General features: G+C 39.4%; 1 protein-coding gene across 1 annotated transcript; it reads left to right on the forward strand.

Moving 5' to 3' along the window:
* The first annotated feature begins 11,276 nt into the window (after positions 1-11,276).
* Positions 11,277-37,166, forward strand: LOC139735194 (uncharacterized). Its single transcript, XM_071645954.1, has 12 exons — positions 11,277-11,337; positions 11,817-12,032; positions 12,626-13,063; positions 24,961-25,056; positions 26,261-26,569; positions 27,825-28,099; positions 30,001-30,122; positions 31,722-31,983; positions 33,491-33,622; positions 34,168-34,666; positions 35,338-35,462; positions 36,771-37,166. The coding sequence occupies exons 1-12, from the start codon at positions 11,277-11,279 to the stop codon at positions 37,116-37,118; spliced, it is 2,883 nt and encodes a 960-aa protein (XP_071502055.1). The 3' UTR covers positions 37,119-37,166.
* Positions 37,167-72,089: the final 34,923 nt, after the last annotated feature.

Raw genomic sequence — 72,089 nt, forward strand, 5'->3', positions numbered from 1 at the left:
CATTTCAGTGTAAACGCGCAAAAGGCCAAATGCGGAGCCCAAATTGGCCGCGAATTTGGCCACGCTCTGGAGGTGGTCTCGGCCGCGGCTCGGCCGCGGCCGAGCCCGGCCTTTTCTCAGTGTAAACGCAAACTGGGCCAAATGCGCGGCCAATTTTAGTCTGGCTTCCAAACCCTCTGTCCGTACTATTTGGTTATTATTCAGGATGTTAACCCCCTCAACGTCGAAGACTAGTATAGTTTAAGGTGGTTTTGTCCTGCAAAGGATTTTCCTTCGGCAAAGGCCTTTGCCCGAACGGCGACTTCGTCGCCACGGAATCCAGTTGGCAAAGGGTCTGAAAACCAGACTATACCAAATTGCGTTTGTTTACAAGCAGAGCGCCACTACGACAAAATATTGAAAGGTTTGAATTGAAAGCGCGGCCGAGCCCGGCAGTGTAAACGGACAAAATTGCGGGGCTCGGCCCCGCAATTGAGGCTGGGCTCGGCCGCGGCTCGGCCCAGCCCCGCACTGTAAACGGGGTCCTAGAGTACCAAAGTGATGATGACACATTCTTAGGTTGGTTTTGATTGAAACCAGATGAAAGCGTAAACACTCGGGTTTGTAGGTGAGGTTGTTTAAAATCAATTTCCTATAGCGATAAATGGCTATGATGTCGCAAGTTTCTGGTACTCTGTAATGTATATAAGTACTATAAGGTGTTACAAAAAAAAATCCAACTTTTGGTCCTTAATGGTTCACAAACTGTATATCAGATAACACTGACATTGGTATGAGCAATAGCTGAATGGTGTTTGTTGGAGGTGATTTAAAAAATGAAAGCATGAATCAGTTTCATTAAATTCAATATTTATTTTTAAGTTACATTTTGCTCTGTCTTCAACCCTCTGTACATAACTTGGTATGTATGGGAGTGTGTGGTTAACACCCAGGCAGTGGCCCTGAACAATGGCCAGGGTTTGAATGCTTATTATTACATATTCATGAGTATATAGTTTTTTATTCATCCTGAAATGTAGTGCATGCAACATATGAAAACGTGTGGTTACTTTTTTCATGTGCATGCATTTTACCCTTTTCCATGAATATCAGACGGAGGCAGTTTTGGTCGGAGTAACTTCGGAGGAAGGGTCGGAGGAAGCTTGGTCGGAGGAAGGTCGGAGGAAAGGTCGGAGTAGTGCCCGTCTGAACAAGGTCGTGGTAACTTCCTCCGGTTGGGGGAATTTACCACGACCTCCGTCCAAGATACTCCTGAGTTTTTTCAGGAGTATCTCGCTACCACGACTAGCCGGTCGGAGTAAATTACCCGTGCGGACAAGCCCTTGGAGTATCTATGACCTTACAAACCTTATACGACCTAGGTAAAACTTCCGGAGTCAAATGCGAGTACACGTCCGCGTGCAGTACAATTCTAACCTAGTTGATCGCAACGGAGAAGCTAGCGCTCAAAAATTCTTATCAACAAGAATGGAGAAGATGAATGCCGCTGGTAAAAAAACAATGATATGGTCGACGTGCGCGGCGCTACCACTTCCGGAAGTTACACCGACCCTCCACGGTGATCCCCATGAAGGCCGTGGTAAATTGGTCAGAGTTTCTCCCCACGACCGTCGTGTGGACACAGGGTCGTGGTAAGATAAGCATAAATTTGAATTCTAATTGCAAAAATTCTTATCAACAAGAATGGAGAAGATGAATGCCGCTGGTAAAAAAAAACAATGATATGGTCGACGTGCGCGGCGCTACCACTTCCGGAAGTTACACCGACCCTCCACGGTGATCCCCACGAAGGCCGTGGTAAATTGGTCAGAGTTTCTCCCCACGACCGTCGTGTGGACACAGGGTCGTGGTAAGATAAGCATAAATTTGAATTCTAATTGCTGCGCCATAAAATTTTACTCCTACTAAAAATACGTCTGAACATGGCTTCAGACTAGCAGTGCCCAGGGCAAGCCATCATGACTTATGAATAAGCATTCATGCGCCTTGGAGGAAGAGACCAGAAGCTTTGTCAGCAGAGCTCTGGAAAGGTGGTAATTGTGGTATCCATGTCTATTGTTCAGGGTCATTGTAAGCACACACTCACATACACATCATTGGTTCCTGTGTAAAGTTCAATATTGTACAGAGAGTTCAAATTTGACCAAGGAGGTTTAAGAACTGGAGTTCCAACTGGCTGTAGTTATTCAAACAGTTGTCATATTTCTATTGATATTAAATTTCACAGGTGCATTTGTGCCTTTGATGATCGATGTTCGAAGCCGTCGTCTTGCTGAGCAATCTGAAGATTCATTTTGAACATTAACATAATATTGGTCATATTTTGCTTATCTTTTTATTAAATGAAACGAAATTTCATTTAATGATAAAGCATGTAAAACAAAAGTCAATCCCGTGCAGATATTTGTGCAAAAGTGTAAATCAGAGCTGTATCATGTGAAAATGTTTAAAACTGTACCATCCTGAAAAGCAGGTTTTAGCACTTTTCCGCTTAATTCCAACAAATAAAACTAACATGGAATAACCTTTAAGTATAATTCTTTATTGATAGATATATCAGATTAGTGCCTGGGTATGCCTAGTCGAGTAATTTTCATCTTTTTTTCAGCATTTTTGCGCAATTTCTATTCGCACATTCTCGTGTCATATTGACCACCTACCTTTTATGAAAAGGGATAGCGAAAAGTAATTACCATCACAAAGACATATCTTCCTTAGAAAGTGGCTAGTGATTATGCAATGCGACACGAGTCAATTGTCTTCCTATCTGCGTGGCAGATCCTGTTTGGCACATGCTTCAAATATTTTTGAGCGACGGCATCGAACATAGCAAAGGAAATAAGTCAGTTGTGACTCCATGCATTCTCTTGGACCTCATTGATTTGACCAAAATCTGGAACTTAAAGGAGACCTTCGGATGATTTTCAGACTTTTACAAAGAATGAACAACTATAAATCGGTTATGCTGGGTACAATGATTGCAGAACTTATAGTGATTGGGATGAGGAATAACAATGTTTTAAAAAAATTGTAACAAATCACAATGAACAAGGATGATGACATGGCAGCCTCATTATAAGAATGCATAAGTAAGGGCTCAAGGAAGCAGAACAAATGAAGAAAGCATGCATAAATTCTTCACAGGTGAACTACATAGGAATTACATTGCTACATTTCTGAAATATGTGAAGCTCCTATGTCATAATTCTTGTTTGGTGAAATTCCTTTGGTTTTTTCAGAGTATCATTTTTTTTTTTTTTTGTTCAAGGATCACAACAAATTCCACGAATCTATACATTGCGCTATTGATTTATGTACTCCACGATGTGAAATCATGAAAATCGTCTGGAATGCCTCTTTTACATCAGAATTAATCATGGATTTAATGAAAGTGTTTTATGTTTTCTTATTCAAATCACCTCCAACAAAATCGTATATAATTCAGCTATTACTCATATCAATGACACTGTTATCTGATATATAGTTTCGAAATATTAATATTAAGGTGACATTATTTCAAATATCACCATCGCGCAGTATAGGAGGCGCGTTAAATGCAAAGCGACAGTGCATAGTTTGATTCCAACTTTTGTCCATTCATTAAAAAGCAGCATGTAAACGCTTTCAATTTTGTTAGGTTACAGCTAAAGTGCACAAGCAGAAAACTTTGCAAATATCATTAGAGATTAGGTTGGAATTGATTTGATAATGTAATTATCAGTCAATAGTCATGGTTGTAAGGACGTTTGATGGACATAAATTTTGATTAACATTGAAGAGGTTTGCAAGTACTGCCACACTGCCAGTTATGATAGGTAGAACCAATCATTTTGAATGTTTGTTTCTTTATCTCTTTATAATGACCCCGCATCACAAAAACCATCGAAAATTTGTCACACATTCATGGATTTTTAGTTTAGGGCAGAATCTGAAAGAGCATACACTAAGCTTTGAAATCATGTATAAAATAACACAAATGGACTGGGATAGGGTTTTAGGTTGAGAATAATGAGAATTAGTATTAGGGTTAGGGCTATACTTGTGGGTAGAATTTATGCTTGGCTTAGCGTGGTGATATTTCATGGGAACGATTGTTGGAGAAGCTTAATCCTTTCAAAAGTTCTGGGATTAAAAGTGAGAAATGTCTAAACGGTTTGTAAGATTTGAAAAAGACCTTTAAGACATATCTAATTGCACTTGAATAAGTTTTCGAAACAGTAATTGTGAAAAAAAAATTATTTCTAAACTAATGAATTATGAAGAAGAATTGCTCGTTTAGGAAATACAAAAACCTGAATATTGCCTTGGTTGAACTATTTTTGCCTCTGGTGGCCCGCGACTTTTACATGGTATATGATGCATGGTCACTAACACATTCAATTTCTTTATTAAAATTGAAAGTTTTTTTTTTTTTCACAGAGAACAAAATGAAGTCAAATTTATTTTCAAATCTCTTTGTAGGATATGGCTGTGACCACATAAGATAAGTGCGGGTTTTTGTTTGTTTGCTTGTTTATTCATTTAATTTTACTAAGTATGATCGTAGTTATGAGTTAGGTCTATACCACCATTCACCAAGAGTGGCACATCAGTGCCTGAGGTCGGGCTCACCTCTCACACGACCAAGATTATCAGCTTCGTACGTAGCGTGCGCTTGAAACGAGTATTTTCCGCATTCGGACTTGACGCTTGATCGTAGGATTATCTGTTGACGGGGTTCCAAACCACTTGCTCCTATTATCACTTGTTCATCCATCATCCCTACCTGTGGATAAACTTCAATTGCAGGTGCTCTGGAATGGAATAGCTTGAAGCCATTGAATCCGGCGAGCAGCCGGCATGTCCTCCTGGCAAAATCCTGCCAAATTCCCGGCATAGCCATGCTTCCTTGGCAAACCAGTTTGTAAGAACACCAAAACCTGTAACACTTGTAGACGTCTCGTGTATTATCAATTCACCGATTTTATTTGTAAATGGAAATTTCACAGGAAAAGAAGAAACAGTCACGGCATGCCAACTACGAACCGACTTTAATGCGAACAGCTTATTCGTATCAAAAGCTTATTACAGCGCCACAAAAAAAAAAAAAGATCAGAAACCATGTTGTTCGCCAGTCATGTATGAAGAATTGTGAAGTCAGACACTGCAGACATCATTGCTTTATCACATTACTGTGTTACTAATTGCTTCCTCTCACCATTGTAAGTCAGAACTATTGCAGCCCCCCCCCCCCCCCTCCCCCTGCACGAATTGTGCAGGGAGCTGACGGCATTGTCGCCCGCCCTCAAAGCACATTTGGGGGTACACCATTTTGACATACTGAGTAGACATTGGAATACCAATGCATAACTTACATGGCTACATCGATGCAAACAAGGCATGTAAAAAGTCGAGGAAGTGTGTATGTACGCGCGCACATGATAATTGAGTGTCCATTTTAGTTTGCGATTGTGTGTGTGTGTGTGTGTATGTGTGGGTTGCGCGTGTAGAGAAGAGGAGTGGATGGACGGGGTGTCGGTTTGAGGGACGGGTGAGGGTGTGTGTGTGTGTGTGTGGCTGTGTGTGTGTGTGTGTGTGTGTGTGTGTGTGTGTGTGGAGTGGGTGGATGATGGGTTAGTGTAAGGGAAATGGGTGTTTGTATGCGTGTGGGGGTTAAAAACGTCAAAAAAAAATCATTTATTTTCTGCGGACTCCCACGGTTCCCTTGCCGTCACCATTTTTTTAAAACAAAACATACGGGGAAAATGCGGGCGATACAGACAGATACGACCATATGCGAATACTTGCGTCCACTTGTGGATAATCTTACGAATTAGCAAGTAATTTATTCTTTCAACCTGCGTAAACTTTCGAATAGTTATGAACACTTGCGGAGAGTTGCGGGTTTTTTTTTCAGATAGTTACAGGTTGTTATTAACAATCATGGACAATGCGGTTTTCTCTGACGATCCCTGCTCAGTCAATGTAGGCTATTTATGACAGCAGGGTTATCACATATTGGACTGTCTTATATTGTATACTGAGGAAAACTGAAACTGAATAGTGTGCAAGTTGTGAAAACTTTTCGTCTTGCTTTAATTTGTTTTACAGTAAGAAAGGAAAAGTGAATTTTGAACTTGAAGTTTGAATTTTATTTGTGAAACTCAAATATGAATATACATCATAATATAGGCTACAGAATACATAACATAATTATGACACAAATTAAATACAATACAGATCGATAAGTTAAAGAATAGAGTATATAAGAAAATATAATTTGCAATCATGGAATAGACAAACTCAGATTGTACGCTGTAATTGTGCAGCGATATTCATGACTTACTGGGTTATGTTAAGGAGACTGCTATGATAAAGTAATGCTTAATAAATCTCCAGAAAAAAAAAAACACAATAGGACTTTGAAACACCCTCTTCCACACCCAACTACAATATAAAAAAAATGTAAAACACATTCCATTGAGTGTAAAATGGGTGAGACTATAGAGAAATATTAAATTCGTTCTCATTTTAAATAGTTCGGATCATCGCTGTCCCACACCTTTCCCGGACATAAAAAATAATGAATTAAATGCTGTCACCGAATCCCCTACCCAAAATATTGCCTTTTTTTCGAATAATATATATTCAAATAGTGCAAGAAAAAAAAGTTCAGCACCAAGGGTCATGTGTATTAATGGGTGACACCGAAAATGACCTTTTATGAGAGAAATTTCATAACTCGACCATGCGGTTCTGCCTCTCCACCGCTCCGGGTGTTTTGTAGCAGTCCTTCAGGTAAAAAGTTTAATGCCCTGCAGCTTGCCAACACTAGTTGTGTGGTTTCCCATGAGTTTCTCGTCCCATGGAAATGGAAAACGGAAAACGTCGAAGGACGCAATCGTCCGCAGCATCCGTAACTATCCGTAAATATCCATAAGCGGACAAACGGATACCTTAACTTGCGGTTAATTTCGCATACTTATGGTGGACGCAAATGCACGCAAATGGACGAGTTTTTTGTTTTTGTTTTTGTTTTATTTTTGTTTGTGTGTTTGTTTTTTGCTGATGGTCTGTGTCCAAGCTTCGGATAGTTACGTTCAGTTATGGGAAGTTACGTTTAGTTACGGTTACTTGCGTGAGTCTGCATCCGTGGAGTCCCTCTGCGGAATTTTGAACATTTCAAAATTTCGCAGGCTTGGCGCCGTCATTTTGCGTTTCTTTACGGATTATGTACGGACAGTTACGTCACCATGCGACCCTGCGATTGCCTGCGTCCAAGCTGCGTCCCCCTACGTCACTCATCCGTATCAATCCGCGGCAGACGTAACCCATTGTATAGGCCCTGTCACACCTTTCCGGGTAAGCTACGCAGCCTTGTTGCGAGTAGGGATTTTCTAGCACGCACGAAATTTTTCTGCGGGCGGAGAAGGATGTTGGCGAGTTCCGTACTTGCGTCTTACCTGTGCTATTTACTTGATACTTGCGTGCGTTCCGTGTGACCTGCGTGAGAGTTTTGAAACCGATCCGTTTTAAGCTACGAGCGACATACGGGGACTGCGAAGTACCTGCGTTACAACTGCAAAGTACCTGCGTGGGAGTTGCCTGCGAGGTGCTGCCGCTAAGGGCCTCCTACTGGTTTTCTGCGTGACCTCTGCAGGCAAACCCTCGCGACTCATCCAGAACAAGTTTAGAGCATGCTCAAGGCCTTTATTGTCACACCATGTCTGGGGAGGCCTTGCGGGTTAATTTGCGGGGAAAATTTCTTGCTACCCGGAGCTCCCCGCAGTTGGCTCGCAACTGACGGTACCTTTTACTTTAAATAGCACGTATCTCGCCCGTAGTTGCTCGGAGGTGCGCACGAAAGTCCGATTTACCCGCAGCCATAAGTTTAGAGCATGATCAAAACTTTTGGTGAGTCGCGGGAATTGCCCGGAGAGGTCCACGCAGAGCAATAAAGGCTGTAACTGACCCTCAGCATGCACGCAATTAGTTCCCATAGCTCGCTCTTCGCCCGCAGAACTGACCAGTTACATGGAAGTTGGCAGTTTCGTCACTGTTCCTTGCCAGTAAAACACCCGTATTCTCGTCGGTCGTTTCACGAACCGACGCAAGTGACACCTGACGGTCAAAAGTTGATTCTGAGATAAACGCTTTGGAAAGTTTGACTTGCTTTTTCTTGGTCATTACAGAATGAAATTAATTAATTTTGTAGATAGGAAGAGTCAGTAAGTTCTCATATTACATGTAACGTTAGATTGAACTTCATCTGGTCGTTAATTTATTAAATATCTTCAAGCAAACATGTAAGTCAGTTCGTGAAAATGAAAACGTTGCTTTTACGCGCTTGCGCGTTTCACGAACCGACGCATCCCTCTACGCCTCCCATGTTTTTCGTTACAACTGCCGCCAATACCTTTCACGAACTGACGCAGATGGGACGCTGCATGTGCGTTTCAGCATTTTGTACAGAATCATCGTAACAGCGCGTACGACTATATTAGTAGCGCGCATTCTGAGATTTTGTAGGCCCACTTATTGTGAATCTCTAATCTTGGGCAATAAATCATGCAATGACTTGTGATGAAGAGATTATAGTTGTTGAATATGTTCAAACTCGAAGAACAAATGTGCGGTATCATGGCTTTTTCAGAACCAAATTGAAGTTATGATAACATCATAGTTAGGGTATTTTATAAAATCTCTGGACCATCTGTGAAAAAATTGCTCACCAATAGTTTTCTTCACCAGTGTGTTCATAAAGGTGTCTACTTACACCTCTCAATTAGTTCCAACCCAATCCTTTTGGAAAATTCTCGGGAGCCAATTAAAGTTGGGCACCCGGAAAGGGGGGAGAGGCAAAAATGGAAAAATAATTTTTGTCCAATATAAGCATGTGAGATGTCTAACTAGGGGTTTATGGGGGCCCTGAATCGATTCCAACATTTAGTTTTGAGTAAAAAACTACTATCTGACCGTAAAATAGGCCACGCCCTCCTTTTTTCCCCCGCCGAAATACGTTGATATTGGTATTTTTACACGTATCTCATTGGGCTTATATAGTGGGGTTTTAGGGTGCACTGAAAACATTTGTGTGCGATGGGAAGTAGTCGTTCCCATTTCTCTTATATCCATTATAAACACCAAATATAATCCTATTATTGATGTACATACTTATTAAATGTTTGATTCTCAATAAGGTTGAACCAATATCCTTGTGGGAAAAAAAAAAAAAACCAAACGTAAAAAACCAAACGTGGGAGCCACTTAAACCTAGGCAACAAGGGGGGTCAAACAATGGGGAAATTATTTTTTCCAGTACTAGCGTGTGAGATGTCTAATTAGGGGTTTCTGGTGGTGCTGAATGGATTCGAAACATTATTTTTTTAGTAAAAACTACTACCTGACGATCAAATTAGGCCACGCCTACTTTTTGCACCCGCCGAATCATGTATTATTGGTATTTTATACGTATCTCAATGGGTTTATATATTGAGTTTTTTTAGAAGGCTGAATTGAGTTCTATCAATGAATTTGAGCTATGCCCACTCTATAAAAGTAAAAACAGTGGGCAAGACACTGCAACATAAGTGTGCAATTGGAAGTAGTCGTTCCCACTTCTCTTGCTTCCATAATGCCCCATTATAATCCAACAGAAATGTATCTCAATATTAAAATCTTGGTACTTTACCCTATCCCCCAACATCTCCCTCACCGCTCATATCAGCTGTTTGGTTGATGTTCTGGCAAGAGTTACCATGACATTTGCCGTAAGCAGAAATACACTTGACTCCTTGCTTTTTACTACAGCACCTAAGTGTGCTACAGTCCCCCTCACAGTTGCAGCTGACAAACTTCAGAAGATAGTCCGGTGCCACGGGGTCTATTAAAGGTCTTGATGCGTAACCTTGGTCACCGAGCTTCCATCCGTACTCCAAGACATGAGATGGAGATGGAGTTTGCAACATTAGCCAATCTCTGGTTTGGAGATAAGCTCGAAGAGAACCGGTACTGCGCCGCAGCTTCTGTTGTCGGGGACAGTTTCTCAGGTTTGATGCTCACAGCAGCTTGCTGAAGATGTCAAATCTCAAGTCTTCCAAGTCTTTGGGTGGTTTTCCATGGAACATGAGCTTAAATAATTCACAGCCGGCTTTAATGATATCATATTTTTTGGCTTGGATGTCCAGAAACACATCCATGACCCTTTCCGCCTTGTCAGTCTCGCAGAGTTTGTTTGCCAAAGTTGATTGTCTGAACCCTGAAATCGCTGAGACTGTATCGCAGCCGGAGAAGCTCTGCAAGAAGATCAATACTTCCAGTATCTCTCTGGGAGGGCCTCCCTGATCTTTGCGATATCATAAGATGTTTCTTTTGCTCTTGTGAGGAAGATGGGGTGGTCTGCAGCATGATGAATCATCAAAACCATGATGTCGGTGTCCTCAGCCCTAACCTCAACAGGAGAATCTTTTGCCTCAACTAGAGCTGCCCGGACTTTAGCAGTGTCTGCATCATCGTGGCATTGCTGTACACTGACCCTATTTCTACTGAATGTCTCAGCAAGCAGCAGAATGAGCTGGACCTTGTTGCTCTTGTTGTCAAAGAACTTTTCTCTTGGAACGAGGCTTTTGATGTCTGGACGAATCAAAATGTCGCAGCATGCATTCTTTGTTCGTCTTAGGTGATCATGGTCCTTAGTGGAGCTGCCGTATCCATCAAAGACCACAGTGATTTGGAGAAACTGGCTCCCCATGGACTTCACAAACTGGAGGTAGCTCTCGGCAATGTCCTTCCAGGTGGGGTTAGCCTCTCACTTGACGTTGTGCAGGAGCCACCCACCATCAATCAGCTCACTCGTGCAGGGGTTTTGTTCAACGGGTTCCACAGATGCCTTCAGAAATCTTGCTAGGGCAGCCTTGTCTCGCTTTCGCATCTTTTGGTCTTTGTCAAATAGAGACATTGGTGTTGGCGTCAAGTCAAATCAGAGCTTCTTTGGTCTTGACTTCACGCTCACTGATGATGATTAGACGGTTGAAGAGCTTGAGTGAGTCAATAACCAGCTTCTTTCCATTGACTTTGGGTCCACATCTGAGGCTCTCTGACTTCCCCTTGTGCTTAGTTTCCATTGAATCCAGAACCATTCGTCATTTCATCTTGGCCTGCATAGCTCTGCCAACCTCCTCTGCTTGATCAGCGCTGACTGGGTCCTCTTGAGTGCTGCTGAATCCTGTTGAAAAGGATATTAGGGTCTTCTTGTCCCATGTTGCATCGAAGGGTTGACCTCCTCTAACCATCCGACAATGGCGTTGACAGCATCTACGTCATTCTTCATCTGGGCTCTTGTGACGTCTGTGTGGTCAGGTACCCCACACTTGCCCATACCTTGTTCAAGTTCTTGGTGAATGCATGAGAAGTGGTTTAGCGTCTGAACCCAACACCAGTGAGCAGATTCATTCCGGAGGCGTCCTTTGTCTAGAATTTGGTAAGCTCTTACCAAATTCACTGTGTATGGAAACCATGCAGTCAGGTTCTCAGACCACGAGATGTCAGGTACATGGACTGACATCATGATAGAAACCACACTCATGTGTGAGGCCAAGTCCTCAGGCGGTCTAAACAAAGGACGGTTCCGGAGTGAATCTGCTCACAGGTGTTGGGTTCAGACGCTACACTGCTTATGCATTCACCAGGAACTTGAACAGGGAATGAACAACCATATGTCACAAGAGCCCAGATGAAGAATGACGTAGATGCTGTCAACGCCATTGTCGGATGATTGGAGGAGGTCAACCCCTTCGATGCAACACTGGACAAGAAGACCCTAGTATCCCTTTCAACAGGATTCAGCAGCACTCCAGAGGACCCAGTCAACGCTGATCAGGCAGAGGAGGTTGGCAGAGCCATGCAGGCCAAGATGAATGGACGAACGGTTCTGGATTCAATGGAAACTAAGCACAAGGTGAACTCATTAGAGAGCCTCAGAAGTGGACCCAAAGTCAATGAAAAGAAGCTGGTTATTGGCTCACTCAAGCTCTTCAACCGTCTAATCATCATCAGTGAGCGTGAAGTCAAGACCGAAGGCCATTTGTGGAACCCGTTGAACAAACCCCCTGCACGAGTGTGCTGATTGATGGTGGGTGGATCCTGCACAACGTCAAGTGGGAGGCTAACCTCACCTGGAAGGGCATTGCCGAAAGCTACCTCCAGTTTGTGAAGTCCATGGGGAGCCAGTTTCTCCAAATCACAATGGTCTTTGATGGATACGGCAGCTCCACTAAGGACCATGCTGCGACATTTTGATTTACCCAGACATCAAAAGCCTCGTTCCAAGAGAAAAGTTCCTTGACAACAAGAGCAACAAGGTCCAGCTCATTCTGCTGCTTGCTGAGACATTCAGTAGAAATGGGATCAGTGTACAGCAATGCCACGATGATGCAGACACTGCTAAAGTCAAAAGATTCTCCTGTTGAGGTTAGGGCTGAGGACACCGACATCATGGTTTTGATGATTCATCATGCTGCAGACCACCCCATCTTCCTCACAAGAGCAAAAGAAACATCTTATGATATCGCAAAGATCAGGGAGGCCCTCCCAGAGAGATAATGGAAGTATTTGATCTTCTTGCACAGCTTCTCCGGCTGCGATACAGTGTCAGCGATTTCTGGGTTCAGCCAATCAACTTTGGCAAACAAACTCTGCGAGACTGACAATGCAGAAAGGGCCATGGGTGTGTTTCTGGACATCCGAGCCAAAAAAGATGATATCATTAAAGCCGGCTGTGAATTATTTAAGCTCATGTTCCATGGAAAACCGCCCAAAGAATTGGGAGACTTGAGATTTGACATCTTCAGCATGTGGGCTGCTGCTGGGAGCATCAAACCTGAGAAACTGTCCCCGACAACAGAATCTGTAGCGCAGTATTCTCTACGAGCTTATCTCCAAACCAGCGATTGGCTAATGTTGCAAACTCCATCTCCATTTTATGACTTGGAGTACGGATGGAAGCTCGGTGACCAAGGTTACGCACCGGGCCATTCAACAGACCCCATGGCACCGGACTATCTTCTGAAGTTTGTCAGCTGCAACTGTGAGGGGGACTGCAGCACACTTACGTGCTGTAGTAATAAGCAAGGAGTCAAGTGTATTTCTGCTTGCGGCAAATGTCATGGTAACTCTTGCCAGAACATCAACCAAAGAGCTGATGAGAGTAGTGAGGGAGATGTCGGGGAGTAGGGTAAAGTACCAAGGTTTTGATATTGGGATACATTTCTGTTGGATTGTAATGGGGCGTAATGGAAGTAAGAGAAGTGGGAACGACTACTTCCAGTTGCACACTTATGTTGCAGTGTTTTGCGCACTGTTTTTTAGAGTGGGTATAGCTCAAATTCAATGATGGAACTCAATTCAGCACTCTAAAAAACTCACTACATAAACCCACTGAGATACGTATAAAATACCAATGATACATGATTCGGCGGGAGCAAAAAGTAGGCGTGGCCTAATTTAATGGTCAGTTAGTAGTTTTTACTCAAAACTAGTGTTTCGAATCCATTCAGCACCCCAGAAACCCCTAATTAGACATCTCACACGCTAATACTGGAAAATAAAAATAATTTCCCAGTGTTTGACCAACCCCCCTCCCTTGTTGCCTAGGTTTAACTGGATCTTCAGTTCTTTCAACAAGGATATTAGTTCGAACTTATTGAGAATCAAACATTTAATAAGTATGTACAGCAGTAATAGAATTATATTTGGTGTAATGGATATAAGAGAAATGGGAACGACTACTTCCCATCGCACACAAATGCGTTTTCAGTGTACCCTAAAAACCCACTATATAAGCCCAATGAGATACGTATACAAATACCCATATTAACGTATTTCGGCGGTGGAAAATGGAGGGCGTGGCCTAATTTACGGTTAGATAGTAGTTTTTACTCAAAACTAATTGTTGGAATCGATTCAGGACCCCCATAAACCCCTAGTTAGACATCTCACATGCTTATATTGGACAAAAATTGTTTTTCCATTTCTGCCCCTCCCCCCTTTCCGGGTGCCCAACTTTGATTGGCTCCCCAGAATTGTCCACAAGGATTCGGGTTGGAACTAATTGAGAGGTGTTAGTAGACACCTTTATGAACACACTGGTGAAGAAAGCTATTGGTAAGCAATTTTTTTTCACAGATGGTCCAGAGATTTTCTAAAATACCCTAACTATCAAGTAAAAGTACTTTAATTCTTGCTATTAATTGTCAATTTTACACTTTGTTTACAATACCTATCAATTATAGTAATTTCATGAATCAAGCTAGGAAAATACCAGTAAGTGTTTAGGAAGCACCATCGATATGAATTGTGGTCATCACAAGATGTGTCTGGATATTGTTTTTTTTTTTTCTTCTGTTTTTGCAGATTATGATCACCCTTACCATTTTGTTGTCATTGCTACTTTTGTTTTATTCTATGAAGGTCTAATAATTTCTAGACACTGGCACCAATGGCGTTAAAACCATGTCGGTGAAGTAATCTTGTTTTCTTGATTACAATGAAGTAATGCTTCTAAATACAGTTACACGAACTAGATAGATATGTTAACAACGTATCAATATTCATTTTTGTTATCACCAATGTCACTTTCCATTAAAATCACAATTTATATCAAAGAGCATATTATCTTGTATAAGGTGAAAAAGGTAAGCCATCAATCGTCGTCATGAAATCCGATATCTTCACAAGATAATAGACATATTCATGAGAAATTGTTCAGCATCCTTCAGACCAATCTGTATAGAAATAAAAGGAAAAATATATTCCCTACAGATCAATACAAAAATGGCAAAAATCGGATAAGAAATAAGGAAGATAAGACATTTTTAAATTTCACATTTTTTTCTTCGGGAAACACTTCTTGACCGGTCGTTATGAATATTCAAAACAGCAAATTGACGAGGTCATGCTCTTACAATTTCTTATTCATTTTACATACAGAAATGAAAAAAAAAAATCTAATTTTTCAGCTGTACAAATACGAAACTTGCCTTGAAACACCAAAAAAAAAAAAAAACCACCAAGGAACAGATGCTAACACTGGAATATCTTGGCATGGGAACATGTTTTTATTTGTATTAGCTGTAAATAACAATTTTTCTGAATTTCATTTATAACATACTTGATAAATTGTGAGGCTATGACATCAACTCGCTTATTTGAATATTCATAAGGACTGGTCAGGAAAATAATCCGCTGGTGTTTTTCGGTTTAAAAAAAATGAAATTTCAAACTGTCATAATTATCTTCCTCATTTCTCATCCCAATTTTTTGTCATTCTTTTTTTTCTATTGTTGAGTATTGAATGCTTCTCTCTTTTGAAGTTCATTTTTTGAGGGGCGAGGGGGTGTATTTCCTCTTTAAAAATATTTCTCATAATTGTCATTAATAAAACGAAAGAAATGTATCTTTATGCCCATGTTATACACAGGGGCGTCACCAGCATTTTTTCAAGGGGGGTGCGTTTTGACACTAAAATGTTTACGAGATTTTTTTGGACAGACATTTGGAATATAGGAAGCTCTCAATCCCTAGACTTTTACTGTTTTTTTTTGTTTTTTTTTTTTTTTGGGGGGGGGGAACCAAGCGGGGAAAGGGCACCGGCGTAACTAGGATTTCATCTTGGGGGGGGGGGGTGGGGGGAGGGGGGTTAGTATGCGAGGGAGCGAGAAAGGGTGGGGGAGGGTGTAGAAGTGCCGGAGGGGGGTGTACCCCCTATAAATGGATTATGGAATGACGGTGTGAAACGACAAATTACTGGCAACGATATCAGGAGAATGGCATAACGACTACATGCGAGCGAGGGGAGCGAGCGAGCTTGAAAATTTTGACATTTTACAGTCCAAGAACTGCCGTTTGTAGCCATATTTTTGTGCTTTGTAAATTAAGGGGGGGGGGGCGCGTACCGGGCGCAACTGCTGGTAATTACTGGCAGCAACATCAGGAGAATGGCATAATAATTAAATGCGAGCGAGCAAAGAGAGCGAGCTTGGAAATTTTGACATTTTACAGTCCAAAAACTGCCATTTGGAGCCATGTTTTTTCGCTTTGGAAATAAAGGAGGGGTGGGGGGCGTAACGGGCGCAACTGCGGGTAATTACTGACAGCAACATCAGGAGAACTGCATAACAATTAAATGCGAGATTGAAAATTTTGACATTTTACAGTCCAAAAACTGCCGTTTGTATAGCCATATTTTTTTGCTTTGGAAATTAAGGGGGGGGGGCGCACCGGGCGCAACTGCTGGCAATTACTGGCAGCAACATCAGGTGAATGGCATAACAATTAAATGCGAGCGGGCGAAGAGAGCGAGCTTGAAAATTTTGACATTTTACAGTCCCAAAACTGCCATTTGGAGCCATATTTTTTCGCTTTGGAAATAAAGGAGGGGTGGGGGCGCAACGGGCGCAACTGCGGGTAATTACTGGCAGCAACATCAGGAGAATTGCATAACAATTAAATGCGAGCGAGCGAGCGAGCGAGCTTGAAAATTTTGACATTTTAAAGTCCAAAAACTGCCGTTTGTATAGCCATATTTTTTTGCTTTGGAAATTAAGGGGGGGGGCGCAACGGGCGCAACTGCTGGCAATTACTGGCAGCAACATCAGGTGAATGGCATAACAATTAAATGCGAGCGGGCGAAGAGAGCGAGCTTGAAAATTTTGACATTTTACAGTCCCAAAACTGCCATTTGGAGCCATATTTTTTCGCTTTGGAAATAAAGGAGGGGTGGGGGCGCAACGGGCGCAACTGCCGGTAATTACTGGCAGCAACATCAGGAGAATTGCATAACAATTAAATGCGAGCGAGCGAGCGAGCAAGCTTGAAAATTTTGACATTTTAAAGTCCAAAAACTGCCGATTGTATAGCCATATTTTTTTGCTTTGGAAATTAAGGGGGGGCGCACCGGGCGCAACTGCTGGCAATTACTGGCAGCAACATCAGGTGAATGGCATAACAATTAAATGCGAGCGGGCGAAGAGAGCGAGCTTGAAAACTTTGACATTTTACAGTCCCCAAACTGCCATTTGGAGCCATATTTTTTCGCTTTGGAAATAAAGGAGAGGTGGGGGCGCAACGGGCGCAACTGCCGGTAATTACTGGCAGCAACATCAGGAGAATTGCATAACAATTAAATGCGAGCGAGCTTGAAAATTTTGACATTTTAAAGTCCAAAAACTGCCGTTTGTAGCCATATTTTTTTTGCTTTGGAAATTAAGGGGGGCGCACCGGGCGCAACTGCTGGTAATTACTGGCAGCAACATCAGGAGAATGGCATAATAATTAAATGCGAGCGAGCAAAGAGAGCGAGCTTGGAAATTTTGACATTTTACAGTCCAAAACTGCCATTTGGAGCCATATTTTTTCGCTTTGGAAATAAAGGAGGGGTGGGGGGCGTAACGGGCGCAACTGCGGGTAATTACTGGCAGCAACATCAGGAGAACTGCATAACAATTAAATGCGAGCTTGAAAATTTTGACATTTTACAGTCCAAAAACTGCCGTTTGTATAGCCATATTTTTTTGCTTTGGAAATTAAGGGGGGCGCACCGGGCGCAACTGCTGGCAATTACTGGCAGCAACATCAGGAGAATGGCATAATAATTAAATGCGAGCGAGCAAAGAGAGCGAGCTTGGAAATTTTGACATTTTACAGTCCAAAAACTGCCATTTGGAGCCATATTTTTTCGCTTTGGAAATAAAGGAGGGGTGGGGGGCGTAACGGGCGCAACTGCGGGTAATTACTGGCAGCAACATCAGGAGAACTGCATAACAATTAAATGCGAGCTTGAAAATTTTGACATTTTACAGTCCAAAAACTGCCGTTTGTATAGCCATATTTTTTTGCTTTGGAAATTAAGGGGGGGGGCGCAACGGGCGCAACTGCTGGCAATTACTGGCAGCAACATCAGGTGAATGGCATAACAATTAAATGCGAGCGGGCGAAGAGAGCGAGCTTGAAAATTTTGACATTTTACAGTCCCAAAACTGCCATTTGGAGCCATATTTTTTCGCTTTGGAAATAAAGGAGGGGTGGGGCGCAACGGGCGCAACTGCCGGTAATTACTGGCAGCAACATCAAGAGAATTGCATAACAATTAAATGCGAGCGAGCGAGCGAGCAAGCTTGAAAATTTTGACATTTTAAAGTCCAAAAACTGCCGATTGTATAGCCATATTTTTTTGCTTTGGAAATTAAGGGGGGGCGCACCGGGCGCAACTGCTGGCAATTACTGGCAGCAACATCAGGTGAATGGCATAACAATTAAATGCGAGCGGGCGAAGAGAGCGAGCTTGAAAACTTTGACATTTTACAGTCCCCAAACTGCCATTTGGAGCCATATTTTTTCGCTTTGGAGCCATATTTTTTCGCTTTGGAAATAAAGGAGAGGTGGGGGCGCAACGGGCGCAACTGCCGGTAATTACTGGCAGCAACATCAGGAGAATTGCATAACAATTAAATGCGAGCGAGCGAGAGAGCGAGCTTGAAAATTTTGACATTTTAAAGTCCAAAAAATGCCGTTTGTAGCCATATTTTTTTGCTTTGGAAATTAAGGGGGGCGCACCGGGCGCAACTGCTGGCAATTACTGGCAGCAACATCAGGTGAATGGCATAACAATTAAATGCGAGCGAGCGAAGAGAGCGAGCTTGAAAATATTGACATTTTACAGTCCTAAAACTGCCATTTGTAGCCATATTTTTTCGCTTTGGAAATAAAGGAGGGGGGGGGGGGGGCGCACCGGGCCTAACTGCTTGTAATTACTGGTAGTAACATCAGGAGAATTGCGTAACAATTAAATGCGAGCGAGCGAGCGAGCTTGAAAATTTTGACATTTACAGTAAAAAACAAACTGCCGTTTGTAGCTATATTTCTTCGCTTTAGAATTTAAGGGGGCGCATCGGGCGCAACTGCTGGCAAATAATGGCAGCATTATCAGGAGAGCATAATGATTACATTCGAGCGAGCGGAACGAGCGAGCTTGAAAATTTTACATTTCACAGTCCAAAAACTGCCGTTCTTAGCCATATTTTTTCGTCTTGGAAATTAAGGGGGAGGGGCACCGGGCGGAACTGCTGGCAAATAATGGCAGCAACATCAGGTGAATTACATAACGATTAAATGCGAGGGAGCGGAGAGAGCGAGCTTGAAAATTTTACATTTTACAGTCCAAAAATTATTTAATTATGGTTTAAAGAAATCATAGAAAAAATATCTTATTTCTTGATCACCCTTTCATTCAAAAAGCAGTTTACTAACACTTGAACTACTATTTCGGTAGGTTTTGTTTGTTTTTTTAACCAGCGGATTGGGAGGGGGCGCACCCCCCCCCCCCCCCCCCCCCCCCCCTCCGTAGTTACGCCACTGCTTTTGGGTGAAATAATTGGACAGATTTCTTAAATTCTAACAAAAAAGCAAGAAAATCTTTTCATCGCGGGAATTATGATTATGTGGGGTGGGGCAAATGGTGCGCTTGCCTTCCAATATTTTTATGGGGGCAACATTTTTGTTTTCTTTCAAAAGCAAGAAAATCTTCTCATTACGGGAATTATTAATTATGGGGGGGGCAAAATTCAAATATGCTTGCCCCTCCAATATTTTTATGGGGGTAACATTTTGTTTTTCTGTCAAAAAAAAAGAAGAAAATCTTCTCGTCTCTGGAATTATGGAGAGGGGGGGGGGTGGGCAAAATGATATGCTTGCCCCTCCCTTTTTTTTTTCATTTTTTTTTTTTTTTATGAGGCTAAGGCTCGCTCTTGGGCTGGCAATATGGATTGGTCAGAAGTAACGTACATAGTCCCTACATACTTGTAAGTAGCACACGTACATGCAAACGTGACTATAAAGTGCTCCGTATCGCACGGATGTACGATACGGTCGATAGATAGTAAACACTGTAGAATACTAATAGATATGTATAAAATCAGTGCTGCCAGAACCAGGGGTGCGAATTGTTTTTGCCGACGATTTGTGTGTGTGTGTGTGTGTGTGTGTGTGTGTGTGTGTGTGTGTGTGTGTGTCCCTGGTGTCAAATATCTAAAAAAAAATAGAAAAGAATAATTATTTTGCGTCCGGCGTTGAGGTCGCTCGCAGACTGATTTTTTTTTTTTTTTTTTTTTTTTTTAAGGATCTGAAGGGGGGTGCGTTCGCACCCAACGCACCCCCCCTGGTGACGCCCATGTATACAGTATAGTCTTTGCAATTTAGTGGACTATCCCGTGGGTCAAGCCAAGTAAACATACTTTATTATTTTGAAAACCCTGTAATTCCCGTCTGAGGACAATTTTGATTTAAATCAATCAGTGAATTTTATTGAATATGATTCAACTCCATTTTTTTACTAATGTAAGCAACCAATAATAAAGGCATAAATAAAATCATTGAGACGCTTCTGATATACGATAGATATAATGTTGCCCCTGACAAGCACTGAATTGAGGCACAACAGAACCTGTTATGCCAAAATATGATTCTTAATCGGGACTCAGCTCGCATCACCAAAAAAAAAAAAAAAAAATCTTGAAGTGAGCAATTCTGGAGAAGAATTAGAGAAGCAGATCTTTGAAGTCAGCTCATTATCCCCTTGGGAGGTCCTGCCCATTGGTTTTCTTGGGAACTACTCAGTACATGTTGATTGAGTGAATGCAACAATATAAGAAGAAAACTTCGTTGAAGTTTGGGAAGAGTCAGTCAATCCGCTCAAAAGTATGGATGAATTTTGTAATTTTCGATGCCGGCATCGCTGGATGAGACGACGAGAGCATTTGTTGATGTCGGTGCAGGTCAATATTTTTTTTTTGAAAACGTAGCATTTCTAAAGATTTGAATGAAATATTCATAATAATATACTCAACCGACATTGATTTAAAGTAATCGTACTCGCATTACTTTCTTTTAAGTGCTCTGTCTTTATGCTAAAAAAAAAATATAATCTCTTTCTATTTGTATTTTCTTTTTTGGTCACTATTCTTCGGTGACACAACAACAGAGATAGTCTTCCTGCTGCGCCAAAACTTAAAAAAGAATTAAGGGGTTAAAAATAAAACATCGCATAACAAAACTTTGTATGATTTGTTGCACTTTGAAAAAAAAAGATAGATTATGACTGACACTTACATTGCCTTTCTTTAGACTCAGCATAATTCTGTCTTTATAATTTTTGTTTCTCCTTAAAACTAAATGTCTTGCTAGGCCACCAGAATTTTCGATCAGTGCAGTAGATTGACAGGTTCAATTATGAACTTCAATCAAATCTGCATCTTACTCAAAGATCGAGCTATTTTTCCACCTTGATCTTTTGTTTCCATTGCTACATTAATGGTATTCGTATTACAGCAACGACAGATTGTCCATTTTCTCACTCTTTGCTTTTGTACCTTATAGAGGAAAAATTAATAATGTATAGGGAAAAAAATTGAATTTTATCTTACTGCCTCGGCCTAAAAGAGAGTAGGGCCTATAACGTTTGCTAAAATGTGACACGTTTAAGCTATATTGGTTGTTACTGATTACAGTAAAATACAAACCTGAAAGTAAAAACAAAAAAGTGTTTACGTTCTTCCTGTGCGGTGTGTTTAAAACTAGATTCATAAGAACAAGCTTTAACATAAAACGGTAACCCAAGTAGACTATTAAAAAGAAAAAAAATGATTTAACAATGGTTTTACATGTATCTCAACGTAGGCCTATGCCTGTTTACGGATGTTACGAAAAAGAGTTCTTCAGTTCCTCTTATCTTCAAATGCATGAAGCAATTTTGATTACATATCTTTGATATTAAGTGGAACTCGAGTTGTACAGCGCAAACACATTGTGTGCAATGTAATGCGGACATGTATCATGCATTGGCGGACGGAATCTTTATTCATCGATTGCATAGCAACTGTACACACTGTCAGCTGTAGTCATAATATTTTTGCCGCCTTGACGTGTCAGGGTTTGAGGGTCCTGTACAGTGCTAAACATTGTCCACGTCGTTTCACTGTGCGCGAAGTTACACCGCACGCTCATTTCCCACAGACGCATTGCTTTGCGTCAGTTCGTGGAACACTCACCTCGACTAAAGGGCCTCTTTTTCAAGGAGACGTAAACGATTTTTCATATTTCCCGGTGTTTTTATGCTACCAAATTCAATTCATATGTAGATCTTTGTATGTACATTAAGAACATATGAAAAACTCAAAAGTGAAAATTTGCTCTAAATTTACCACTTACGTCGGTTCGCGAAACATGTGAAACGGCCGACGATATGTTCATAGAATGCCCGCAAATGACATGCGCTTCTGGCGCACTGGCATAGATCCACGGGCAACTTACGTACTTCAAGCTGGCCAACTGCCTGTGACTTGCGGCAACTATAACTACGGGCTTCTTACAGTGACTGCCAACTTCCATGTAGCTGGTCAGTTCTGCGGGCGAAGAGCTAGCTATGGGAACTAATTGCGTGCACGCTGAGGGTCAGTTACCGCTTTCATTGCTCTGTGTGGACCTCCGCAGGTAATTCCCGCGAGTCACCAAAAGTTTTGGTCATTAACGCTCAAAACTTGGCTGCGGGTAAATATGATTTTCGTGCGCACTTCCGGGCAACTACGGGCGAGATACGTGCTAGGTAGGCCTACTGTCTGGTGCGGGCCAACTGCGGGGAGCTCCGGGTAGCAAAAAAAAAAAAAAAAAAAAATCCCCGCAAATCAACAAGGCTTCCCCAGACACAGTGTGACAAGGCCTTGAGCATGCTCTAAACTTGTTCTGGATAAGTCGAGAGGGTTTGCCGGCAGAGGTCACGCAGAACACCAGAAGGAGGCCCTTAGCGGCAGCACCTCGCAGGCAACTCCCACGCAGGTACTTCGCAGTCCCCGTATGTTGCTCGTTACTGAAAACGGATCGGTTTCAGAGCTCTCACGAAGGCCACTCGGAATACACTCAAGTGGCAGGGAAGTAGCACGCGTCTAGCAGGTAAGACACAATGTACGTATTAAACTCGCCAACATCATTGTCCGCCCGCAAAAAAAATTCATCTGCGTGCTAGAAAATTCGTACTCGCTACAAACCCGCGTATAGCTTACCCGGAAAGGTGTGACAGGGCCTTAACAAATAGATTAAAACCATGCTCTAAACAGACGATTAATATATCCGTATACACATAAAACAGGGACACTTATTTGATTTGATTGTATTTCAATCCGTTTTATTTCATTATATCATTTTTCTTACTGTTACAATGCAAGCATGAGTTTAGGCATTTACGGGTTATTCTGGGATCAGCCTTCATCCACCCACCAAGTTTCATCCTAATTAACAGACAGACGGACAGACAAACAAACATTGATCAAATTATAGTCTGATTCGCAATTTTTTCATCATTATAATGTAAACAATGAGTTTTGACATTTGTTCTTGACGCGTTATGACATTTGCAGTAAAAATGGAAATTTTGACATTCCATGGTTTGACGTGTTATGACATTTGTAGTAATTTTGACATTAGCGGGTGATTTTGACATTTGTTGGCTCTACAAATGTGGCAGTCTGTCATTATGTGGCAGTGCTGTCATTATGTGGTTTTTTTTTTCCTTTTCTATCTGACTGTGGGGGCTTCCATTTCTATTTTCATTTTGTCTATTTCTATTTTTACTTTGTCAATTGTTTTAAACATTTCTTTTTTCTCTCTCTATCTTTCTTCTTTCTTTACTTTTTCTTCTTTTGCTGTTACAATTATTTTCTACTGTTGTTGCTTCAGTCATTCTTGTTCTGTTCTGATGCCGATTGCTACCAATATTATCCACTGATTCTTTCTCTCCCGAGGGGCCCACACTCTACAAGCTCCGTCTTTTCAGTGGGTCCCTCCGTTTTTCGCCTTGTGTACGTTGATATTCCACTTTATTTCAATTTACTTCAGGCATTGCAATGTACAATCCCCCATACGAGTAAACCGTGTAGCGCACATTATCATCGGTGTAATCAATGCATTATATTGCCATTGTGTAATGATATCAACTGTTGCTAAGAACACTGGAGACCTCGCTCCCTCATTGCTGTGCTGATATGAAGGAGCCGTACCATATGCCATTTTGATCCGGGTAAATATGGGAGATCGATCGCGAATTATGATACTCACACACTGCATTAATTAATACTCACACACTGCATTAATTAATAGACACATAAATGTGTCTATAGGTGACTGTGTGTTTGTATGTATGTGAGAGAAAGTAAGAGTATGTGTATGAATGACTGTGTGTGCATGTTTGAAATATCAAGGAGGTAATAAAGGAAACTTTGACGCCAGATTTACCTGCTCCTCTATAAATCAACATTTAACTTGTAAATGTAGAAATCTCCATCTTTCAAATTCCAAATTATTGGTGACACACAAATCTATGAGACATTCGGGTCCGGATATTTGAACAATCTACCGTGGGGGCGCTGAGGCATAGTGGAGAAGACTCCCAACTCTCGATCGGAGGACCCGAGTTCGAATCCCGCCCAGTGCTTAACGTCCTTGGACAATATGTTTTTACCCACTATGTCCCTCTCGACCCAGGTGTATAAATGGGTACCTGGCAATGCTAGGGTAGCAGGGCCCTCTGGTAGAACAGTGGCAACACTGAAGAGGCTACCCTGAGTAAATAAGACCTTATTATTATTATTGTTATTATCAAGTGTCTTGTGACTGCTTTGGGTGTTACAAACAATATTGCGCAAGACATTGAGGGGAGTTTTGATTATTAATCTATGGGTGTGCACTTGGGTGTTACCATCGGCCCAAGGAACACACAATGCTTTTATTATGGCCCATGGCTCATGCTGAAAGCCCTACAAGGCTGAATTTTCCTGACAAATTGATGAAGCATCGATAGTTCCTGAGCAGCTTCTTACATAACATACTTTGCAAACTGTATATATTTACACAATGTATGTTTTTTGGTATTTATATTTTCAGCTTCACGGGGGAGGAAACGGGCTCGTGTTCATTTTGTTGACAGCAACTCGGATTCATCTTTCATCAGTGTAACATCATCCTGTGATAAGAGAAGAAGTAAGTTCCCTGTCTATATTATGATATCTATCATGACAATGCAAATGAAAAGTTATGAAAACATATGAACCTTGTCACTTTAAAGCGAGTTAGTTGATACAATGGGGGTCAGTAGATATCGGTCACATCTTAAAAGGGGACAGGTAGAAATCAAAGTGGTAATGTGTATGGTGTTATTACTTCTAAAGCAATCACACCCTTACATTGACATACTCACTTTCAACTCTCATTGTCATGAACATGAAGGTGATATATAGACTTTAAGTTCATTAAAATATGCTCATGAAGCTGAGTTTTATGTATGTACAAATGTAGGTATTTTTGTTTCTGTAATGAAAAACAAAGAGATTTTGTGTTTGTGTGCATGCATTAATAAGTTGATTGATTTTGCAAGCTATGTAACTATATCTACCAAGATGTCTTGAACACGAACAGAATGAAACATGACAATTAACCAAGATGGCTATGTCTAATCTTGCCATCATTATATGATATGATCAGTTTGGCAAGCTCTACATGCCTACAAAATTTTGCATCAGTTAAAGCAATGGAACTTCCAATGCAAAACAATGAAAAATTGCCTGTGTGAATATCAAGATGTGTTAACTTCTTAATGGGATTTCAACATGAAAGAAAGTGGAAACTGCTCAATTGGAAAAAAATATGTATATTGCCAAGCTGGGTTAAAACCCATGAAAAACTTTGGTTGCAGACATCAGAGGTTGAATTCTTAACGAAGCTCCCATACATCTCCACAAACAAAACGTGTGGAATGGATGCTTATGTGAAAGATAAATCAAGAATCATTTCATCTGTTTCCATTCGCATTTTCACTTCATTACATTCTTTTTGCTATTCTGAGTAACTCCACTTTCAGCAAGTGTGGGTGCCTGTGGCACACCCTCTCCCTAATACATACAATATTGCTACCTTCTTGTGTCTGACTCAGTGCAATAGTAACAAGGATGAGTCCACACTTGTGACAACAGCATTAAAAAAAAAACAAAAAAAAAAAACAACCCTCAGATGAAGCATCCAGGATAGGATCTTAACCATTTTCTCTCAATTAATAGGTTCTGATGTTGTGAGTTAAAACTTTTTCTGTAATCTGTAAGGAAAAAGCATTATCTGTACTAATGTCAGTCACAAGACTGGTAACTGCATGCTATAATGCTCTTTTTTGTGTTGTTGTTTTTCATTGTAGAGAGAATCAAGTCAACCAAGCACAGCCGAGAACTGACATCTATTCTTCGCATGAGATGCTGTCGGAATTACTGTCTGCACAAGGTGTCCCGGAAGGAAGTGGCCCTGTGCAGGAATGCCTTCCAAGAGAAGAAAAAGTGTGAGCAGAGACAGTGGATACTGCAGTACTTTCTTGAACACCACGAAGATTCTGGAAATGCTCTGAAGGTCCTCTACACTATTGGGGCCACAGAGGTGTGTCAACGTGGATGGCGATTGGCTCTTGGGATATCTAGAACCCGTTTTTGGCAGATTGAATGTCATTTTCGAGGTTAGTATTGGATTGCATACTTCCGATTTGAATAATAAACAGTAGTTGTTCCCAACAACAAGAATAAGATTGGTATCTGGTACAGTTCGACCTCGATTATCCAGCCTCCTTTTATCCAGAAATCTTTATTATCTGGACACGTTCATGCAGTGAAGGACTTTTTTAAATCTAAAGATTGAGAAAAAACAGTGACTTTAAACTCAATTAGAATGTCTACAAAACTCACACGATTTACCTACAATATTCCCGACAGAACTAACATAAATTCACACCTTATTATCATTGTAAAAGTAAGGGACCACTATTTTGCGCAGGCTAGCATAGATTACACCACCGTTGCGGGGTACGCTACCTGCCTAGCTGCCAGTGCACTTGGACGGCAGCTATATACATTAACATTGTGTCTCCCATATCTGGCCAATTCACTTATCCGGATGAGCCCCGGTCCCGACATGGGTGGGTAATTGAGGTTGAACTGTGATTGTACCTTCAATAAAGTGTGTCAATACCCGAGTATTATGTTTGCTATATTTGTAGAACATACTTGAGACTTGAGACATGCCTTTTGCAAAATTTTAGAATTTTTGTCACTCCAATTGTGCCAAATTGTTGTGGAGGTATTATCTGATTTATAGAAATATGTATGCTCTCAGGGGCTATCACAAGTGAATTATTGCTGTTTTTGTGTATCTGAGCTGTACACTAATTTGATTTCCATAGTATTGGTACGCTTTAAATGTATATTAATAGACTTGGAAAAAACAAAACAAAACAAGAAGAAGTAACGAAGTAACCATACTTGAGATCATCCAGTATTCCACTCTGCATGTGGGTGGTTTGAGTTGGTTCAGGGAGTTAGCCAAAAATTGTTTCATTTGCTAAATGCTAAATTTCCAGTGTGCCATCTTTTTCACCAACTGAGTCTTCTCTGATATCATTGTCCTATGTTATAAAACATCTAGCTTAGTTAAGATGGTGAAATTCTTGTACGGTTGTCAATATTTGAAAGTGAAATCATGTGGTTATATAGAGCAGTGATGTTACGACTGGTAGATTGCAGGTTGAAAACCCATCGTGCTTTAAATGCTCTCATTGACCCTATCTAGGCTAGGTTATTTGGGGAGTTCTTAGAGCCAAATGCTGAAACCACAATAGCCTTACATGTCATAGAGTGATATGCTGTATACAAATGTAGATTGTGATGGATGGTTGTGTTAATTTTGGAAATGCTTATGCTTACAACTCTCCTTTATAGATGGATATCAGACATATCTCCCTCCAAATCAACGGCGACGAGGACTACAGTCCAAAGCAGTAGCTTCAGCTGTAATGTGGCTGGATAGATTCTCGAGAAGATTTGGAGACAAACTGCCAGCCCAAGAGCGTATACATCTCCCATCCTGCTTGACCCGAGCAACAATGTACAATCTCATGAGGGAAGAATTGGAGGAGCACGGAGAAGAAGTGTGTAGCAAGGCTCACTTCTTACGCATATGGAGAAAAGAGATGTCTCATGTGTCAATACCAAAGGTAATCATACTATTGGTGCTATGGTGAAATGGTCAATATCAGGATGCATTACTCTTGTATCTTACCATACCTGCATATTTCCATGGAGGGGACAGTATGTACAGGGCTATTTGAGCTCCATTCTGATAGGGATAGTGTGGGTGTCAAACAATCTATTTCCTGACAAAGTTGATTAAACACCATACTGCTTAAAAATGAAAAGTAAAGAAATCTTGGTGCCTCAATGGAATCTCCAAATTACAGCCATATTTCCCATTATTCCGAGTTTCCAAAACTGGTTACAATTGGGCACCTGACTAGACCCCTAGGAAAATGTAAGCATGGAATCCTGATCAGAAGATGTGAACATTTTTCAAACCAGACATTTTTCTTATGTTTTTGTTGTTTTCTTAGTGTCTTAATGTATACACAAATATTGAGAGTTTTTCAGTCATTGTGCTGTCATGAAATATGTTGTAACCTTGGAACTTGTTGCCTAACTTTGAAGGACTACTATAAGATGTGCCTGGTTTCTAGTGTCGTACATATTCACAAATATTGACAGTTTTTAGTCATTGTGCTGTGATGAAATATGTTATAACTTTGGAACTTGTGGCCTAACTTTGAAGGACTACCATAGGATGTGCCTGGTTTCAAATTCATTAAAAAAATTGTCACAGTTTTTGGCTATTGTACAATGATCTCAACTTCTTGATGGGTGTCAAGTTGAACCTCGACCCCAGTTAGACAAGGGTAAAATAAGCTTGGTCTGATAATTGCAGCCAAGTCTTTGTATGCGTGTATATTAAAATCACTACATCCCAATATATATATATGAGTATTCTACCCTATCAATTCTGCTTTACAAATCTCACCTCAACACAAACAAAAAGTCGCCAGACATGAATTTGTAGTTAAGACCATATTCTGAAAGAGCAGACTTTAAGCTTTAAAATGATGTATAACTCAAATCAAACGGACTCTCCTAACCTATCTAAATATTGGAAAGAAAGCACAAACTCAGGAAAAGTGTGAACTGAGAAAAGAGGCTCTGAAGTACAGTGTCTATTCAAGCGCTTAATCTTTACCAAACCGTGCTGGCTGTGCGATGAATGGGACAAAAAAACAGGAAGTAAACCACCAGAGTAACAACAATGAAGGGATTATCAGATTAAACTGAAATTAAGCATGCCTCATTAACACATTCTGCCCATAATTAATGCCATTTTTCAAAGCAGTAGCACTATCCTTTCAAAAGTTACTAGAGTTGAAAGTGAAGAGTGTGGACGAGGTTTTTCAGAAATGAAAAAGGGATTCTAAAAACACACCTAATCACACTATTCTACCAAAAATGTTCGAAATAAACTGCTAAAACAACACACTTCCCTGCCCGTTTTATGATACCAAATTTTAGCATAATGTAAAAGAAGACCCGCTCTTTCAGAAAATATGAAAAAGTCAAGTTCGGCTAGGTTGACCCATTTCACTTATTTTCAGTCCTTACGCAAAATCAGTGTGTGCGACTTTATGTTCGTTTTGAGGTGCACGGTCACATATATATATATATATATATATATATATGTACAATACATATATATATATACAGTATATATGTATATATATACATATATATATATATATATATATATATATATATATATATGTATATATATACATATATACTAACAAAATCTCTCCCAAAACGAATTCCTTATCTTTAATTTTGTTTTAAAATCAGTAAGACACCCTGTTCCATACCTATATCTGTGAGGCTGTGATTTCAATAGTGTTTCCTTTCTTGTATAATAATTGTTTTTGGTCAAATAACACACAGACAAAAAGAGTCAGTTGCTGAAAGAATCCCAGATCCTTCTTGTCCTCAACGAATAAAGATCTCAATGTATGTTCCCCGTTTTCTTCAGGTCAACAGATTTTCAAAGTGCGACGTGTGTACACAGCTTAAGCAGAGCATCGAGAGAGCCAATGAAAAAGAAGAAAGACAAGCACTCCATCAACAGAGGGAGGAGCATCTGACTCAACAAAAGTAATTTTTTTTTTTTGTCTCTACATGCAGGGCTGCAAAATATTTGATGTTTTGGTGGCCATTATTGCTAATTTTAATACCCAAATAAGACAAAATATCGTTCAAGTAAATGATCAATTTTCACATTTTGGAATGCATGCAAAGTAGTTGAAAAAAGGTCAAGTTTTGAGTAATGGGGTAATATTTATATGATATTGGATGGCCTTGAGATTGATACAAGGAAATATTGGACGAGCTATGCACAAATATTGGACAAGTCGAAGACGAGTCCAATGTTTCACTTAGCGAGTCCAATATTTCCTTGTATTAACAAAACATAACACATAACGACCGTACTGTAACATGCATGCAAATGCAAGCGGCGGCTGGCTACATGTATTTGTATATCGCGAGTGGGCTACTTGTATCTAGCTGTAGCGCTGAGCTAATCAATCGTCGCCTGCATGCTCCAAAAAAAAAATGCAACTTGTTTTCATCAAACCTAAATTGAATTTCCTGTTATGAAAGTGATATTTTGAAAAAATTGTATGAAAAACAATATCAACTAATTGATATATGAAACTTGTTTGTATATACACAGAATTTTAGAAGAAACTATATTTTAGTTAATTCGTGATTGACCAATCACAGACGTTTTTACTTCATATGTCAGTTTATCTCGTATTTATATCTCAACCAATCATGATGCAGTTTATAAAAACTTTGGGGAATCCCCCTCTTGCCGTCCAATATTGTAAACATTGGTCGCCTCGGAAAAAAAATATTGGTAGAGTTCAACAAACTTTCTAAGTTGGTCGGAGGTTATGAGGTGTGTCGACAAAATAACACTTGTATTTGGGCTCTAAAAATCCTCTGTATGGATAATAATATGACATATTATTACATTTTCACTACTCTTGGAACATGGATCTAGGACAGTGTCTGGGTGTTATGGCTTTTCTTCACTGATTCAAAGACAATTTGAATGTTGTTTTGTTTTCTGGAATGTATAACACGTACCTCCCCATAATGCTTTACAGTGTGGTACCAAATACATATACAATCAGCAGATGAACTTCATGCTTGCATTCCGGATAGTGGACCAGTAGTGTAAACACAATATGCTCTGCTGTCAAGTTTTTGACTGAACAACAACTCTTTAAATGTTGATTCAAATTTTCAATATTTGAAAATTTCTTTATGGAATTTTCAAACCTGTATCTGTAATATTTCTATCATTCCAGTTAGTAAAGTAACTTGGAGTAGATTTTTACAAAGTTATTGAAATTATTTAACCCATAAGTCTGAAGTTACCTGTTTGCAGGGGATCAACACTGTACAGGGAATTGATCACTCTCAGTTGTATTTGTAGTTTATTTTCACATAGTGCTCTCCCGTTATGATGAACAGGGTTATATCAAAGTTCCGGTTTCAATGAAGTAAAAATTCATACTGCATCATTATCCACTTTATCAATTTTTATCATTTAGTTGTGTGGTTACAACAAAATTTAGATATTATAACAAAAGAAAACTGCTAATCCCGAGAACTTTGTTATAATGGCAGTTGTTACTGTACTGTGTATTGAATTGTGAATTATGTTTTTTTTTCTTTGAACAGGACTGAAAGGCTTAAATACTACAAACATGCACAGAAGGCAAGGAAGTACCCAGAGAAATACATCAGCATCATCATTGATGGCATGGATCAAAAGTCAACAAGTATACCCAGATTCTACCGCATGTCGAAGTCCTTGTCAGCAGCCTGGAGACTTCCATCCCACATTACTGGAACTATCGTACATGGAAGGGGGCAGCACATGTTTGTGGACACCAAAGAGTATCCACACGACTCAAACCTGACTTCAACTATCCTGTTGCAGGTTAGTCTGAGTCTGAATACTCTAAAGAAGATTATATCCGCTGTTTGCAAAATCTTTTATACAAATTCAGTCAATGGCCATATTGTGAAAAAAAAGTGTTCAGAAGCTGTTATGGCAGGTACAATTATTTATTCTTTTTAAATGTATAGTATGGAGTGTGACACCATAAAAATGTCACAAAAGGGGTTATGTCTTGCCCAGGTCACTTCCTTGGAGATGAATCATGTGCAATACCAATGATTTTTCTTTTGAGCGGCATTTCTTACGGTTGCCAAGCACTGTTACTAGTACTTGCTCGTCCATCAGGGATCAATAAGCCAGTTTTAAGTTCCACTTTGAGCATGAGCAGAAAACGGTCATCTGTCAAATTTAAGTTTTTAGCGGCCCTACAATGTAGGTCTAAGGTAAAAAGTCACAGCTCATATATCCGTCAAGATATCTGTGTGTTAACTTGAGAGATATTGTACAGATTTTGATAATTCTTGTTTATGGATAGGTTACATCACACTGAAATACTGGTCAACTTCAAATTTAAAGTCTGTATGGGAAAGGGCAAAGGGCCGGCACAGCCAATTATCTATGCACGTGCACTGCATGGTTTACCCCACATTACCCTGAAAAATATTGAATGAATTGTGATATTTTTATGTTTAGGTTCATCACACTAAAATGCAGGGTGTGATAATCATGTCTAGCAATGTCATCTGTGTCTAAAGGACACATGATATGTCTTTTTTATGCCTCCGCCTGGAAGTGGAGGCGGAGGCATTATGTTTGGGGATTAAATTGTCCATTCGTCTTCCCGTCCGTCCGTCCAAATCAATTGTGTTGACTGCGCCACTAAAAAAACACATTTGAGGCATCCCAGTGAAACTTGGCATGTATATATATGAGTAGGCAAAGTTGTGCCTATCAACTTTTGGGTGCACATGCTCATGGTCAAAGGTTAAAGTTTGAGGTCAAATTCTCAAATATCACTGTCATTCCTCCCTATATCTATGCAATGCCTGAAGGTGTTTTCTTGAAATTTAGTGTACACATGTATTTCCCAGTAAAGATTCTCCCGAGAAAGTTTGGCCTGACAGTGAGTCTCTTGGGAATTTTAGGGTCATGGGGTCAAGGGTCAAAAGTCAGACAAAAAAGTTTCAATTTTACTATTTGATACTGAAATTATACTTTTCTCCATGCCGTGGAAATTATTCATTGCATAAACTTATGAAATGGTCGAAGTTCCAGTTAAAATCGTCCAATCCCCAAACACGCGCTCTCTCATAGTAAAGCCATCAATTCAATTAAACCTAGTTCAAGGAGAGTGAACACTTAAGACATTTGTGACAAACATGTCATTTTACTATCTTGCCAATTATGGGAAACTTTTCACACATTGTCACAATGTACTATGGACTTATTAGGAGAAGCATGCATTATTGCCATGGCGACGCTCCTAGTTTTTTTTTTTTTTGTATCATGCTAATCGGTGTGTTTATAATAATAATTATTATTGCAGGTTCTTCATAGATATGCCACTACGCTTCCAGATACTTTGTATCTTCAGATGGACAACTGTGGACGAGAAAATAAGAATCAGTGCATTCTTGGACTATGTGCTCTGGTGGTGGAACTTGATGTCTTTAAAAAGGTGAGATTATATGAGAAGGAGAATTTCAATTTGTTAAGTAATGGCTTTTATGATTCCCCCTTGGAAGGAAGAAAATAGTGAAAAAATGATTGCAGAATACTGGAGAAAATGTACTTTTTTTCTTCTACTTTATTCTTTTTAAATCAATGATGTATTTTCCACCAAAAAAACAAAACACTCTACCAAGGTACATACTAACCCAAAGTTTTGTTTGTTAGCCTGCAAATGAACTTGGTATCACCAATTTTTATCGATGACATTCAATCATGCATGAGGTAGTCAAAAGTAGAGCAGAAAAGCATTTCATTTGTACAAAGTTTGTTCAAAAAAATCAATAAATACAACTAAAATTGTTGACAATCAAATCTAGTTTCCTAAAGCTGTATACTTTTCATTTAGTGGTTCCACCAAAATATATGTATATTGGTTGTGAAGGTAAAGAATGAGAAGAAAAGAATTTGTAGAGGAAGAGGAAATTTTAGTAACTGCAGCTATGATAGTGCCATTGATTGATATATTTATTTTTGCTTTTGTTTCATTTGTAGGTGAAACTTTGCTTTCTAATGAAGGGGCATACACATGAAGACATCGATCAGCTCTTCAGCCGTATATCAACCCATACATCAAAGCACAACATACCAACACTGTCTTCGTTGCTATCGCACATTCCCAAGTCATATAGCAAGCCAAATACTACTGCTGAGAGAATACACAACATCTTCAACATAAGGGACTGGTTACAAACACACATCAACAGGCCATCACATCACAGTCATCCACACCAGTTCAAAATTACCAAAGTAAAGGGAAAGGCTGTCATTCACACAAAGAAATGGAGTAATAGTTCCGAATGGCAGGCTACAACGGGCTGCAGCCACATCCTTTCAGGACACCCCTCTGGCATTCCACAAGCTGTCCAACGGAAGTTGGAGGAGCTTTACATCACCCGTCTCTACAGAGATATGACCAAGTACCGGCCCTACCTTACTGAACCAGAGCATCAGGAATGGATGAAACTTCTTGGCTCCTTGGAAGCAGATGATAGTAAGTATTATAGGAAACAAACTTCAGATAAAAAGCCGCCAAGTACGAATGTTTTGTCAGTTGCTCTAACAATTAGTCAGCATAAATCCAGGTAATTTATGCATATGTTTAATAAGTAGCATGCTTCTCATGCCGAAATAAAACTTCGAAAATGCCCATTTTTGGTTGAATGACCGACAATTTGCTATAAATTGTTTTTTCCTATGTATTTTCTTGTATTTGAAGCATCTTCTTATACAGTGCGCTTCCATTAAACAAGCATAGTTATAACAAAATTCTTGTTACAAAGAAGGAAAAATTCTGGTCTCCAAACATTCACCTGCACATCTTTATGTGTTTTACTGTTCAGCTATAAGAAAATTTTGTTTGTATAACTTAAGTAAAACTGCTGGTCACATGGAGTTCTTGAATGGGAGTGCACTGTATTCCTTTTGTAGACTCATTTCGTGTATTCTGTATGGTTTTGAAAAAAAGACACACCCAAAACAAACAAAACAAATGAAGGGGATTATTCTGCCCCCTCAATTATTCTGGTCGCATTCATATTATTTCTAGTGGCCACTATAAGTTATGCGCAAGGACTTATAATGTATTATGTGTCTGATTATGAAATTGTCTTTGAGACAGAGTTGTAGCAAAATTAATGTTTAGAATTGTTTATATCTTCACAGATTCCCACCCCCATTGGATACTGCTGGATATTCTAATGGCTAAGGACTCTACACAGACAGATCAGCGTAGGGAACCCCATTCCGACGTCAATGTGTCCAATGATGAGCAAGATCCCATCCCTCCAGTGAGTTTCAATTTACGGTGAAGTCTCAATCATGAATAGCAGAAATACTTTGTAATGCATTAATCATTTAAAATCATTTATTCAATGACCAAACTTAATTCACTGCAGATTAAATTATGTCTTATAAGAGTTTATGAGATGTAGTCCCGGTAACAGTCCATCCTAATATATTTAAAGTGTAAATCATCTTTTGAAGGATGAATATCCGTAACATTTCTCCTTTAAAGGGATGGTACAGTTTCAGTTGAGATTGGGCGCAAGGTTTCCAATTCTTTGATGATTTTTTTTAAAAGAGATAATGTGAAAACCCTTTTGAAATATGAAAGAGATTATAATTCTTTGACAAATTCAAAGTTTATTTGGTGAAGATTCGGTTTTGAATGGCTGAGATATCCAAACCAAAGCAATCCTAATAAATGGTAAGACCCACCTTTTATTGGGATCATTTTGCTTCACTTTGTTCATAAAGTGGTTTGTAAGTAACTTGCAGAAAGTTAATAACTGAATCCACATCTCGACCAATACTATACCATTTCTTTAAATGAGAATACATGTCAACAATTTTACAAATAATGGGCAATTTTAATTTGATTTGGTATCATAGGTACAAGAAACTGAGATAAAGGTCAAGTTAGCATTCTAAATCCACTGGTCAAAACTCAGTGCCCACTATGCCAGGACTAACATTCAAAGCTATGATGATTTGAAAAAAAAAAAGAAAGAAAGTAAAGTTACCCCAGCAAATCACTGAAAGTCTCATTAAAATTAGATTAAAAAAAGAAGTTATGCTAATAGTTTCTGCTTCACCAGCTAATGTGAGAAGGTATGTTTACATGCAAAGTACCTGAAATCATCTGTTGAGCTTAGTGTAGGAGACCAACTGCAGAGGTATTGATTTTTTAGCAATAATTCAAAAGATATTGGACAGATTTTATCAATTTTTGGTTTATTAATTACATTAACATACAGTTCAAGTTTGAATCCGAAATTCGCAGGACAGCACTCAAAGGTCACAGGTCAAAATTTACCAGAATATATGTTCATTCCTCACGACAGCAGCAGGACTTTGATGAATCTTTGGCATTTAGACACAACACACTTAAATACAGGGCTTACTAACTACATCCAGATTTCTGTATCCTGTGGTATATAGACAGATGACATGTCAGGCTAGATCATCATCTACTTTCACCTTATCTTTCAACATTTTTATATTTTTCTTAAATTTGCTAATGTTAGGTTGTTTGGTACATTTGCGTATCCACATTTGTAAATCTTCTTTGATTTGTTTCTTCTGTGAAATATTAGGTCAACCTGGGGCGCAAGATCGACCAGAGGAGACAGACTGTGACTCCTGAAGTTGGAAAGATGGTAGCAGTCTTCCTAGAAGACTTCCGGAATGAATGGCCCCAAGTTGGAAAGATCACTGCAATACACAATGCTACAGTAAATGTCCATTGGTTTACAGGCACCACAACTTCACAATGGGATGAACTCAACAAGCCGGGACGAAACGGACAAAGTGAAGCATACATCTCCACGATTCCAAAAACATCGTTTTTAACAGGCTCGTTCAATTTGACAGGACATGGCAAATTACCACAGGAAATACAACGGCAGTTAAGAGAAAAACGGGAAGAACTGTGCAATCAGTGAACATTCAGACTCTTTGGACTTAGGCATGCGCTGTGACTTTGACACTTGTTTTTCATAGATTTAGCCTCTATACTATATGGGGGGATTGATATTGTACAAATATTTAATGGTCATGAGTATGATCCTACAAGATGTCGCACAAGGTGAAAGATTTAGGTGTTCTATTCAATGAGGCAAAGCAGAGTTGAGTAGTGAGCCTCTATATAAATCTGGATCTGATGTTTGTGTATTTAAACCAAACAATTAGACCCAAAGACCCTAATCTGTCATTAGATCCCAATGTTGAGGTTCTAAGCTTTGTCCCCTGCACTTGCTTTGAGATATTGGCATTCAATTTTTTCTTTTTCTCTTCACTGGTTCTGGCAGAGCTCTGTTAGAAACAATTCAGATTATTGCCCCATCACTGCCATTTTATCAATATCCGCCGGATCTAGGGCTGTTACTGTCTTTGCGTAAGCCGTGATTTGTGTAGCGGTTGACTCATCCAGCAATCTCACAATTATTCTTCATATTATTTCTCAAAGTATTAATCCCAAATGGGATATTGTCATACAAAGGTCTGTCAGATGGAGTTGAAGACTTAGGTCCCTGCCAAAAGGTGGTTTGGGGGTTCAAGGAAGATAGGTACATTGTTGTACTTGAGCAAAAGAAGCGGCTGGGCATCTCGAAGAATATGGTAGTTCATACATGTGACCACTAAATTCTTCGTCTGCATTTTCACGATGGGACTTTGTAAGCATATCATTACGGTATGTTGGAAGTAATTTTGCCCATCTTCGCCAGTGTTGAGATCATCGTGAACATTCATGTCCCAAAGTTTTCACAGCCTCTCTGTCCAAAATATGTCATCATATCAAGTAATGCCTTGTTTTGTATACCTTGCAAGTGGTTGTAACTGACTATTGGCAAACTTCACATTTCTCCTAGTATTAGAGGCACCAGAGTCAGAGGGTAGGTCCTCTTGTTCTTGGTCTGTTAACAAGACAGAACTTCTTCTCGCTGTAATGACAAATTCAGAGGTTGTACATGCATATACTCCAAAAAAGAAACTGAGGAAAATGTAGGTTTTATGTCTTATTTGTTGGGTACCACATTAGATCACTGAGCTACAGACTGCAGGCACTAATCAGATATATGATCATAACCTGCATGGTTGAGATCTGATTTGCACATGTTTTATTCAATAAAAGAAAAAACAAAAGAAATTTGCTCCGTTTTAACGAAATGCGGATCGCTTTCGTAAATACGTAGCGGGCGAAAGCGTCACATCACTGTGTGTTCGCTTGGTGTGTCACCCAGAGATTCCTAGGGGAACTTGCGCTATTGTAATACAATAATCTGAAATTGATTAACTATTTGTTTTAATGTTCACATAGCTTTCCAGTGTATGACTAGTATTCAACAAACAGAATATCATATATGTGTGGCTTCCTTGTTTTCGTTACTGTATTTGTTCGGTTATAACGAAATTTCGCTATAACGAAAGAAAACTGCCGGTCCCGAGCATTTTGTTTGGGAGTGCACTGTATGTGTATGTGTATCTAATTGAAAGTTGATAAGTATCACTCGGGCAATTTTATCTGAATGTCATGGGTTGTCTCTTACCCAAAATTCAATATGTTTCACTTGGACAATTTTACCCCAATAAGTATAGCTTGTCTCTGTTATCCTTACTTGATGCGTTTCACTTACACATTTTATTCAAAAAGTTTCACAGGGACAATATCATCCAATAAGCTTGTTATCCCATCTTCACTGCTTGGATAATTTTATCCGAATAGTCTGTTATCCTATCTTAGTATGTTTCGGTGAGCCACTCTTATCTGATCAGTTGGTATGTTTCACTCGGACAATATTATCCGAATAGTCTGTTATCCTGTCTTATGTTTCACTCGGACAATTTTATCCAAACAGTTTGTATTCTGTATGGGATAATTTTATCCGAATAGTCTGTTATCCTATCTTGTTATGTTTTTCTTGGATAATTTTATCTGAATAGTCTGTTATCCTATCTTAGTATGTTTCAGTTGGGCAATCTTATCCAATCAGTTTGCATGTTTCACTCGGACAATATCATCCAAATAGTCTGGTATCCTATCTTAGTACATGTACAATGTATGTTTCACTTGGACAATTTTATCCAAACAGTTTGTACGTTATATGGGATAATTTTATCCGAATAGTCTGTTATCCTATCTTAGTATGTTTCACTTAGAGACGATTTTATCCAAACAGTCTGTTGTCGTATTGTATTATGCTTCACTGGGACATTTTCATGTAAACAGTTTGTATGTTATCCCACCTTACCATGTTACACTGGGACAATTTTATCCGAATAGCTTGTTATCCTATCTTTCTATTACACTGGGACAATTTCATCTGAATAGTTTGTATGTTATCCTACCTTACCATGTTACACTGGGATAATTTTATCCGAATAGCCATTTATGCTATGCTTCACTGGGACAATTTTATCCGAATAGCTTGTTATCCTATCTTTCTATTACACTGGGACAATTTCATCTGAATAATTTGTATGTTATCCTACCTTACCATGTTACACTGGGATAATGTTATCCGAATAGCCTTTTATGCTATGCTTCACTGGGACAATTTTATCCGAATAGCTTGTTATCCTATCTTTCTATTACACTGGGACAATTTCATCTGAATAGTTTGTATGTTATCCTACCTTACCATGTTACACTGGGATAATTTTATCCGAATAGCCTTTTATGCTATGCTTCACTAGGACAATTTTATCCGAATAGCTTGTTATCCTATCTTTCTATTACACTGGGACAATTTCATCTGAATAGTTTGTATGTTATCCTACCTTACCATGTTACACTGGGATAATTTTATCCGAATAGCCTTTTATGCTATGCTTCACTAGGACAATTTTATCCGAATAGCTTGTTATCCTATCTTTCTATTACACTGGGACAATTTCATCTGAATAGTTTGTATGTTATCCTACCTTACCATGTTACACTGGGATAATTTTATCCGAATAGCCTTTTATGCTATGCTTCACTGGGACAATTTTATCCGAATAGCTTGTTATCCTATCTTTCTATTACACTGGGACAATTTCATCTGAATGGGTTGTATGTTGTCCTATCATACCATGTCAAACTGAGACAATTTTATCCAAATAGCCTTTTATCGGAACCATCTTTCACTTAGACAATTTTATCCGAGTTATTTGTTATCTTATCTTACCATGTTTCACTGGGACAATTTTATCTGAACAGGTTGTATGTTACCCAAGCTTGATATCATAGTACATGCCTTTCACTTTGACAGTCTTATCCGAATAAGTATAGTTTGGATAGGAGATTCAAACTTAAAACGTTTCACTGAGACAATTCCATCCGAAGAGGTATAGCTTGTATGGGTATGTTACCTTAGCAATATATGTACTAAAATGATTTGAAATAACTATACATATTTGTTTTTATGAACATGTATGTCTTTTTTTGACTGGACATCGATTGATTGAAAGTTGGATTTCTTGTGTCAATTTTTACAACGTTTTTGATTTGTGTTTGTGTGATGGAAGATGAAGAAATAACTAAGTGGAGGGTTTGATGGCTGGAGAAATAAAATGAAATAAAGTATTAAAAATGACAGTGAGATGTCAGAAAACAAGTGTGTAAACAGAGGGTGAAATTACATGTTTGTTTGAATGAAAACTTATAGCTTTTTCCCCCATTGAATATCACTGGTGATTGAAAGTTGATTCAGTTTAAGTGGTTTCACATTGTTTTGAGATGTGTTTGTGTGATTGAGGACGAGGAAGAGACAAAAAATTAGAGGGTGATGATGTGAGATGTTTGTGTGATTGAGGATGAAGAAAAGAGCAATAAAGTAGAGGGTACGATGACTGCTGACAGAAAATGAAAGGGGTGAGACTTAACTGAGAAGTCTGGAAAATAAAGAATGCGTGAGCAGAGGCTGAAGTGGCATGGGAGAAAATAAACTGACGAATTTGAAACAGCCTTGAGATAGGGAACGTAAGAAAAAAAAAGCATAAGTAGAGGTTGAGATATGTGGTAACAAAGGAATGAAATTAAAAATGTTTAGAAATTGTAATACCTAGTTCTTAATCACTCTTTTTTACTATTGCAAGATACCTTACCTTTTAAATTGTCTTTATTTAGTATCATTATTTCACAGTCATTTAACAACTTCATTAAAACCTGAAATCTGCTAAAAAATGAACAAAAATTCATTCTATATGAAAAGATACATTGTTAATTATTATTTCTATTATCATCATTATTATTTAAAAGCTACGCTTAAGGGGTATTTGATACAATCATATGTTCCGCACTCATTACCTCAAGATAGCATATATTTTTGGTTAATGATTGTTATTCTTTTTTTTTTCATTCTTTTTTTTTCCATTCAGCTGCATTCTGCACCCACCACCTGCTTCTGCACTGTACCCACCTGATCACTTAATTTCATCCAAGAGAATTGTGTCGCCGAATAGTCTTTTAATGAGCCTCTATCCATTCCAAGCTTAATCGCTCACGATGAGCACAAGGTACGCGTGATAATCGGTGCGAGATCGCAGTGTGTGCCATCAGTAACAAAAGACGAAAGATTCGTTTGTATTTCTCTACGACTCTTTAAAGACGGCATGTTATTGGCAGTAGAAACATTTTGAGTTCAAACGTGTCCGTCAAATCCTTGAAATCACGGACTAACAATTACACATGACCGCCGACTTTCTACTCGGGTCGCAGGATTCATTTTTTGTCAACCGGCCTTCGGCAAAAGTACTGCGGACTGCAGCACAAACGATTCAAAATTCTCAGACATCGTTGTGTTCCATTCGCAATGAGAAGTGAGTGTACCCAATCAGCCGATGATGAAAAAACAACAAGAAAAAACGAGTACTTGGATGTTACTGTGAAAATATTCAATTATAATGATATGTGTGTATGTGTGTGTGTGTGCCTGTGAATGCTACATTATGCGTGTTTGTGTATAACATAGGTTGCAAAGAACATATCCTGAGGTTATGGAGTTGGACTTTGTTTCGTTCTGGTAACATGAACGCGAAGAAAAAGTATAACAGATAATATTAAAACATAGAGAAAAATATGAAATAAACTATGTACGCGTCAGATTGTCGAAAAATGACCTCTGTCATCTTCTGATTGCTGAGTATATAGCCTAAATTATATCAAATTTGAAGGAAAATGTCGTATACATTGATCGTGATGATAGCCGGGTACTTCATTTCTACCACTTCGCAAGTGATGATATACCGAAAGTCTGTTTTATAATGACAAAGTGAGTTCAACACTGTACGGGCATGGAGGGGGGTGGGGTACCAGACTGCCAAGTGCCGAATGCACGGTTGACTGATGAAAACGAATTTAGTGTGATTAGATATCTCGATGGCATAAAGGAGAGAATAGAAAATATGTGTTTGTCTGCTCCTTGGAAGGCGAGTCTTTGTACCTCCCACCCACCTCCACCTACAGTCACTGTGATACAGAGCGACATTTCCCTCCCCATTGTCACCCTTTTAAAAATCTGCCATGAAGCGAGACTTCTCATTTCTTTCCCCCCCCCCCTTTTTCCCACTATAATGAATAAGTTTTATTCAGGAAACAATGAAGCATTCGAATATGTACCCACTGTTTACATTTCCCGTCACGATGCTTTTAACGTTGGAATTTTTATGTGGTCATATGACATGCGAATACCAACAATTTTTCAACACAAAAAACAACAAAACAAAATGGTTCATGCGTATCTCACTCGGCGGAGTGATTATAATTACCTTCCATGTACTTGAACAGTTTTCGCTAAAAACACAATGTTTACAAAACTCAAACAGTGTTGAATGATTTACCCTTGAAGTAACTATACCAATGGTAAGACATGTTGTCCTTCACCTTGAATGAGGGTAACAATATGTTAATAGATTGCTGGTTTGACATAATTGTTGCATAAAAGTAAAATTAACTAATGTCTAAATTAATATAGGAGTCTTGATTATCGTTTGAAATGGGACTTCTAAGCAGCCTGTCAACCCATCTTACTTCTCAAATCTCCATTTTCCTTTCTTTCCCTGCTCTGGGAGGTGGGCAAGTCCCCCTTAGTCCCCCCCCCCCCCCCCCCCCCCGCCCCACCGCTTGGTCGTTTCACGCCCTTGCCTGGATTACTGCTTTCTCAAATCAAAATGTTGGCATGTATGTGAACGTACTTAAATAATACTTATTCATCGTATCATTATCACAGCGCGGTGAAGCATCATGCAAGATAATAGCAGGAGGGCTCAAGAAGTAGAGTTTTCCATTCCTCATTTAAAGTGAATACCTACAGTTCTCGTCAGGTTCTCGTGGGTCTGTAGAACTGTTGATTTTTGCTCTAATGGGCTACGCTAATGTAGATGAATGTGCGAAAGCACACCATGTTAACGCGATTGCCATTGGTTAATGACATAAGTGCGAAATATCAACCAAATAGGTTCGCCGGAAGTATCAGAATTTACCCGATCGTTGCTGCTACGTGACGTTTCACACTCGATGACATCGATTACAACATATCGGGCGATTGCGATATCCATCGCGCGAGAGGGTATAATTGCACGCATTTCGTGTCTGCATGCGATTCAACATTGCTGATTGAACACGATTCGATCATCACGTCCAGACACACACCCTCTACTGAACGGGGATGACGCTGCCGGAATAAAAGTCGGTTTACTGATTTTCATCATTATTTTCACACTTTTGAACTCGAAATGCTATAGAAGATAATTCATTATCTGGCAGGCAAATCTCGTCAGCCAGAGAAATTTTTTGTTAGATCTTTTCGATTTTATACTGCTAGCAAATTCAAATGATCGATGAAAGATGAATTGTAAGCCCTTACGAGAAGTATGTTTTAACTCTTAGTGTTTGTTCAAAGGTAAAGCAACACAAAAAATTAATTTTTCTATACCATTCTACAGGAGCTTTTGAGTTTTACGGTTCTCCTCCGAGAGACAGACAAAGCCTCCCCCCCCCCCTCTCCCCTTGTCCCTATTGGCACCGCTGAGGGGGATGCGTAACCACTGTCCCTATGGACGTGTTGCATGAAGTACCTCACCATCCTCCATTACGTTTAATTCACAATCCTGGATTGACAAGTTTTGAAACTAAAATAGTAGATATATCTTATAAATACAGTGCCCTCACCAGCTAATAGAATATCAAGGATTTGGTTTGAATCTTCACTGGAAAAGACAGCTATCAGCTCGTCGGCACGCTATAATGACACGATTGTAACTGATCATCGTCAGCCAATTACATTGGTTCCGTTGGTATGCATAGCTCTACAGTACATGTATAGGGTATGAGAGCCTCCCGTCTGTAGTGTATACTTAGTCTCCGCGGAACATTATCCCCGACTGATCTTTTTCGGTCCATGTAAAGCCCGCCGCACACTACACGATTTTGCCCCGATTCATCGGTCTTAAGACCTTAAGACTAGAAGTGTGACGTCAAAGTCTTGCCATTTTCTAGTGGTACGACTGGGTCTTAGCGCCAGTCGTAGAGATTTGACATGTTGAATTTCTACGACCAGTCGTGAGCTTTCAGCCATTCACAATGCAGTAAAATGGAAGCGCACGCAGTGCGCAATGCGCGCGCTTTACAGTCGGGTCGTATAGTGTGCGGTGTCCGGTCGTACGACTGGTCTTAACCCTAATCCCATCGGGTTTTTTGAAGGACCTAAAACCACCGGGGGGGGGGGGGGGGGCTTTTTGCCCCCCCCCTTCAGATCTCGGTCGTGGATCGTGCGATCCTCGTGAATATTTGCAGTATATAGAGGCCAATGTAATCTACAAGACTGTATACTTAGATTTTTCAAATTTTAATTTATGTATTTTATACTAATTAGTTTATGCTAATTTATGCCAAAATATTTTTTTTTGCCTATAAATAAAAAATAAAGCTCCGAGACTTCTCATTTTTGGTGAATATATTCTTTTCAATATCCTCAACAGTAATATAGAAGCAAAAATTCAGATTCATAATTATTTCTTATGTATTTTATTGTTTATTGAATTTCTTATGTATTTCTGTTTTTTACTTTTTGTTTTTTTTTCATCAAAATTTGTCGCAGAAACTTTTTAAAGCATAATCAGGCTAAAATAAATCATTATCATCCATTGAAAGTAAAAATATTCATCATTATGTGAATTGATTGCAAAAACACAATTTACATTGGATTTGTACACAAAATGTTTTTGAGCAATTTTTGGGTCGACGAATGTTTTTCAAAGGGGCGTGGCTTCAAAACGGTATGCCCGAGAGCGACAAATTTGGTCTCAAAAGTTGCGTGATACTTAATAGAAAAAAGTCATAAAATGTGTTGCGGAATAATCACGCGAAATGTCGAAGGGGGGCCAAAATGCCCCCCCCCCCCCCCGGTGGAAATAGGGTTAAGACCCAGCTTGGCTTGAGACTTTAAGACCAGTCGGATCGTGTAGTGTAAGGCCACCACACACTACACGATCCGACTGGTCTTAAAGTCTTAAGCCAAGCTGGGTCGTACGACCGGACACCGCACACTATACGACCGAACCTTACGAGTAGGTTTACGACTGTAACGGGCTCACACCTGTAAATAAAATGGACTGTCCCAGACCCCTTCACAAATTCGTACCAAAGATACCAATATAAATGAAGAAAAAAATTGATTAAAAATCAATGATGCAGTTTGGCAAAAAAACTGAATAGCTGTAGATATTGAGTATGAATTCCTCTACAACTGCATTTTGGTTGGAAGATGAAAGCTTTTCTGATGGAATTTGAGGGGACTATATTTCACTGGGTACGTGTACGGAAAATAGACGATTTTTTGAGTGACAAGAACTCGTAGTCTGGATTTGCGGATCCTTGGACAGAATTTGAGCAGAAGAACCCACCCTGAAAATTTGATGGATGAAAGGGTATATCTCACTTATCTAGGTTAGTAAAGCTGAAACACCTCATTTCTCCCAGCTATTTTACAGAATTTTTTGACATTTGAATTTTAACACACGTCTCTATGGGGAATTATTTACCCGTGTGAGCCCTAAAGCGCGCGCAGTGCGCACTGCGTGCACGTGCATTTTACTGCATTGTGAATGGCTGAAAGCCTACGACCGGTCGTAGAAATTCAACATGTCAAATCTCTACGACTGGCGCTAAGATCCAGTCGTACGACGAGAAAATGGCAAGACTGCGGCCGTTCCACGGTAAAAGGGTCTATCTTGAGAAATGTTCGTTCGGAGAAAAACGGGTTTAAAGTTTGGTGTATTTGTATGTCTGCCTCTTGTGTTTGTAAAAAGAATGGCTTGTGAGTGTTATGTATTATGAAAATATAAAAAATGAAATATGAAAAATACACCAAACTTTAAACCCGTTTTTCTCCGAAGTAAAATTTCTCAAGACCCTTTTACCATGGAACGGCCGACTGTGACGTCACACTTCTAGTCTTAAGGTCTTAAGACCGGTGAATCGGGGCAAAATCGTATAGTGTGTGGCGGGCTTAACGCGCTTGCTCTGCTAGCCCCATTCAAGCTCATTTATATATTCACTCATTCATTCAGTTATGCTTGCATGCATTCATTCAATCATTCCCGCATTCATTCATTCACTCATTTTTTCCATCTCCAACAAAACATGTTTTTTACTTATTACATTCTTTAATAAGATATAAGTGCTTAGAATAGACATGACAGAATGATCATATGGTATATAGAACTTGTGGATATACAATTGATAGGGTAAAAAAAAAGAAAAAACACACAGAGAATTCTGAAGTTGCAGGGGAATGGGAGGAATGCTAAAAAAGCAATGCTTGTAAAGATCGAGCATTCCCCCACAAACATAAAAAAACCAATTATGGGCAATTCCGCACTTAGGAGGACATGACATCATCAAAATTAATGTGCCTCTTTATTCTAATCTTTGATTTAGTAATTTCAGTAATTTAAGAATTCATGAGACAAATTCAAAGACCAAATATTATTCACAATTTTCCTAATCTGTTGAAAAACAATACTTTGAAGTATATACTTTCATTAAAAAAGATAACTCACGTATGTACAAAGGGATATATTTCCTACCTGAAGTAGCAAAATACAACACAAAAGAATATTTAACAGTTTCAAAGCAAATTGTAACCACTTTAACAAATAAGTGATTTCAATAGTTCAATAGGCAATTTTTCAGATTTTGACCTATAATTCCTCCCATATAGTCTGCAGAGTTCATTTTACTGTACGAATGCTGTTAAAAAAATACAAAAAAACACAATCTTCATGAACATTATATGGTGAATATTCTGAAAAACAGGCTAATCATTTGTGTTTTCAATACATCCAATGATGCCAGATTTGGCTGTCACCTTTTCCAACTTTTTGTGTTGCAGCCGACTTTCCGCGACACAATAGGTTTTTGTGTGTGTGTGTGTGTTTTTTTTAATCTGTCATCATATATCGCCACATGGGGGCGCGCATAATTTTTTTTTTTTTTCATATGTGAAAGACTCAGAAGCATGATCAAAGCTGAATAAGAAGTAAACGAAATTATAAAAAATAGGGCTAGTTTCGGCACATGAAAGACCCCTCTTCCAAAGATGAAAGTGTAGACAATAGTAACTTCTTGGAAAGTTTCGCATTATGTTCTGCCGCCTTCCCTTATTGGCTGGCGCTGTCTATCTGTAAAACTGTCGCTATCATTTTACTTTGAATTGGTTAAGCTTTCACTTGACGTCATTACTGTTGTCCAGAGACACCAGGAATTTCTCCGAAATGGGAATGTCTTGACCTATCGGTATCTGTGAAATGACAATGTGGTTCTGGGTGGTAGATCCGGAGGAGCAACGCGCACCCTCTTACCCCCTCCCCCCCCCCCCCTTAAGTTTTTTTTTTTTTTTAATGCAATCAAAATTTGTTTGTTTGTTTTATCTTATCACCGAATAAAATGCCCTCAATCACCAGGTAAGGCTGTTTTCCAGAGAGGCCGTGAATACAGTGTAACAACAACAACAAAAACAACACAACAGTCAACAAATCAATCAAAGCAAATTGACAATAAAAACAAGCTTAACATGATAAAATACATAACAACATAGCAGAAACTAGAAACCAACGGGAAAAAAGGAAATATGGACATAACTCACAACCACTTAAACCAGAAACGCTTAATAAGAGGGTGACACAAACTGGTTCAAGGAAATTAAGATAAATTAGCTCAAACAAAATTATGAAATCCACACTCACACACATACTCTATAAACATTCTTTCAAAAGCTTTCAAGTTACTCATTATTCTCACATTTTCGGAATATTTTTTTTCTCATTTATAGCACTGTTTGTTTTAAACATTGTTTGGGGACGGATAGGGGGTTCTGGATGCTATTCCCGTGGGGATTCTACTTGCCAAATTTGATGAAGATCCGTCATGAAGTTTTCATGAAGAAGTGAAAAATGTTAAAAGTATACGCACGACTGTTTCACGGCTGTCATACATGTATCAACTAAATAAATCCATCTCCAAATCCTCCATCGCCTTCATTACGGTTCTTAGTTTTGAATTTGACTTTCTTTTCTGTCGATAATATACTCTCTGCCACGGAAATGTGGATGCATCACTCTGTTACGAAGGTTGTGCTGGGTCTTTCATAAAAAGTGCAAACTACTTAATTTTAAAACAAATAAAATGCAGTTTCAATACTTGAACATGTTAAAATGCTAAATGGTAAAAGAAAAATCGAAGTAGTAGGGAGAGTAACAAAATATAATGGCTTCGCCATTAGCTGATCGGTCCAACTAGCATTTGCTTTATAAGCTGTTACTTTAAATGAATCCAAATTCAAGCTTTTTATTTTAGACAGAATCAGTGGATAACCAGTCCCGTCTCAAAGACTCTACAGGGCCAAGATGCTTTCTGAAGAAGTCAAGCATCTTCTGCCATGCTTTAACTTGCGCCTCTGCATGCAGCTTCGGTTCACCGCCCCAGCGGGCGTATACGGGGGCTGTTGGATCGGATATACATTAGAATGTGTTAAACCTTTGAACTATATTTATCTTCACTGAAAATTATTAAAAATAAGATTATCAAAAACAACAGTTTGACAGTGGGGAAAATGTTTCATGTATTCCTGGGTTTCAATGCAAATTGTATGGATTTTTTTTTTTTTGGGGGGGGGGGGGTACTTGGCAGTAGCTGAAACAAATCACCAAATTCCTCACTATCTTCAGATTATGACACAACTACGGTATATACATTAAGTCGTTGGTATTGATTGAAACAAACAAACAAATAAAAAGGGTTTCATGGCTAATGTTTAATTCCAATATGTCACAGCTTGACCTGCGGAGGGTTGCTTCTGTCTAAAAGACTCGGACAGTAGGCCCTATACGAGTTCTATTCTCGTGAGACTGGTGACCATAACTTATTTATCGACCAATGAATTAAACGAATAAAAAATACAGAAAAATCATCAAATTGTCGGGGAAACTAGAATATGTCATATGTTCTGAAAGTACAACTTGCATCAAAATCATAAATGCAGTGTCATTCTATTTACTTTAAACAGAAAATGACTATGACATAAGTCTTCAGCGTTTCCAGTTTTATCAGCCCCTTCGTCAGTCTCCAATTGTTGATTTCATAAATACAAATACAAAAGGGTAGAACTGCATGAGAGTAAAAGCAGTACCAGTATCTATAATAGACAAGTTTTTCATTGAGTGCCAGCTGAATCTCAAGAAAAAAAGTTCGATTTTTGTCTGACTTACCGTCAACAACATCAGGCACGTAGACCCGGGATTCCGTACAGAGGGGAAGGTAGGGAGTGTACAGGAGGTGACCAGCACCGGGAAGATGGACGAAGTCTACAAGATGGCCGTTTCCAGCTTGTCTCATCCGCTCTGTCGCCTTCCAAGCGTAAAAGAAGTAATTGACTTTTGTTTTTGTTACTTTTTTGCTGTTATTCTTTTAATTTACAAAAAGTTTACAGGACTTCGTTGTAAAACAGCTTTTAGCTGATCGTTTTTAATCCTGTATAAATATGTTTCAATAAATAAATGAATAAATATTATGTGTTACCTGTCTGCTTGGTTAGATATACGTGGGTAGGCAGGGTAAAGGCGCCCGCCCGCAGGAAAGGCCGATATTTCAATGGTGTCATCAGGATGGTTTCGACCTTCTTGCTAACGGAAAGGCGTAAACCTGTACTGTGGTACAGGAGCAGGCAGGGTAACTCCAACCTTAACTTCATTTTCTATCCTCTATACTCCCGTGTACTTGAGTAGACTGTGCTTAGAGCTGGCCTAGACCGGGAGCAGGGGGCTCCGGGTAGAGGGTGTACCTTGTTGCCGTAATCTATCTCCTAGGCTGGACAGGCGCACATATCCTCACCCATCCCCTAAATCTCTCGCGTGTTGGCTACACGAGTCGCATCTCGGTAAGCCGATTCAGCAGGCAGGCCAAATCTCGTTGGGAACGATGTTAAACACTGCATCTCTGGGCGGATGAGCTGCCAGTCAGCCAACGGCCATGGTGAAAGAGACCAAGTCGGACTCAACGACTAAGTGTTAGGCTCTTCAGGGCGCGCCACTCCATATATCCTGGGGACAGCGGTCGAAGGTTACCAGCTATAATTCAAATAACAGGGGAGGCAGGCCTCTTCAGCCCGGTTAAGCAACCTGCATACGAGAAGGACACTCCGATGTAAAACCTACGACCCAAGGACCTCGCTGCTACGCCCTAGCTAGCTTGCTTGGCTACGACACACGAACCTTGGGTGTAAAGAGTGGGGTCAGTACTGCGCACGCTGCACTCCACTTAAAAGCTCCTTTGCGCAGGCCCGAGGACAGGTCCACGTCCTCCTCCCCCTTAAAGTCCTGCAGCGATGGGAAAGGGGCGAAAACGGCAGGTGAAAGATATCACTGGCAGCCGCAGTTCCAATCCTACATGCAGGCGGTTCAGGATATTGGTCGCTTAATGTTGACCTGGAGGCGACAGCATCATTCGGCAGCACCTTGGACGACCAAGCAGCCCTTTTTAGGGAGAGCACTGCTTGCTCCGCATGGAGAGGGGCCTAGAAAAGGTGACCTAACCAAAGCTCGTCTCCCCTGACCTAGTTGGCTTACCGCGGCCAACGGGCATCTTCCAAGCGGTCGAACAAAACAGAACAAAAGGGTCACACCTCCTTCAAAAGGTGTACACAAACTCAAGTTAGCATGTTGGAACGTCAGAACAATGCTGGACACGGACGACCACAGACCTGAACGGCGGTCCGCCCTCATCGCTCACGAGCTCTCCAGACTCGACATAGACATAGCTGCTCTCAGCGAAGTCCGCCTTGCAGATGAAGGTAATCTCAAAGAACATGGCGTGGGCTACACACTCTACTGGTCTGGCAAGCCTCGGTGTGAACGACGTCTATCAGGAGTTGGTTTTTAGGTCAAGAATTCCATCGCCTCCAGGCTCGAAAACCTTCCAACAGGCCACTCTGACCGGATTATGTCCATGCGTCTCTCCCTTCACAACGGTCAGTATATCACTCTTTCCAGTGTCTATGCCCCAAACCTTCAGGCGGAACCAGCCGAAAAGGTTAAGTTTTACACTGATCTGCGCATCTTCTCCCAACAAGCTCGGGAAGACGACAAGGTTATCATCCTTGGTGACTTCAACGCCCGCGTCGGGAAAGACTCAGAAACCTAGTCAGGACTTCTACACAGAACAACAACTAGTCAACACAAACACCCAGGGACAGTCTAAAGATTACCTGGATGCACCCCCGGTCCAAACACTGGCATCTACTGGACCACGTCTGGTTCGCAGGAGAGACCAACGTGACGTGCATCACTCCAGAGTTATGCCCAGTGCTGAATGCCACACTGACTATCGGCTTCTCGCTGCGAGTTAAACCTTCATTTCAAGCCTAAGCTGAAATACAGAGGGGTCCATCAAAAGATGGTTACCTGCAGTCAGCTGAAGTGAGATGTAATTTTCAGACGAATCTCCAAACAAGGCTTGAAGATAAAACCCTAACAAAAAAGTCCTGTGGTACTCCCTGTGGTACTTGTCGGTACCACACAATGTACCACACACTTGTAATGTTACCACAGGAACTGTGTGGTACTGTACCACAGGCTTGTAGGGTACTCCCTGTAGTACTTGTCAGTACCACACAATGTACCACATAAATAAATGTTACCACAGGAACTGTGTGGTACTGTTTTACAGGCTCATGTGGTACTCCCTGTGGTACTGGTTGGTACCACACAATGTACCACACAAATATATGTTAAGACAGGAACTGTGTGGTACTGTGACACAGGCTCGTGTGGTACTCTGGGATGTACCACAGGGCAGTACCACAGGACATTACCACAGGAAAGTTCCACAGGACAGTACCACATGACAGTATACACACAAATTGTCCTGTGGTATTTTGGGACGTATACCACACAACAGTACCACAGGACAGTACCACATGAATTGTCCTGTGGTATTTTGGGACGTACCACAGGAGAGTACAACAGGAAAGTACCACAGGATAGTACCACAGGACAGTACCACACGACTTATTCTGTGGTATTTTAGGACGTACCACAGGACAGTACCACAGGGCAGTTCCACATGACAGTACCAAAGGAAAGTACCACAGGATAGTACCACAGGACAGTACCACAGGAATTGTCCTGTGGTATTTTGGGACGTACCACAGGACAGTACCTCACGACTTGTCCTGTGGTATTTTGGGACGTACCACAGGACAGTACCACAGGGCATTACCACAGGACAGTACCACAGGACAGTACCACAGGAAAGTACCACAGGACAGTACCACACGACTTGTCCTGTGGTATTTTGGGACGTACCACAGGGCAGTACCACAGGAAAGTACCACAGGATAGTACCACAGGACAGTACCACACGACTCGTCCTGTGGTATTTTGGGACATACCACAGGACAGTACCACAGGGCAGTACCACAGGAAAGTACCACAGGGCAGTACCACATGAAAGTACCACAGGACAGTACCACACGACTTGTCCTGTGGTATTTTGGGACATACCACAGGACAGTACCACAGGAAAGTACCACAGGATATTACCACAGGACAGTACCTCACGACTTGTCCTGTGGTATTTTGGGACGTACCACAGGAAAGTACCACAGGGCAGTACCACAGGACAGTACCACAGGAAAGTACCACAGGATAGTACCACAGGACAGTACCACACGACTTGTCCTGTGGTATTTTGGGACGTACCACAGGGCAGTACCACAGGACAGTACCACAGGATAGTACCACAGGACAGTACCACACGACTTGTCCTGTGGTATTTTGGGACGTACCACAGGGCAGTACCACAGGACAGTACCACAGGATAGTACCACAGGACAGTACCACACGACTTGTCCTGTGGTATTTTGGGACGTACCAGGTGTGCAGGACAGTACCACAGGATAGTACCACAGGACAGTACCACACGACTTGTCCTGTGGTATTTTGGGACGTACCACAGGACAGTACCACAGGGCAGTACCACAGGACAATACCACAGGAAAGTACCACAGGATAGTACCACACGAATTGTCCTGTGGAATTTTGGGACGTACCACAGGACAGTACGACAGGAATTCCTGTGGTAATTTTCGATGTATACCACAGAAGAGTACCACAGGAACTGTCCAAAATCCCACAGGAAAATCATAATATGGTGCTATTCCACACAGAAGTACCACACAGCAAATTAAATTCGTAAGTACCACAGAAAAATGCTACAGGATATTCTTCTTTTTTTTCTTAACATTTTATACCAGAGGACTATCACATCAGGAGAATATCACACAGCAGTATCACACAGGAAAATTGTAAGGCAGAATCAACTGAAATTTATAACAAAAATACAAACAAAAAAGCACATATTAATATTCCTCAATTAATTGATAGATGAGTTATGCTGTGAATTATGACAATTGATTTTATGACTTATCCTGTCCTATACTCCTACAGTATTACCTATTTAGTGAAAGTGCTGATGTAAAGCATGAGAAATTTCATAAGAACTTCTGTGGTACTCCTGTGGTACTCCTGTGGTACTCCTGTGGTACAAATTTTTACATAGCTCATGAATATTCATAAAAAGCACTCTAGATTTTAGAAAATACATATATGACTTAAAAAGTCAAAGTAGTAATGATGGAACTTACTTTGAACTTTATGAAAGATTGTCTAATTATGTTATGTTATTCCCAATATCATAGATATTGTTATGAAAGTGTAATTTCATATCTTGATAATAAAGTATAATCGAGTTAGTAACCATGCCTTAATGCTTTACGGATAGACGGCCATATATATATGTACTGATAGGGTCGATGGCTACCTAGGAATAGAATATGACTACCGGTATATAGATCTATTATAGGACTAGATTCGCACTTGGCCATTAGACTCTCGTTTGAGGTTATATGTTAGGAGTAGGACAGGTTATTAAGTAGGGCTATGTTTGTCCTGAAATCCATCACTCACATATCAGGAATATTCCTTGAAATGTGGCTAAAAGTCTCCCAGATTTTTTTTTTTCGATCTATCCTGTGTGGTACTCTCCTGTGGTACCATGGAAATGCTGTGTGGTACTGCCCTGTGGTAATGCTGTGTGGTAATGATCGACCTGTGGTACTGTCCTGTGGTACTGTCCCAAAATACCACAGGACAGTTCATGTGGTACTGTTCTGTGGTACTAGTCCTGTGGTACTGCCCTGTGGTACGTCCCAAAATACCACAGGAATTCCTGTGGTACTGTCCTGTGGTACCGGTCCTGTGGTACTTTCCTGTGGTACTGCCCTGTGGTATATCCCAAAATACCACAGGAATTCCTGTGGTACTGTCCTGTGGTATGTCCCAAAATACCACAGGACAATTCCTGTGGTACTGTCCTGTGGTACTGTCCTGTGGTACTTTCCTGTGGTACTGTCCTGTGGTACTGTCCTGTGGTAATTACCACAGGAGTACCACAGGACTTTTTCGTAAGGGAAACTACTTTAAGGACATTTCTCCTGAAGTCTTTTGGGCTAGGATGAAACCAGCCATACAACAATCCTCCAAAGAGGTACTGGGACTCTCCTCTAGGAAGAACAAGGATTGGTTTGACGACAATAATCAGGAAATCAAAAAGCTACTGGCTAAGAAGCGATCTGCCCACCAGGCTCATCTCTCGAATCCATCCTGTCCAGTGAAAAAAGTGCCTTCCGTCTGGCATGCAGTCACCTTCAGCGCAAACTTCGAGAGATCAAGAATGACTGGTGGACAAACCTTGCCAAACAAACTCAACTTTGTGCCGACACTGGCGACCTGAAGGGATTTTATGAGGCACTGACTGTCTATGGTCCCTCGCGCCAAGTTCAAAGTCCTCTTCGTAGTTCAGACGGCGAAGCTCTCCTCAACGACAAGACCTCCATCCTCACCCGATGGTCAGAGCACTTTGAGTCTCTCTTCAGTGCCAACCGCACAGTACAAGAATCTGCCCTGCTCCAGATTCACCCAACAGCTCTTTAAACCTGAGCTGGATGAGTTCCCTACTCTCGAGGAGACACTAAAAGTGATCGGACAAATGAAAATCGGCAAAGCAGCAGGTGTGGATAGAACCCCCCCCCCCCCCCGAGGTATGGAAGGCTGGTGGAAAAGCCCTACGTACCAAGCTTCACGAGTTCTTCACGCTTTGCTAGAACCAAGGCCAACTACCTCAAGATCTTCGCGATGCAATTATCATCACCCTGTACAAAAATAGAGGAGAGAAATCAGAGTGCACCAACTACAGAGGAATCACTCTGCTTTCCATCGCGGGCAAAATCCTTGCTCGAATTCTTCTAAATAGACTAACGCCTAGTGTCACAGAAAGTGTTCTCCCAGAATCACAGTGTGGTTTTCGCGCAAACAGAGGAACTGTTGACATGGTATTTGCCCTCAGACAGCTCCAGGAAAAGTGCAAGGAACAAAACAAGGGACTTTACATTGCCTTTGTTGACCTAACTAAAGCGTTTGATACAGTGAGTAGGAAAGGACTCTGGCAAATCCTGGAGCGCCTTGGTTGTCTCCCGAAATTCCTCAATATGATTGTCCAACTGCATGACAACCAGCAAGGCCGGGTTAGACATGACAGTGATCTCTCCGAGCCCCTTCCAACTGACAACGGCGTAAAGCAAGGCTGCATTCTTGCACCAACCCTGTATACCATCTTCTTCAGTATGATGCTCAAACAAGCCATGGAAGAGTTCGATAACGAAGATGCTGTTTACATCCGGTACCGCACAGATGGCAGTCTATTCAATCTGAGACGTCTGCAAGCTCACACCAAGACGCATGAGCTACTCGTCCGTGAGCTACTCTTCGCAGATGATGCCGCTCTTGTTGCTCATTTAGAGTCTGCTCTCCAGCGCTTAACGTCGCGCTTGCGAATATTTTTTTTCGTACATGGAAACGCTACAGGACATGAATTATTCATAAGTTGAGCTGAAATTTTGAAGTGCGCAAGCGCGTGGACTTAACAATTCTATAGCACGGCCAATTTGCACACGAATGAACGGACTCGCATACTGTACATACAGTGTACATTACATACAGTACATACGATTCGCAGTTCTTACGAGCGCCCTACGTAACCCCGCTGGTAAATATGCGGGAAGCAGACAGCATCGTGATTGACAGCGCAGCCAGGGCAGCCGGTGTGGCGAGCGTGAGCGAGCATGCAGGGTTCGAACAAAGTGCAGTCGATTGTTGGAAGCAGGTACACACGTTGACCGAAAGATCGGTCTGTATCTGTCCGTCGGGGAATGTTCCGCGGAGACTGCGTCTGGCTTCACGAATCCCCTCCGTATACGGAGGACAGCGTTAGTGGCAAAATATAAAAGAGTCCTCCGGACAGACGGATCTTTTTGTCTAGTACATCAGAGATGCCAAGTTCAAAAAACTTTTGTGAGTGAGATTTTCATGACTCGGCGTTTCGGCGCTCGCGCGCATGCGCACGCGAACGAGGAGGGTGTCACCCCTCCCATGGTAGAGAGCTTTTTTTTTGAATTATTAGCTCTTAATGATGCGATCTGGTGCATACTTAACATGCTTAAGTGACTATTTTTTTTACTAATTTTGAAAGACAAAAGGGAAATATACCTTCAATTGCAACTATCACTTGAATCCTTTGAACTATGCTCCTTATTTTTGGCACAAATTGCAGACTTCACCCGATGCGTGAGAAAAATGGGTGCCCTGCGTGAGATCGTGAGACAGGCCCTAAATGCTTGAGTCTCACGCAGAATGCGTGAGACTTGGTAGCTCTGGTACATACGCAGCTCGCGTGAAATGAACAACTTTACAAGCTACAACCTAAACTACAGCCATAGGCTTGGAATTGATGCCACGACATTACCACTATTCGTACATGCATAAATGGCCAAATAAGAGTTCTTCCGAAATCTTTCGCACGCCTTTTTTTTTGTCAATAGGGTACTCGTATTCGTAAATAAACCGCTACCACATAACAGTAGGCCTACTTCGTACTTGGCTATGAAGCGAATGTGCATTCGCAATCGACTTCTCAGTGATGCCAGTGACTCGAGCATCGCGAGTGCACTTTCGAAATATGTACAACGATAAGATCATGACCAATCCACATGTAAACTAATAATAGTAGATCGAACTTCAGTAGAGTCTAGTTCTACGTTTTCAAACCAATTAGTCAATTAGAAGTTATATGTGAGCGTGATTGTATCCAATGTACAGAGTGCTTTGTGTGTGCAATTAAAATGAGACGTGTATTTGGATCGCAAGCGACAGTGCAGTTTCCTGCAGACTATTGTTCGATCGTACAGTGCACCTCGTGAGTGCAGTGACATGTTTACGCACGAACGTGTACATGCGCAACCATTGTGCGCAACACACACACACACACACACACACTCATACACAGCAGGGAGGTGATATGTCTCACCTCCCCTGTACACAGGTACCAGTAGCTTGCTAGCTCGCTGCATGTGGCGTTCATTGTCTCAAGTCCATGCGCATGCGCATTTCAGTCTTTCAGCTCAACTTATGAATAATTCATGTCCTGTAGCGTTTCCATGTACGAAAAAAATATTCGCGCCTCGCGCGGACATCTTGGCGCCTTACTGTTCGACGAGCAGCAGCCGCCTTTGAGGATGATCCCAGGGCCCACCTCAATAGAAAAAGACAACAGAGGAAAAACCCAACACCCAACACCAACCAACCGATTTTCCCGTGCAACCGCTGCAATCGTGCCTGCCTGTTCCGCATCGGACTCATCAGTCACTTTCGAGCCTGCAGCGGACGTGGACCTCCTTAAATCTTCCATACCAATGTACATACAAAATAAAAGCGGACCCAGTATTGAACCCTGCGGTACACCGGAAGATACTGGAAGAAAATCCTTTTTTATTCCTTTGTATGACACACATTGCTTTCTTCCTAATAAATATGATTCAAACCATGATAATTCAATACCGTCTATACAAAAAAAAAAACTCAGTTTCGTAATAAGAAGATCATGAGGAATGATATCAAACGCTTTCCTAAGGTCTAAGAAGACAGCACCAGTAAATCGACCTTTGTCAAGGTTATCGTATAACATAACACAAACTTCCATTAAACACGTTCACGTGGAGTGTTTACTCGTGAAACCAGACTGCCGATCACTCAACAATTCTTCTTTATGTAGGTATCCCATCAATTGAGAATGAAGTGCTCTAACACTTTGAAAACAATTGACAAAAGGGAGATAGGACGAAAGTTACTTAGTTCATGACTTGCTTTTGCTTTAGAAGTCATTAAACTTATTTCCCAGTAAGATCATAACAACAGATTATTGGTGATTGGTTACAAGTGAGAGTAAAACGGCATAGTATAACTCAAGCAATGAAACCCGGCCGCGAGTTTATGCAAGGAATCACATTGCCTAATATAATTTCAACCCTTTTAACAGTAATCCGCAGGACTTACATCATCATTCAGAGTATAGATATTGGTGATGGTTCGCACTGTCTCTTAGCATAACAAACTCACCGATGTAGCGGCTACCATCGATGGTAGGAATGTCTTAAATATTCAGCGCACGCAGTTTCTCCCATAAACGACAATCTTGATATACTCACCCTGATCATACATTTTTCCGTTGGAAGAACTCGATCATCGCCACAGACAAGGAATTGGGTTGGAATCGTTAGATTTTCCACCTAAGACATTGAATACCATAGGTGATTTGATAAGATTCTTCATTCAGAACACTCTTAGGTTTTGTTGTTTTGATTTATTCATTTTTTCTTTGTCAAATGTCAGCATGACGTCCCACCATTAGTACTCGACTGCAGAATACTCATTTGGACTCATCTGCTTGGTACCTGCCATGGTTTGTGTTTTTCCATTGTCAAGTTACTTGTCCTGTACAGAAATGATGGTTAAGCCAGAAAGTTAAAGTTGAAGAAAATAAATGTAAAATTATGTTGTGCATCTGTGGAGCGATTATCCACGAAACAGATGTCACATGTCTTTGAAGCAAAATAATGTCGGCGGAAAAAAAATAAAAAACAACAATAAAAATCAGTTCATAGAAGGCATATTATATCATAGGATAGTCTCTATGAGTGTGCACATGGAAACAAAATCATCCAAACATTTCTATGTTCACATAATATTATATCACAATCAATAGTTATCAAAAAAAAAGTTTTTAACACTTATTTGAATTTATTGAAATCTGTGATACATCCAATGGGGAAAATATGTCGACGGACCAAATGTCGCGGAGTATTTGTCTCGGAGCAACTGTCGAAGAACATTTGCTATGAAATCTGGTTCTAGACAACGGAATCGTCATAACCAACACCACCAATCGGTCCACCAAAAGATTGCCTTTTTTTTGAAATATGGTGGCCTAACAACAATCTTTAGTGGCCCCGAGCAACCGTTCCAACACTAATGTCGAGCCCTAGCTGCTTTTTTCATACACATAATAAACATCAAGACAACAGACCAGTTCGTAATTCCACTTTGCGCAATTAGCAGAAGAAAAAAAAATGTCATTTTGTACCAACAGACAGGTTGGTTTGTAAATTCACTGAGATAAACATCTGTGATGTGATGATTTATGTGATCCTTATAACAGTGCTTTCCAGCACATTCGCTAGACAGTCAGCCTGGTATTTGGCAGTATTGATAGAAAAAAAAAATCTTAATACATTCAGGGGGAAACAATGTAACATGCTTCCCCGGGTGTTATTTGACAGAATCATACTGGTCACCTGCTCTGCGTAAGTTTTTTCTTTGTTTGAATATGTTACGGGACCTGCGGCTGTACAAGCTAATGCTTTTACGCAGCCCCCATCATATTTTTTCGCATCATGACCACAGTTTAATTCGCATGTATATAGACCTTGTGTTTATACCAAATCAAACTTCTGTACATTCCGATGAAGTCTCATCTAAATTATGTTTTGTATAATTTTCGTATTTATATACTTTATTGTGATGTTTTATATGTGCGTAATATGAAAATGAATTGAAATGAAATGAAACGTCGGGCAAGCTCATGCATTCTGTTTCCAAAAGAAGTGAAGTGAAAAAAAAGAAGAATGATAATTTCTACCAATATACATATGAGTTATTAATTAGGAACTGGCTTATATACCGTCTTTTGGCGCGATGTGCAGATTGTCGGCAGTTGAACGGTAGGAGTTCTTGATTGAATGTCCCTCTAACTTTACTGCGAGAACCTATCGTTATGCACTTCAAAGGCAGCCTTTTGTTCACCTTTCATGGATTCACAGATAGATATTGCAATAATTATAATCATTACCATTCATTGCGAATAATGAATTACATCAAAATGTACGTGCGCGTCACTTACCGGGGCCACGTAGTCTTCATGGTTTGCCGCGTCAAATACACGATGGTTGAAGTCAGTCTCTGTCCACAGGCTGCCATCCTCGCCCTGCTTGACACCCAAATACCTGTCCTCGCTCCTTAATCACGAAATTGATATATGAGATCGAGGATCAGTATATGTTAATATATATATATATATATATATATATATTCAACTTTATTTTCCACATAATCATTAAAAGGATGCATAAAATGTGATATAATAAACATCAATTGGAATATACAAAGTAAAAAAACAATACACATAAGATACCATATTCACCAAAAGGTGTTTCAACAAACACAAAGTGAATTACAAAGAAAGAAAATAACAACGTAATGGATGATTTGTGGAGGGATCATGAGAAGTTTTTATGGAGTTTCCATAAAACTTATAAGTAAGATCCCCAATGAGTACAGAAATAAAAGAAAGTATTACAGTGTGTGTGTGTGTGTGTGTGTGTGTAGGGGGGGTATCTAAATGTCATTTAACCGGATACACTTGAAAAATCAAACAAATTAAAATATCATTACAGATACAACAAACTCTACAGATTCTATGAAATTTTTGTCAACAGGTTCTTTTTCAATTTTCTTTTAAATGAATTCAACTTTAAACAATCTTTTATACAACTTGGTAAATCATTCCACAATTTTGGTCCTTGATAAGTTATGAATGAATGTGAAAATTTAGTTCGTCCATATGGAACTCGAATATGAAATTTTGATCTTGTATTATAATTATGAATATCAATATTCTTTACAAATAATGAACTAAATAACTCTGGTAATAATTCTTTACTGTATAAAACATAAATATGGCAAGATTATACTCATAGAGTTGATATATTGGTAAAATATTCAATCTAATAAACAATGGTCTAGAATGAGACAGAAATGATGACTTTGTTATTACTCTAACAGCTCTTTTTTGCAGCTTATGTAATCGCTTTAAGAGATACTTATTGCACTTACCCCAAAGTATAATACAGTAATTAAGATGAGGGAGTACCAATGTATTATACAGCAACAATAATATATTTTGAGGTAGACAATCTCTCAACTTGCCCATGATACCAACATTTCTTGAAACCTTGCTAAGAATTTGAGCAACATGGCTTTTCCATTTCATTTCTTCATCAAGAAAAATTCCCAAGAACTTTACAGACCTCACGTGTTCTATCTTTGTATCATTAATATATAAGTCTGTGTCAACATTAATTGAATTACTATTATCAAATTTCATAAAATGTGTTTTAGTAACATTCAAAACTAATTTATTTACAGAAAACCAATCATTAACTTTAGCCAATTCAATATTCATCAAATCTTCCGCTTGATTAATATCTTTATGCTTCAAAAATATGTTGGTATCATCAGCAAACATCAAAAATTGCAATACAGATGAGGCAGCAGGCAAATCATTTATATAAATGAGAAATAAAATAGGGCCCAAAATTGAACCCTGCGGAACACCGCAAGATATTGTTTGCATTTGCGAAGAATATGAATTATAGGTAGTAAATTGTTGTCTGTTTTCTAAATAACTTTTCATCAGCTGTAATGGTGACCCCCTTATACCGTAAAAATAAAACTTACACAACAAAATTTCATGATCAATACTGTCAAATGCCTTTTTAAGGTCTAAAAATACCCCCAATAAAGATTCTTTCTGTTCTCTGGCAAGATTTAAATTACATAAAAAATCACAAGCTGCTAAAAGAGTAGAGTGTTTTTCTCTAAAACCAAATTGCTTCTTAAACAGAACATCATTTTTATCTAAAAATTGCAATAATCGCACACTTATACATTTTTCAAAAATTTTAGCAAAACATGTTAACAATGAAATTGGACGATAGTTGGTAAAATCATCTTTTGCACCACTTTTATATACAGGAATAACTTTTGATATCTTGCCTGCATTTGGAAAGACCCCTTTTTCAAAACAATAATTAATCAAAATACTCAAAGGTTTACATAAAACATGAATTGCTCTTTTAATAACTTTGATATCTATAAAATCATAACCAGGAGATTTACCATTTTTAAAACTTAATACAATATCAATAATCTCCTTTTCTGTTACTGGCTTCAGAAAAAGTGACCTAATATATGAACCTTTGAGGTAAGAATGAACAGATAAATCAGTATTTGCAAAACTAAGTAATAATTTTTTACCTATATCCACAAAATATTGATTAAATTTTTCAGCAATTTCCTCTTGACTATAAATCACACCAGAGTCATCTTTGAATTCAACATCTTCAGATACCGTAGCTTTTTTCTTAGCAAGTATGTTGTTAATTAATTTCCATGTTCCAGTACTATTTCCTTTCACATTCAAAAACTTTTGAGTATAAAATCTTTTCTTGGTATTTCTAACAGCATTTGTATACTTGTTCTTGTAAGTCACATAAACATTTTTACGATATTCAGTTGGATTATTTACAAATTTCCTGTATAATATATTCTTCTTTCGATACATTTTTCTAAGATTTTCATCGAACCATTCATTTTTATTGCTCTTAATGCAAACTTTCTTATATGGAAAACACTGATTGTATATGTTCAAAACAATATCGACAAACATATCATACAGAACATTTGGATCAGAACATGTAGAAGATATCTTATCAGCATCAGATAAAATTTTAAAATCAGCTTTATCTATTTTCTCCAAGAATAAACAAATATTATCTTCATTTATGATACGTTTATTAATATAACTTGATTTCCTCTGCAATACAAATGAGTAATTTAGAAAACAAAATACAGGAAAATGATCTGAAATGTCACAGACAATAGAACCAGATGATACATTACATACGCTATTCACAAAAATATTATCAATCAAACTTTTGGAAGTTTCTGTAATTCTTGTCGAACTTTCAATCAGAGGTTCATATGAATATGATACTAATATTTCTAAAAATTCACTTGCAATATTACAACTATCAACTTTATTTAAGTCAACATTGAAATCACCAAGTATAACACAATCTTTTCCCTCTTTATCAATAATATTCAGAGACTCTCCTAATTTTTCATTAAATTCTAATACAGATTGATTAGGAGGCCGATAACAAACCCCTACAAGCAAACTTTTATTTGGTTTTGGTATTTCAATAAAAAGCGATTCACATACATTTCCAAATATACTTAAATCTGGTCTGACTTTAAAAGACAATTGATTATTAACACATAATCCAACACCCCCTCCTCTTTTATGCTCACGTTCTGATCCAACAAATGTATAACCATGGAACATATGAGGAGGTAGAGCATTGTCACTAAGCCAAGTTTCTGTGAGTGCTATAACCTTGAATGGACACTCAATCTGACTCAACGTAGCTTCAATCTCATTGTAGTTCCTATTCAAACTTCTACAATTAATGTGCAATAAAGAAAATAATGTATTTGGATGTGACTTAGACAGTTCGCTGAATTCAGTGATGCTATATTGATTACCAATATCCATACTTGTGGGTAAAGGTCGACATTACGTGAAAGAACCTGACATCTGATGATTCATAAGGTACGTACAAAATTGTAAGTTCAAAATGCAAAATGTAATGACAGAAAAGTTTTGACGGGTTAACACTATTCGAAATTACATAAAAAAGATCAACATGTACATATAACAAAGAAAAACTGATCATAGGGAAGATATACACTATGAGTGAGCTAGATCAACTTACCAGGAATTTACAAATTTCATCTCTGTTGACTGACAAGAACCTGTACTACAAAATGTGTACAGCGCTTATGTAGCCCTGTTTCGGTGGTGTAACTTTTGTGGTCGTAGACTATGCCTCACTTTCACTGTGTGAGACAATGAAAATCCATTCACAGAAGTAGGTCAGCATGAAGAAGAGGAAGAAAAAATGTTGCTGCATGTAATGATAAGCATTACTGTCGTCATCTATTGTTACTTGGGCTGGGAAGGTTGTTCAGGTCTTGAATTGTTGCAATGAGTTTGGTGATTTTGTGACTAGTATTTGTCTTCAGGAGAGCAATGATCCTGCCGTCTGCTGTCCATGCCTGATCAACTGCTGGATGTGCTATGGTAGACTTGAGGAGCTGGAGTTTGGATGTAGTGAGGTCTTCACTTATACTGATGCCAGTTTTCTTCAAGTTTCTCCTACGGGTGATCATGTTGTGCCTGGGCTTGTAGCTTGTGAATTTGACTAATATTGGCCGTGGGTGATCCTTTGGTCTCCCTCCTTGCTGTCCACTTGCCTGGGCTTGGTTTTGTCGCGTTTTGGGCTTTCCGGTCCTGTGTGAACGGTCAATATCAGCAGGTGTGAGATGGAGACCAAGTTTTTCCGCAACACTGATCACGAGTTGATCAGTGTCTTCATCTTTGGTCTCTGACATTCCAAAAATCCTCAAGTTGTTGCGTCGGCCATATTGTTCTAGGTCATCACATCTATTGCTGAGTCTGCAGCACGTTTCTTGCTCACTTTTGACACTTTTCTTCAAATCAGCTATCTCCTTCTCTTTCGACGCAAGCTTTGATTCACGATCAAGAATTCGCCCTTCATCCTCTTCTCTTGCTGCCTTCAAGGCATTTAGCTTTTCCACTAAAACATCAGATACCAGACCTCGGATTGCATTCAGGAACTTAGTGTTGCTCAGAAGAGTGTCAATGGTTTCCTGCATATTCATGCTGTTTCTTGTTCCAGGAGCCATAATCTTGTACAGCTCAGAGCTTGTACAAGCTGAGAAAGCAGATTTCAAAAGAATCACTTAGTGCAAGAAAAGCTCTTTTGTGATTCCCCAGCTGAAGTCCAGATATCAACAAAGGCCACAGACCACCAGAGTCCAGCATTCAGGAGGCATGAAAAGAGTTACTGAAGCTTACAACGGGTACTCTGAATAGCAGCAACTGGGACTCTCTGAAGCACTTGCAGTACACTAAAATGACTGCCTGGGACCATGAAGAGCAAGAGCCGGCTTCCTGGCAGAGCAAACTCATTCAAACTTTGTCCAAAACTCAGCTCTGAAAAGCTCATGTCAGCAATCAAATCAGTTCCTGGTGTACTATGATCTTCCCTGCTCACTGTGGTTAAGTCATGAAGTTCATATTTGCTGATTTAGAGGAAGAAAAGGTTGACAAATTGCACGAGGACAAACACTTGCCCTCCTGGCTCCTTGCATACGATGCACACATATATATATATATATATACATAATATATATATATATATATATATATATATACATAATATATACATATATATATATATATATATACATAATATATATATAGATATATATATATATATATATATATATATATATATATCATCGTAAGTTCGCCGAAGACTAAACCCCTTGTGATAGCGATTATGTCATAGCACAGGAACTGCCTGAATCAAAGATGGTTCCTTTACCCTAAACAGGCAGGGGGGGGGGGGATACCCCTCCCCCCAAAATTTTTCGCGTTCCCTGACTTTTTCCTTTCAAGTCTCGCGCATCTTTTGACACTATTTTGACACCATATATATATATATATATATATATATATATCATCGTAAGTTCGCCGAAGACTAAACCCCTTGTGATAGCGATTATGTCATAGCACAGGAACTGCCTGAATAAAAAATGGTTCCTTATTAAAACCCTAAAAAGGCGGGGAGGGGGAGTACCCCCCCCCCCACATTTTTCGCGTTCCCTGACTTTTTACTTTCAAGTCTCGCGCATATTTTGACACCATTTTTGCGAAAATCACGCCTACCGTTACGACGCTGCACCACCTTTTATACATGCCTGTAAGAAAGAAAATGGCTCAAAAACGTGATCTTGTGTGAAAAGTATGCAAATGGAGTTTTTTCATCTTATTCATAAGATATGAATATTTTCACTCTTATAGACTGAAATCAATTGATTATAGCATAATTATGCCTAAAAAATGTTCTGTCATAAATTTTGCAAACAAAATCATTAAACAAAAATTCGAAAAACAAAGAAATACATAAGAAATTCATAAACAACAAACTGTATAAGAAATTAAGTTTGATACCAGATTTTCTTTCAAGTACATCGTTAGGAATGCTACAAAGAATGTTATCACCAAAAATTAGGATTCTAGGAGCTTTATTTTCTGATTTAGAGCAAAATGTATGATTTTTATGTATACATTAACATGATTAATTGATAAAATGAAAATGTCCGTTTCTTTTTGTATAATGTGATATATCACGCCGCAGTTAATGCATGTGCAAGTTTTCATGGCGATTGCTCAATCTTGGGGGGGGGGAGGGTTGAATCAACCCCCTCTGCCACAGAACACCCCAAAAAGCCGGGCCTGGCTAGGGTTAAGCAGTGTTAAGGTTAGTTGGTATTCAGAAGGTTCGCTATTCCGAATTACACAAATACCTTATATGGCCTTCCTGATTTGTTTTTATCCGAAAACGGAAAGGGGTTCGTTATTCTGAAAATTTCTGGCGTTATTCCAAAGATTCGGTATTTCGAAGGTTCGCAATTCCGAAACACATAGATTCTCTATAGCCAAACGTTCGTTAATCCGAACACTTCTGGCGTTATTCCGAACGATCCTTATTTCGAAAATGAAATTGGGTCTAGTGTTCAGAAGGTTCGCTGATCCCGAAAAATGAAATGTGGTTTCCTAATCAGAAAATGTAAAGACGGTGCGTGTTTACGAACCTGTGGAAATACCACCCTTTCGTTTTGGAATTAATGAACCTACAACATTTTACTTTAGCTTGATTTCCCGTTTGTTCCGTCCCTGCTTTCGTTCTTGTCCTTGTCCTTGTCACAAGAGTCTCATTTTTTCCGATTGTTTCGCCTGACGTTAGGATTTCAAAATTTTCATTCATGGAGTCCTTCAGATCTTGAAATGCCCTCATCTTCTAGAGTAATTCACAAATTTTACAAGCTATGTTTTTTTTTGTGAATTCCTCTTTTCCATGTAGCGTTACAAGCATTGACAAGCGTTATATATTTTGCTTGGTATTATTTTATATGGAAATAAAATCATTTGAATTTCAATGATAATTTTCGATATAAAGAACTGTAATTGTCAAACCGACAGTAGTGATCCCCGTCCGATCAACGTAAGTGTAATATACTGCAGCTATGACTTATCATTTACTAAAATCATAGTGATTTTTCCAATGTTAAGTTTTCATAAAAAGATGAATTTGATATTTTTTGTGTGCAAACCAAATGTAAGGCAACTATGAGGTAATGGCGTCAGCACCATGCCCAAGTTATTTCTTATAATCATTATGTTACCGTTCCACTAATTCGTGATCATGAAAAACCTTCTGAATTTGTAACTCTCCTTTAGTTTTGAGGTTCGATGTAATGTAACTCAAATTTCCCTTTTCTTTTGAATTCAATATATTTCTCACATGAACTTGAACATAAACATGTAAGTTGCGCTTTATCTTAAAAACGGTTTCAACCATCAATGGATGCGAACAGTTGGTATCCTAACTTTGACTCGCAAACCCCAATGACGTTAAAACTGGTTTTGTACTGTAAGGAGTCGACAAACGAATTGTGCAATATCTTATTTACACCATTGGTCTTTAGACTGTGAATTGTTTATAGCTGAACGGTTATCAAGCCATTTAATGTTGGTAGAATTATGATTACAGTGTATCACAAGGAAGCCATAGTCTGGAAAAGTTATTGTTACACGTTGAGTGTTACAAAAAACAAACAAACAAACGAACAAAACGAAAAAACGGAGACATCATTTAACAAGGATCAAAATTCACAAAAGAAATACCGCTACATACTATTGTTGGAGTAAAGAAATTTGAATTCAAAAATAATGAATGGGAGCCCCCATCCCGAAACGATACAAAATTCCAAGGAACATAATGTTCCTTGGATGGGGGCTCCCATATATACACAGTAAAAGGTAATCTGTCAATACATATCTTTTGTACAGGTTACAAAACTCATGCTTAGAAAGATAAATTATGAATGCAATGTTAAAGATGACATTGAAGAATTACAACCAATTCTTACGTCAGTGGTGCGGGCTGAATTAGGGAACCGTCCGGCGTTTGAATTCCCATGTAATAAAAAAGGACATCCGTGCATTTTGCAACTGAAATGCAACGCACGGGTAAACCTGTAAGCCTGGCTACTGCGTTGAGTGCCAATGAGCCGCCCATGGACCCACCGCTGATACCAATCCTTGTGTCGTCGATGCGGGGATTGTTTCGTGAGAATTCGACAATGTCCTGAGTTTTGAGAGAAATTGAAACGATATTACAAGCCTGACGTAGATATCGTAGGTAGACGAGTCAACCTGTACACATAAATGACCGATGTATCAATGCCGTTGTGATTAATAAATAATTATGTTGGTCTTTAAAATTGCTCTATATAGCCGCTGTGTGCCAAAAGTGGGTAGTGTAAGGCAGGAGGAAACAAAGAAGAAAGAAGCCTTAGAATCTGATATGAAGTTTTGTGTTCTCCTTAGACTATGTCATATTGTTCTACAGCTTATTCTTATTTTGCTTTATGTTTCATTCAGCCATATCATCATCCAGCCATACGTCTGGAAATACAGTGTGGGAAACTTAATACAAGTCTGGTTTAAACTGAACAATAAAAGTCAAAAATTGACGATGAAAGCCATCACATTCAGCCCATTTAATGAAAAGTTTAAAACCCTTTGAACAAAGTGGAGACCTTGGATGTTTTCCAATTGCATAGATAACAAATTTGTATATTTATGTTTGATTTCCTGAAAGGCATCTGTCACATGATACTAGGTATAGAGTATAATATAGTCAATGTATTTATTTACTTGATGTGAAATGTGAAATGAGGCAAGGTCAAATTTCAATATCCTATAGTGTATGATGGAGTCAAATTATGAAAGTTCTTGCGTAGGGATCCAAGGAAAGCCAGAGCACGGGAGGTCCTATATGGGTCTTTCCTTACAATGGTTGCTAAGCATATTATATCCTCATAGATTGGGTTCTAGAAAATACTTTGCCGAAAACAGATAAATGTCATTGTTTAATTAGATCTTTGCTCGCTATGGGATTGAATTCATCATGTATATTTGATTTGCATATGGCCCTACAGACATGTCTTTATCCTACATGTTAACATTCAGATTTTTGGTGTGCACATATGTCATTTTTAAAATAAATAATTTTAACTCTTTGTTTTCAAATTTCACACATAATTATGGTACAGTTATTTACATACACGAATGGATATCAAATATTACTGATAGCACATTTATTCGGTCCACAGACAGAGGAAAATAACTTTGAGATGATTTGCAGTGATTAGTAAACCAGCCTATTCAGTTCAGGTAAGTATATTATCATAACGAACGTTGATTTGATTAAACAAGGATAAGTAACACGAGAAATGACAGAGTTAGGATTATGAAAATTTTCCTGGACTTACATAAAACAGCTGGCAATCAAGGTAGGCATTCTGCCCTTTTGGTGCACGTGTCAAGAGAGCCTCTCCAATAGCAGTGAAGTACTTGAAATCAAGGACTGCAAAACCGTGGGATGCCAGAAGCTGAGGCCTGTCGTGAATATTTCTGCGCGCTAGTGCGGCCATCTCAACGATCAGAGGCAGTTGTGACGGGGCGACTGTTTCATAGTTATTGCCAAGTAAAAATAATCATGGTACACATTACTTCCACATCGAAAAGATGAAAGAGGTGTACCTGTCTTAAACTGTCAACGTCAGCTATTGCAACTTACACATAACATGACATGAAAAATGTTTCATGCCTGCAAGATTACATTAATTTCTTTAAATAACTTCGCTGTTTCGAATGATTTAGAACTTGAATATTACAATACATTTACCATCTTGTTGCACATTTGTCGCAAAAGGCATTTTTATGCTTCATAATTATCCTTCATTTGTCAGTCTTCAGAATTTGACGACGAAATCGACTCGGAAATGTTGATTGTCTTTTTTCTTACATAACTGCTACCAGCAAACATCTTCATCATATATTTTTCTATCATTTGCATAATCCTTCAGGTGATGACGAGAACAATTCTATGATCCTCTCGTGAATGCACATAATTGTGGTGATTGTTTGTTTGTTTGCTTCTCTTTTTTTTTTTGGTGGTGGTGGTGGTGATGATGGGGGGGGGGGGGGGGTGGGTTAAGGATAAGATTTTTTTTTCATTACATTCCCATGCCGTGAATAGTCTTGTTCTCGAAACATATCACAATGATTAATTTAAAAAAACAACGAAAAATAAGAGTACTGTAACAAATTTAGGATGATATATAGACACACACACACACACACACACACACATATATATATATATATATATATATATATATATATATATATATATAGTGAGTAGGTTGTCCAAGTGTTGGCAAGATAACAAACCAAACTGGAACAAAGTTCATGCTGTATTCACCAACGGTTTATTTCTGTACACAAATTTTAGAGCTTCTCGCTCTTTCTCAGGTGTTGATACTGAGAGAACAATAACAATAATAATAACAATAACAACAATAAACCGTTGGTGAATACAGCATGAACTTTATTCTACTTTTGTTTCTTATTTCATATATATATATATATATATTATATATATTGCATGACGACGAAAATTGTATTCCTGTTGACCTTCGATGTGAGAAAATGAATATAGATTTCACATGAAACCTTCATACAGGCATGTCACTCCATTTTTATCACTAATTTCTGGCATTGAAGCAAAATACGTCCCTGAAGACTGTGTTTACGTTAAAAGCGCTATTTGAATTCTGATGTAAGAAATATTTTTCACTATAAATGTTCTCTTTTATATACGTCATATTATTTCTGATCCTGCAGTGTTGTGCCCACATATTTACATGGACGTAGTGATCAATGTATTTGGATTACAATAAGTATTCTTTTGTCATATTCACCTGTTTCCTTTGGAAGATAAAGGGTTCCTTGGAATGATTCGCATTCCACGTTGTACACTTCCACATCCGGTGCGATAAAACGTCTTGTTACGGTTTCGGAGACG

Source organism: Diadema antillarum, unplaced genomic scaffold (genome assembly GCF_040938485.1).
Source record: "Diadema antillarum isolate AM-2024a unplaced genomic scaffold, OU_Dant_1.0 seq00000565_RagTag, whole genome shotgun sequence".
Lineage (NCBI taxonomy): Eukaryota > Metazoa > Echinodermata > Echinoidea > Diadematoida > Diadematidae > Diadema > Diadema antillarum.

What these genes read in the sequence shown, in the direction of transcription:
- LOC139735194 (XM_071645954.1), top strand. Translation starts at nt 11,277, where the DNA reads ATGGCGTTGACAGCATCTACGTCATTCTTCATCTGGGCTCTTGTGACG. An exon ending in CTCATGTGTCAATACCAAAG is followed by an intron (nt 28,100 to 30,000) that starts GTAATCATACTA and finishes CGTTTTCTTCAG; the next exon opens with GTCAACAGATTTTCAAAGTG. An exon ending in CTTCAACTATCCTGTTGCAG is followed by an intron (nt 31,984 to 33,490) that starts GTTAGTCTGAGT and finishes TTATTATTGCAG; the next exon opens with GTTCTTCATAGATATGCCAC.